The following is a 72,089-nucleotide window of genomic DNA, read 5'->3' as shown; positions in this document are numbered from 1 at the left end:
GATATTTGTTTAATTAAAAATAAAACAAATATATTACTTACTTTTAAAGCTACATAAAATGGAAAATATAATACTTTGTAAAGAAATAAGGAAAATAAGTAAGATTAAAAATATTTTAAACATACCTGTTGCCATAGTTACTTATTCCTTTAAAATATGGTAAGATACTTTGTTAAGCCTTTGATATTCTGCTCAAATATTACTAGTAACCCTAATGTTTCATTTAGGTCATGAGGATATTATATTAGAAAGCTATATACTAATAAAAGTATCAACAATGCAGGCCTCTAGGGATAAGAGTAAAACTGATAATATATGTATATGAAATGTGTTAAATATCCAAGTTTTCTTTTTCTTTCAATACGAAATACCTTGAGTTTGTCGTATACTTCAAACCGGTATAAAGTAATTACTTGAAGGACATAGACAAACAAACGTGAGAGTTACTGTTTAGTAAATTTGAATCTATCCGTTTAAACTCCCGCTTCGACAAAAATTTAATCTGTTCTCAAAATCGGTTAAACCTTAATTTTAAATGGCCATTGTTAGGAAAAAAAACAATAACAATGAACACAGGCTATCTTCTAAATATTCAACAAGAATTTTCACTTACTTTGTCATTGTCAAAGTAAAATTAAGTAAAACTTAGATTTTCTGTATTTAAATGACAATTTTATAATTTTTTCTAAATAGATTTTTATCTTGAAGCTTTAATGGCAAAAACAACACTGAAGAAATATGATGTCATGGGAAACAAGTATGAGAGCAGGAACTGTTATTATGTAACTGAATAAAAACGGTGTTTAAACACAAATAACGTTACTTGGAGAGTAAATGCAATTTGTTTTAGCAGGAAATTCTACTGTTTGAGAAGACTTAATAACACATTCCAACGTAATCATACAAAAACATTGTTACGATAAAAATGTCGTTTAGAGAAGGAACATTTTTCATAAAGAAAAAAAAAAGGAAAATTACATTTGGATGCTTTCTTGAAATGTTACTGTATGTACGAGGAGTGATTCAGATTTTCTTTTTTATTGGTTTAACGTCACACCAACACAACTAGGCATTTGGCGACATTCCTTCAGATTTTGATGGTGGAGTAAGACCGAAGGTGGTTCATAATTACGCGGTCTTATAACCCCGTAAAGATACTCTGATAACATTTAATTTTTGAAATATATACAGAATCTGTTTTTTACACCAAACGTTGTCATTGCCATTAACGTCAGAAAACTGTACCAAATACTGCACTAATATTGCAGTTATTGTCGAATTCCAAAACCGTAATGATACTGCATTTTTCTCGTATTTAAAACATGCTGCAATTTCATCTTTTGACTTAAAATATTTTATAATCAAAGTGTCTCATATTGAAATCAAAATCAGACAGTGAATATTTTATGTTTCAGGAAATTAAAGACAATATGTTTTCTTTCTTATTTTTGTTTAAGTAATGATATGTTGATCAAATTGTCTCTAATTCTTCACGTTTCCATCTTCGGTATTTAACGTACAATTCTGTGTACTTGTTATATTGACAGAATTAATCTCCTATTTCGTCGTTATTCCAATTTAACAAGTCAATGCAAAGCAAAACTATGGACTAGATGCTATTTTCACATTTACCATTTTTGTCTGTGTTGTTGTTTTTCCTAGCTTTTAACGTGAATTATTTCAAAAGCATATCGAAGTTGTTTTTTATTAATATTGTATATAATTGGTAAATAAGCTCTATAGTTGATTTTCTTTGTTACAACTGGTCAAAACGAAATTGCAATCTGTTAGTATTTGTTTGAGGTGTCCAGGTGTTATGAAACAGATAATAATTTGTCATATTTAATGCATACAGATAATTCTAAAGATCGTGTCACTTTCTTTTACATTTACGCCTTTTTTGGTATATAACATTATTTAACCTTACAATATCTAATAAAATATGTAGCAGAACCATACCTTTAAATGTTTAAACACAACGAAGAGATTATACGCCCGCGAAAACGTTTACGAGGCTTAATACGAGAGAATTATTCTACTTTCATATCAGCGTTCGCACGAAGAAAGCAGCTGCATACAATGTCGTTAACATGCCGCAAAGAAATATGGAAAATAGAACAACACTATTAAAGTTAACACAATTTTGATAATTTGATTTCATAACAAATTCGCTAGGTTCATTTTCCATCCTTGAACTGGATTTGTTTTGAGACTGGGAACATTCCTCTGACAATATGCCTAGTGCCATTACAGAAGACGTCATAAAATCTATCATGCGTGTTTTGTTTTTCATAGCAATTCTCGTCGAAATGGTTGCCCAAATTCGGTCAGTTGATAATCCTTCAGGCAGGGATGCTATGACGGTGATATTACGAAGGTACATTTAGAATGGAAGAAATGTATTGACGTATTCTGTATTGAAATAAAAGCATTTATTACATTATTTTCAAATACAGTTAATGAAAACAATTACTAGAAGACGATATTTTAAAGTTTGAATGAGTTTGTTAAAAAGATTAAATGACACCACTCTTTCAATAAAATATTTCATATTTTCAGAAATTTAATTCAAAGATAGAAAATCCTCAACAAATGTAATTGTCTTTACTTAATAAATTGATATAAATTTTTTGTGTATGTAGAGCTACATTCATAAATCTCATATAATAACAATCCAAAAACTTCATAGGTTTAATGGACCTATTTCGTTGCATGTTTTTCAAATATGTGACAAGTACATGTGTCAAGAGATGTTTATAAACATACAATGAAACAAAACTGGAAAGGCATTTTTATGATATCAATTTTAATATATTGTGAAATGTTTTTACTAGATATAAGAACAGGAAATTAAAAGGAAAAAAACGTCAATACTGTATCTCTTAAAAAAGGGCCTAAAATAATTTCATCTTCTTTTGATATTGTATCATGTCTGCTATTTTATGTTAATATGCACTTTCTTTCTCGTTTAGGACACGTCAATAGAAAACTCAAGAATTTGAATAATGTTTGTAATTTAATTCCATAAAACAAACGCTGAACTAAGATAAATGTAAATGTGATAACCAAAAGCACAATATTTGAATACTGTTTGCATTTGTCACGTAGCCTACGAAACAAACATGCGCATTTTGAAATATTATTCAGTGTGTTGATACAGTCATGTATTACTATGCTTCTATCCAAACGCAGAAGAAAATCACTTTGTCTTTTGTACTTTCCTAAGAATTTTATCCCTCACATGTACAGAAAAAAAATCTATAATTTTTATTGGGCAGCCAACCAATAGCGGCAAAATGTTCATACAGTTTTAAACACAACTTTTACTTAAAATCTGACCTTGAATTTTTAAAGCATGGACCCCTTCTGTGGTCAGGACTCCTTCTTTTCTCTGTAAAGTGAACACGATGTCAAAGCAATTTACATCAGGACATCCTGATTTAAACTTCTTTTTTTCTATTTACAAACACATTGTTCTGTAGAACCAGTAGTTTCATGTTATCGCAGTGTTACAGAAATGAACTTTATTGACACTTGTCATTTCAAAATGAGGTATAAAATTCAAACAATCTTTAAAAAGAACGACTATACTAGGCACTGTCAAGTCTATTTATAGCCAAATAGTTATAGTAGTTGACTTTGAGTAATTGTCGTTTTGTTGTGGGCCTACTTTTCAAATGCGTGGCTCTAAGGCTGTGTTTCTAGTGCTCTGTGCTTGCGAGAAATCTACCCTTACCTATTATCTTTTGAATCACTCTCTCATCGTTTGGGGATTCGGAAAACAACATGTGGATCACTTCAGTCTGCTGACATAACTACGAATCGGTTAACACATTTCTTAAAAACCAACATATCCTTAAGTAAAAACAAAGCTTGATGAAAATATTCATTATTAGATAATAAGTGTAACTGATGATTCAGCCTAAAATTCCGTCTGTTAGAGCAACGTTATAGGAAAATACTTTGTTGACATGCTCTGTTAGAAAAGGCTTGAAGTTTTATTGAAGTTTTACATGACTTTCGTTGTTCGCCAGCAGATTTGTCATTGGACTCGATCAGTTAGTCTAGAATCATTGCTATTGCATTTGATAAGTTGACATTTATGAATACAGCATGTTTGTTGTTAAACGGAATAACCACCATATTACATACATTCTGGTGATAAAGGCATGATTTTGATTTATTTGTTGCCCCTGGTGTAAAAGAATATTGCACATGGTTTACTTCTAATGGAACAATGCACTCTTTGGTGAAAAAAATGGCTAAATGAGTTAATGTGTATAAAACTTATTATGGCAATGTTTTACACGAACTTAGCTTTATAGCTCCATAACGTCAGATCCCCAGAATTTCAGACGACATAATATACTAGGTTATAATCAAATTATTAAGTATTCGTTAAGCCATCACAACAGCCTCTGGAGTTGATTAACAAACAGTACAACTACATTCGTTTTCATTGGATATGAAGTATATAGGTGTGTTTGAAGGCCTCCGCGCATACTTTTCAGCAAAACCGCGACAGATATCATTAACATCAGTACTAGGTATCTTCAATTCCAAAGGATCGAGAGTTGTACTGTGATGTAAACGAAAATCCACTTGGAATGATATTTTGTGCACGCGATTTTCGGGACGGGACATGAAACTGTCTTCGAGAGAGCCGGACCTACGAAATAGACGAGTTCGAGATATCGAATCTTAATTGTATTTGCAGTTTATAACATTGTTCTAATTAATCAAATGTTATATAATTTTGAAGTTAAACACCTGTAAATAACTTACGACTTATGCTATGTTTATAGCAATTTTGATTTATACAAATAATTTCATCGGCCACCAGTCTTTTACACTTTAATAATTACCGGAACTGTTTTGCAGACATAACAATGAGGTCTTTATGACGAACAGTCAGTGTTATATTTTTCAAAATGAAATTTCGGCAAAGGTCACACACATTCGTTTGTATTTAGACACACCTAAAATTATTAATAGAATTCCTTTTTTGCTAGGCAAGGTTTACTGCCGGAAAGATTTCTGAATTGAATATATCATGCTTTTTTTAAGCGCCTAATGAATCTACATCAAATATATCTGTATATAGTTAAAGAACTATATTTTGATAATGTATAGATATTCGTTTATAAGTTTTACACTGTCTTTTAGTATTATAAACAACGTATAAAGAGAAAACTTCAACATTGTGAGTAAAATTGTGAAAAAAATGAACTAAGATAAATGTAATAATCGAACGCACACTATTTAAATAATGTGCACATTTATCACTCATCCTAGGAAAATTAACAAGCACATTTTGAAATATCACTAAACGAGTTTAAATATCACTAAGCTGTTATAAAAAGAGGTTGGAAATGCCTTGTATTTTCTGTAATCATCTGATTATACCATACGGTCCACAAAACGTGGTGTGGTTAAGGCAATAGGGATGATCATGAACAGAACTCTATAATTATTTTGTACGCTGATTTTTATAGCGCATTGACATTTGGAAAAAAAAACACAACTACATGTGACGAATCAGGATATTAATTATATTGTAGCCCATTCTTAGTTGATTTTTCACGAGTTTCAGAGAACAGATGATCTTCTTGCACAATAATATGACTGTACATTGTACTATTCTCGTAATAAACATCATGTGATATATATCATTTTTATTTCGTGTCGTCCTTAAAGTAATAGCAAAAAGACAGACATAAATTTTTCAATTAGGCGTATCATGAAAGTGTTTTGAAACCATCTACCAAAATTTAACTTATAACAATAGTCATTATATTCGGATAACAAATGTTTACTTTATTTTACGTATAGACATGAAAAAGAATGCATAACAATAATTACAAGTAAATGTTAATTTGAATAAATTCAAGCATTTTCTGTCATTCTGTGTGAACATCAAAAATGATGTGAATAATAATCCAACGTAAAATACTCGTCTCAAGAAAGTGTTTTGAAACCATCTTCCAAAATTTTACTTATAATAATAGTCATTATATTTGGATAACAAATGTTTACTTTATTTAACGTATAGACATGAAAAAGAATGCATAACAATAATTACAAGTAAATGTTAATTGGAATACATTCAAGCATTTTCTGTCATTCTGTGTGAACATCAAAAATGATGTGAATAATGATCCTACATAAAATACTCCAGTTACAAACGCTGTCTTGCTGTTCCACAAACAACATTCTCGGTATGACCACATGCAAGTTTTAAACTGAGCCTGCAACATTTTCATTTTTGTCGTGTTGGGCGACCTGTGAAGTTTCCACTTTTCTCTATTTTGTTATATTTTCTGGTCATTTAGGATAATGGACTGCATTCAATATTACTATAATAAAGTTCCGCTTAAGCCCGTGCTATTAGGGTGTGAGGGCGCTGCTTCGTTGCGTTCGTTGCCTTCAAGGGGATCTCCTTACAGAATTTTTCATCCATCACAAAAGTAGTCTTAAAATGCATTGCTGCGGCTGTAAAAAAAGTATACATAATTGGAATCAGTGGTGTTATATTTTTTAGTCATTTGAGATCATAGAGTGCATTCAATTTGACTGAAATAGAGTTTCGCTTAAACCGGTGTACCTCTCATGAACAAACTCAGTCAAACCGAGTCTGCTATTATTTTGCATGAGCATGGTTGCGTTCTATGCTGTCAAAGGATCTTCTAATAAATTTTATCAGTTAGCTGGGACGTACAAACACATCCATAGCAATACTAACTTTTTAAAGTCACGTCTTGTTCAATTATACCTAACGATATACCTTGACCTACATTTTCAAAATCGTGTTACATATACCTTATATACAGGAATTATAATTAAGGTCATGCATATAGCCAAAGATTTGAATGAACTGTGTAGATAAAAGTAGTTACTTTTGGCGTCTGAATGATCAACTATCAAGTTGTTAATTTGTCACATGCACATTACCGCTGGAAATCAAAGTTTGGAGCAGTTACTCCATTAGGATTTAAATAGAGACAAGCAATACCTGCAACTTTAAATGTAACACTGTAAATGCCACTTTATAATCATGTTAAATGCATTATCTGTTCATCAGGGGAAATGCAAAGTCATTTTGTAACAATAAAGGCATTCTAAACGACACAATAAACAAGGATATAATTGAATTCAAAAGCATTTTTTCAAACCATTGTGCAAAAATACTACTCTCATTAGTCTTGAGTCAAAACATTATTTCTTCTGAGAACATGATTACTTTAGTATAAATATTTGTGCCGACTTTGCAAATTGTTCTGCATTGATGACAAAATATTTTCCCCACTTAATAAAATCTGTAAAAAAGATCCTTTGGAATCAAAGAATGCAACCAAGCAGAATAATAGAGACCCGGTTTGACTGAGTCTGTTCATGAGAGGTAATGAAATGTGCAACACCTCTCACGCCCCCTAGCACCGACTTAAGCGGAACTCTATTACGGATCCATGATCCCAAAGGACCAGAAAATATAACAACACTGAATCCAAGTACGGGGAGACTAAGTCATTAATAGATATGGAGAAAAATAATAAGAAACGCTCCATGGTGAAAGACGTTCAAAGTAAATAGACCCTCTATTTTCCACACTTTGTGTATTTTCTTGTAAGACTGATTCTTTAATGACACTTCCATTCATTTTTCAGGAAAGGTGTTGGGTTTCATTTTTATATTCATACAGTGGCAAAATGTATAAAACGAACCAAAAATAGAGATTGTGTGCGTTTGTCTGTAAGTTAATTACCTGCCACCACTGAATGGCATTTCACCTGAAAATATTCAACCTGCTATTTGCGTTATCTTGGCTAACAATTTGGTCATTGTTTTCTCTAAAGATGGGTAAACGAGTTCTGTTGTGACGGTACCTTTCACCACTTGCCTACATTTCTGCTATTTCATGCTTTGTGTTTTCAAAACTTATCTACACTTTTATTAAATTAATTTTTTTTTCCACTAGCCTACTTATTGCTCTTTAAGCCACCCGTCTGTAATATTTTTCCGTTACAGCTTCTTATTGTTGTGGGCCTACTTTGCAAATGCGTGGCTCTAAGGCTGTGTTTTTAGTGCTTTCTCTGCTTCCAGGAAATCTACCTATACCTATTATCTTTGTGGTATCACCAATTTCTCATACTTGTAATTTGTTATTTAAATGTTTTTTCTTTTTTTTCTAGACCACTAGCCTACATCTTAGGGATTTAACCGATATTGGAATTAACGCTTTTTAACTTCTAGATATACAGCTACGTGTTATTCTTATTTGAGATTTTAGCAAATTTTACTGTATTGCATATGTTCATTTTTGTCCTCGTTGTCTGTCTTTCTTAGCAATACTAAGTAATAATGTTATATTCTGATAAAACATTTAATCGTTGAGGATTTTCGTCATTGTTTCAATAGAGGAAATTGTGATGACGGCGCTCTGGTTGATCTTTATATTCTAAATGAAGAGATAATGAATGGCTATATATGTATTAACATCCTTTTTGGAAGATATAAATCACAGAATTCTATGAAGAAATAATAATCATTTCCATAAAATCTGGCTTAGGTGTTTTTCAACGACAATGAAATTTTCAATTGTCAAGAAATTTAAAAGTTAATTACTTATATTTTAATATTAGAATATCTCTGTGAAAGGATTGTCCCTAACAATATAAGTAAAAACATCATTTGAAAAAGTTATATCGTGATTCTATGATTTTAATGAACATGTTTCTTTATATTCCATTGAATGATGACCTATTGCTCTATGAAGTTTTACTTTTGTACTTTTCTGTAACAAAGAGCTTAGAGAGACACGACTGTTTTGGTTTATTTACACTGGCGAACATCTGGATATTTTATTTCATAGAAAATCATAATAGCAATTGTGTGCTATTTATAGGTTTGTGTCAGGTCAAGCATATTAAATCAAATTAGTCCAGCAACATGCAAAACAAAAAGTACAGTACGGATTATTTTTGCCTGTTCGTGTTTACATGTAAATATTTACATTCGCCTTATTCTCTTTTGACGTTCATTTCGTATGAACCGCAAAAGGAAAGGCGTGAAAGTTACGTCATCGCTGCTTAGTGATAACCGGCCGCTGTTTTGACGACGTCCGCGTATAGTCAGGGAGAACGTTCCTTAGATGACGTCGCAGTTGTTCCGTCTGGCGAACAGAATGGCCGGGAAGCTGATTTTAATGCTAAATGCTACAAATTATATGCAGTTCATAATATTATATAGTTTACAAATGGAAAGGAAATATAATGTAAATATAAAAAATAAAACTATTTTTTTCGGTGTTCATGCGAAATGAACGACAGAGTAGGAACGGCAAATTAAACATGAATCGCTAGCGCGATTCATGGATTTGCCGATCCTATTCTGGCGTTCATTTAGCATGAACACCGACAAAAATCACTTCATTTCTTAATTGTAAAATATAAACCGTAACTTTTGACAATTTATATAGGGATATAAAAAATCCTGATATACTGACAGTTCAAGTTATTGAATGTATCCTTATAAACTTAATGTTTCAAGCGGTGTATAAGTGTGTTTATAAATTATGGCGTGATGCACTGACTGTTTCTTACGAGTTTATTGACTAAATCCTGATAAATACACCGGCTGTCTTTAGTGACAATATTGATTGTATCCAGATAACATGGGTATCTCCAGTGAGTTTATAAGTTACGTTCATATAAACTGACTGTCTCCAGTGAGTTTATTGATTAAACTGATTGATCTGATTCCAGTGAGTGTTTATTTATTGTATACTGATAAACTGTTACCTTGGGATTTACTGATAATATCCTAATAAACTCACTATTTTTATAGAGTTTATTGCTTGTATCTTAAGAGAAACGCATTGTTTCAATTCAGTTTCTAGTCAGTTCATTGATTATATTTTGATAAACCCACTATTCCTACTGAGTTTATTGCTTGTGTCTTAAGAGAAACTGATAGGTGCAAGTCAGTTTCTGAAGAGTTTATTGATCATATCCTGATTAACTAGCGTTTTGAGTTAGTTCTTTTATATATTAACATCAATAATATTTTGACATACATTTTTCTATTGATCAAAATAAACTTCTTTCAATATTTCATTGTATCTTCGTTCTTATAAGAACTTTAAGATCCACTCTTATTCAAATGAAATCGGACTTTACAAATTACAAATGGATATCTTACTTTATATGTATACATCGTGACTTCTTTACCGTGGGTAAAATGGGTCAGATTTGGTCACAATCATATAACCAGCTTTAAAGTAGTTAGAATCCATTTCTTTTAAACCTTTCACTTTTATATTCTCATGTTACATCATATTGTAGCTGACAGATATTTCGATCTAATATATCGTACATATCAGTTACTGTTTTGTTTTTGGTTATCTTGATGGTGAGGAATGTTTAATGAAAATTGTTGCCTAGGATATTCCATTCTTTCGTTAGCAAAAATTAAATTGAGTACTTTTATGCATTTTTAGCAATGTTTTCAATTAGTGGTTGGCAGACAAATGGAGAGTATATGCTAATGTTCTATTCATTCAGTCCAATTTAAAGGACATTTATTTCCAGTTTAGTAATCTCACATGTGTGATTGTCATGTCTACTCGACATTTATGTTCCATGTAAAAATCCTGGCTCTATTACAGATATAAAATCTACAGATTTGCATTCTTTGTGTTGCCTTTAATTGCAATTAAAGAGCTTTTTCTGATTCGACACAAATTCAAATTGAGAAAGGTTCACTTTTTCAGCTTTCATCATTTGAAAAATACTTCCCAAAATATTGATTATCATTAATCTCTTTACATAATTATCTTCTCATCTTTAACTTATAGAACTTTTAAACCTATGAGCTTGGTTCATTTGCAGTGAATGAAGCATTTCAATTATAAAAAAAAACGTTTTCAATATTCATAAACGGTATAAACATAAACGGTATAAAGTGAATGAACGTAGGCCAAAGGTCCTCATAATAATTTCAAACTTTACTTTTAATTTTATTTTGGTTTGTTGTTGTAATTTGTTTAAACCTGAGTCACAATACACCCTACCCACTGACATTTTTTTCTGTAAAAAGTAAATGTTTACCTCAGTTTCACAGACGTATAAGCAAGCGCTTCCTACCAGCGAAAAGCTCCGTTTATTACCCCTTCTCATGCTGGACACATTTGAACCTGCCTTTGCGGCCAGTATAGATCATCCGTGCAGTCTAATCAAGATCTACACTGTCCGCCATTCAGTCAGGTTTTTTTGTAAGCACCCCTTTAAACAGTTAATGGTACTGCCTCAATTGCAAGATAGACAAATTCATTATAGAAATTTAGTAGAGTAAGGGTTATTACAAAATAATGAATATACCTGATGCCCTTCAACGGATAGCAAAACAGGAAAATCTCCTTCCCCGGCAAAACTCCAAGACCATAACCCGACAAACACGAAACTTTCTTCTACTGAACAACCCGTAGAAGCGAAACAATTATCATAGGGCTAACGACTTGGAACTGGCTGCTGTGAAAAACTACCGAAGATAGGAGTGGTGCACTGGCGTTTTAATCGATTTAACTGGTACTTAGCATCTACAAATACAAAATAATTTGATTCCTTTACTTATTCATAACTAGCTGCAATTCAAGTTAATATGTAGGTTTAAAAGTTAAATACATTTGAACTCAATGTAATATTATATCTATAGCAGAAGGATAAAGCATACCATTTTGCTTTCAGGTTGAATAAGAAGTGTAGTATTCTGCAGGTACAATATTCATCAATCAATATACAGTTCCATTGCAGAGTTCATTAAATTGAAAGGCGTTACCGCATTCTTACACGAAGCTCCGCTATAACAGAGTGATAACCTAAACAGAGCCAAAACAGTCATGGGCCGTTTAACTTACGCAAGATGTTAACCATGCGTTTTACTGTTAATTTATTTAGACCAACTGGCAGATTGCGAACGAAGAGCTTGCTGGATAATGCACGTGATTTATTGAGTTTATATCATGTAATAGTGTATGTAGAGGTATATTAAAAATCAAATGTCATTCTGGAACAGGCATGCCAGTGTTTTAATGTCAATACGAAATATAAAGTGTTCAGCTTCTCATTTACTAACTGTATGAATAGTACTGTTAATACAACTAAACCATTTAGTTCAATATTTTGCTTGAAATATGTGTATTAATTACTTATGGTTTTTGAAAACAGTGTAACAGTGAAAACAGTGTAACAGTATACAGAACGATTGTTTCATGTATGTACAAGTAACGGTACGAACCAGCCCTTAAATGTGTCCTCCAGTGTTTACCTTAACATTTAAGCTATGCAACTTGTGTTTACGCGCAACACTCCCTCTTATTGAGGTTACCATTCATCCAGCAAGCAAGATGATTACTCTTGCAGATCATACTTACATGGTCTCGACAACATCTGGCATGACTTTTGACCTCTAAGTGTGACCTTGACCTTTGAGATATAGACCTGGGATTTGTGCATGACACCCCGTCTCATTTAGGCGAACATTTGTGCCAAATATTAAAAATGAACGCTCCAAGCCTGTTAAAGTTATTATCAGGAAAAAAGGACGGACGCGCGCACTAACGTAAATACACAAAACAGCCGATTTTGACGAATATGTAGAGCTCACTGCAGACAGATTCGACAACATTATTTACAAGGTTAAACTGTTTATCAGTGTATACCAGTCCCAATATTTATCAGTGTTTTATCGTACATCATAACTTTTAAATGATTTAAATCATCAAATTTGTTTAAATACAGGAACTGTTAGCAAAGTTCTGTATTTTAAAGTGGTTCATACAATTACACTAGGCCAAGATGGTGTTAATTACTGTACTGGTAAATAATTACCATTGCTAAATGCATATGGTATTATAGCATAAGATTCCAATGAGCTACTGAAACAATGGTCTGATAATAAATTATGAAAACTTAATGTTTGTGGTGGTGGTTGTTGTTGCCGTCGTCATTATGACAAAAATTGTTTACAATCTGTCTGGCTGTCGAGACCTGTGGGACATAATGAGAACATTTATAATTATAGATTGTATTTGCGCATCTTTAATATCATTTTGTCAACAGCGCAATCGGTATAGTTGTCGCATAATTGATAGGTGATGTTGTTGGATTCGTTTTATCCAACTGTTCCTGGTAATTAGATTTAGTTGTCCAAATGCAATTGCCCACTTGTTCGTATACCTTTTGCCAGTAGTTTGACAAAGCGTTACTAAACATGTAATATTTTCGTAGGTAAATAATATTAAGGTCGTTATGCTTCATTTAGGAAGTGTACGTGCTCTTTTGCTGTTGTTGCTGTTATTTGCGCATATTCCATGTCTAAACAATCGCACAAGGTCCATGTTACTTAACAAAGAGATCAATTTTTTCCATTTCGGTAAGTTATTAAAAACAGGCTCGTTCAGGGAGGAGTGGATGTAATTTCAATTATAAAGCAATTTATTTGCAACAAATTCGTTCCACTTCTCACCAGATTTCAATTTTGAGACTCCTCCAGTTCCGAATTAAGTGATAATATTTCGCCAGGGCAGTGAATTATCAAGTTGGAATACCCTCATATTGCAGATTCATTGCAAATTAAAGCAGGTAATCTGTAACGATACCTGTTCAGAGCCTATTCCATACTCCCTGGACTGTAACATAAGCGCTTCTGTTACGATGATTTTCCTACGGCTATTCCTATACGGGAGATACTTTCGCAGTAATAAATATAAATGGATTCATAAATCAAATTCGGTTTTTAAGATATTAATTGGACTTCGGCTTCTCGACCGCGCTTGAGAGGGCAGCAAATCGTCGTTAATGAGGGTTTACTGCACTGTCTAGCTAAGTGTTCAAGGCGCCAACTACACTGGGACCACGCGATCGCAATTTGAATGCGTAGGACATTGTTAGCGCGCGATCACTACAACGTCAACTGCTAATAAATTCAATTAGAGGTGGACACAAAATCAAAGAAAGTGCACAAGTAACAAGTTTTTGGTGTTTTGTCCGAAAAAGAAACAGTAACAGAAAAGGATATATAGTTAGTGCGGAAAATAAATCTTTTTGGAGAAGAGTTATTGGAAACATATTAATTCTTAAACAGGTAAATTTTGTACATTTAGGTGAAAAAAGCAACTTTTCCTACAGATTTCTGCTGTGGAGATATTTAACATTACTTCTTTATGTCTTTTTTTTTATTAAAGATACTTCTCAATCATTGTATTTAATTCTCTGTATTTTGTAGGCTTTAATAGTACACGCGATGAAATGTTAATAAGAATGTTTCAGATGATTGAGAAGGCTTTCACCATGCGTGAGAATTTTATTTTAATTAAAATGGCAAGACAGTATCATAGTGGTAATATATTGTCTTAGAAATAAAGTTTCAATTAACCTCATTGTTATTTTCATTTTTTTCACAGGATATAAATTAAAATGTTTTAGTTTAAGTAGGACAAAAACACAAACATTTCTATTTCATAATATTTTCAGCTAATTTGCTGTTTTTCTGGTACCCTTTGCACGAATTGTGACCAGTGTTTGTCACCATATATTATGTATTACGAGTAAGCAAACAAAGATATACATGTAGATATATATGCATTTAAAGGATGTGTCCTCCTACAGATATTTAAGAAACACACGTTCTATTGTTTTTTTTTCTTGTATGCGCAACATTTTGCTAAAGTGCGTTATCTTTCAAGTCAATGATGCATCATTGTTATTTTTCGAAACTGTTAAGGATATAGAGCAAGTTTACAGGCGCAACAGTTTTAATTGTAATATCAGTATTAGGATTTTGTTACACGTAAGAATGTCGGAAACATTTTTTTGAAAACCTTTGTGCACTGCAAAATGCCCACATAGAGAACAATTTACCTGGCAAACGGTCTTATGTTTATCTCTTTACAAAACGATTCAGTACGGCACAGTGGTACCCTCTTATGAAAGGTGACAGAAAATTGTTCAGATTTTCATTTGCAAGTACAAAACGTAGTCGACATTCAAACAGAAATTTATTTTATCACATGCTTGACGTCGTGAATGAGTGAAATAAAGTTTGGTATTACTATAAAGTATGACAAAGCTTTGACGTTTGTTGGAGACGTTGGTCGAATTTACTCGGTCTATAATATAACAGGTAAAGAAAGAAGAAATTATGATGTCTTGAACTAATATTACGAATTTGTCTTACCACATCGCAGTTATTCACTCGTTGAGTAAAATTGATGAAATGCTCGTTAAAGCCTCGCATTTTATTATTTTATTCAATCCGTTTAATAAATTCAATATGAAAAGACACGCCCGTAATACGTTATTTTTAAGGCCAAAGTAAAATGATAGGGATTGGCTATTAAATGTGCACAGTTTTAAGACATCTAGAACTGAATTTTTTTAAATCAAATTAATTTCATTGCTAATAAAAATATCCAAAATTTCAAATAAATTATACAAATAATAACCGTTATTTCAAACTATGTCACCGATGTAAATATTGGTTACATATGGATCTACATGATGTTTTCCCCTTTCGTAATCATTAGGCAAACGTTGATGTTTATCCAAAGTTGCCATTCAGTAATTTCCACAAAAACCACAACTTAGCCGTGACACCATTTCTTCCTTGTGTGAATGAAACCTTTGGAATGCAAAACACGCCCTTTGAACAAATACTTTTTTTTTACATTCTACAAAATCCGAAATACGATAAAAAGACTTTCTATTTGAAATATGTAGACGTCGAAAAGTTTCATCTTCTGTACAAATCAAGCTATTGTCTATAATTCAGTTGAGCCTTTTAGATAATAACCATTGCCCTTTTTCTAATATTTTAATAATTTCTATACTTTTCTTCGGGTACCTTGAGTTTATAGTCTTAAGTTGCAGATTAAATTTCTCGTCAATTCTATTTCATAAAATTTGAACTTTATAATTGATCAATGCTTAAATAGCCAAAAACAGTTGTTCATATTAACTATCGTACAAAAAACGTATACATTGCATCTTGCTGCAATGGTGTATTGCCTCTTATCAACACAATAGTAAACAAGATTTGTGATTTTCCAATTCATTAAATCATTTAAAGCAAATACAAGACGCAGGTTACGGAAACCTTTCAGGAAAATTAAGGTACGTAAAGTTATTCTTATTCTTATTATTAAATAATATAATATGACTTCAGTGTACGATTTAACATAAATATGAAAATAAAATTTGATTACTGTTTAACAGTTGTTTTTGCAAAAAGCTATTTAATACAAATAAATGACTAAAAACTTAAGCGGAAAAGTGTGTCTTGTATGCTTTTGATAATTGTAAATGTGGTACTTTATTAGGTATTCAGTATTATATGGATAACTACAGTTGATTGATAATTTTGCTGCGGTGTTCACGCTAAGAGGTATAATCAAGTCTGACCATATAATTTTAAATTAATTGCAATTACCACTTCAATTAGCTTGAATAACGTGGCCGTCACATTTAATCCCATATATTCGGACACCCCCTCGTATATCAAACATCCCATTAATAATCGTAATCATCGATAGAATGTTACGTAATTACGCGTTATAATTCACAGAAATGTATGCACTTATCCCCTTGCATTTTTTGTTGTCAATAGTTTATTGATAAAAGGAAAACCTAGTTCAATGTTTACGGCAGCAGTGTATTTATTCATTCATAATTACCAGCAAATTTCCGTTTTCTTTAAGTCTTTAATCAGCCTATAAAAAAGACTTCCTGAAATCATATTTCCTGTAGCTCTAAAAGTAGATTTCGGTCGCATGAGATAGATGGTTGTAAAGATTAAAATACGTCGTTGAGTGTAAACAGTCATACATAAACTATATCACCATTGTAAATGAAAAACATACAAGTGTAGGCTAAATGTTGAGGTCCTTTTGGACTGTGAGTCAGTCATTCATTCAATGAAGGTCTATTGCTCACACAGTTAGTGTGTGGAAGTGGAGTGGGGTGTGGGGAAGGGGTCTATTGGTCACACAATTGCTTGGAGCAGTGTGTGGAAGTGGGGGCAGGGGGTTCGAGCAGAATTCATTACCGGTATCTCCCATAATCAGACTAAATCAAACCAATTCCGCTTTTATTTCGTCTGGTTGCAGTTTTATCAAGTGGTTCATTCAGTTATGTTCAAGTGGTTCATTAATGTATAACAAAGTATTATATATTATAATTTTACAGTGAACTGTCAAACATGGAACAACAATTTAACGCCAGATGAATTACAAGCGATATCAAATATGGTGTTCTTATCAAACAATAATTCAGTAAAGCGTAATTATACACTGAACGGAACGCATAACTAACTCTATTTTGTACATAGTCCTTTTTTCATACCCCCTCTCTCCTCCCCCTCCTCAAACCGTAGCAGTGATAGTATTATTTAATTAAGGACTCATATCTACTTGAATATCTTTATGCTTCTAAAGATACGAAAGATTGAAAGCCACAAAAAATGGCTCAAAACGGCTTCGTTGAAAAATTGTGAAAACTTTTATGTCAGTAATATTTATAAACTATTACTAGGGTAAGGACCCTTTATATTAGTGCTATTTGTAATTGCTAATGTGGAAGAACCTTTACTTAGAAATATTTGTATTTGATGAAGTAGAGGATGACAAAATCAAAAGCTATCTTTGGTATAAAATGCTGTATTTAGAATAAAGTTGTAAAAGAGGACATTTTTAAATCCCACATTAAAAAAAAATCCTTGATCCTTATTGAAAATATCATAATGAGTTGTAGACACATATGATGGCAATATTCTTTGGTGATGCTTGTAAAGTTTTCTTTATGTTTTAAATTAATTATTACTTATATATTAAACACATGTTTTTTTTTTTCATTTTTGTAAATGTAAAAAATGTCGCTCCAAGTATAATATCCAGTAAATAGTAATGCAGATTTTTCCTTCTCAGAAATCGTATAGATCAGATATTTGTTTGGAACAACTTTCACATAGCGAACACCAGGAGCAAAGTTTTCATAAGTGACACGAGTTAACATATAAATTAAACAAATTGCCCATTCATTTCATGCATTTTAATAGTTGTAACTAAACTGTGAAGATCGCTCCCGCAATACGCAACGTCATGTTTAATGTCATGACGTCAAATTGTAAATATTGAGGCAGAAAGTTTTAAAACGATACTATTGCCATTGGTTGAATATGTTTAAATTTGAAAACCTTATGTCCTAACATCATACATGTACAGTTTGTAATGTAGCAACATCTGTATACTTTGCAAATAATTTAAAGATTTATAATATTCTAAAATATTCATATGGTACTGCAGCATTTAAAGTTTAGAACTGTATGTATCTAAAGTAATGGTTGTTTACACCTTCAGGTATTCTATACTTCCGAGAGATCTTTTCACAAACTTTTTAAATGCTAAACAGATGTTGATTTTGTTGTATATATTGAAAAAAAAGTGTTGAATAGATCTAGCTGTACCAGATGTGTAAATTTCTTCTTTATTTTGATATCTTTAGGCTTATATTCAAATGCTTTTGGAGTAGTTTGTGTACATATATATCTTAATGGAAGCATTTTATATAAAAAAAGATTCAAATGTGTACAATAAATTTTCTTTCGCGTGAAACAGTGAATTGGTCAGTTTATATTCTATCGTTACTTTTCAGTAATTCAGTTAAAACATAAAATAATTACTTGCATTTTATGGTATAAAAAGGCACGTTTCATAGAAGGATTTCTCATTTTGATTTTTGAAATTGTTTTCTTTCAAACCTGTCGATTAGACTAAAACCATATTCATTAATTAAAACTTTAAAATTGTTAAGATAATTTAAGGTTGAAAAACACTAAAATAGATATGCGATGCTTTCGTCTTATTCAGTGTTAGAAAAAAAAAAACACTAGCAAAATATATTTTTTTCCTGTAAGCAGTATTGTTAGTGTAAAAATATAGTAAAAATATGGTAAAAATGCTATTTTGAAAAGAAAAAAAAAATACCGAAGGTTCACATTTTTATTACAGAAAGTACAGTCCATATCTCATATTGTTATAAAACTCCCATGTAAAAAAGTAAGACAGTTTTAAGCGTGTCTTTATTCTACGTGTTGTTTGGTTTAACAATATCTATTTCCAAATATGCATTTCATAAAACCATATATCAATGTGACAGGATTGAGGAGTAAACTAAAAGCTTGTATTAAAACCTCTTTCCTGATACTGTGTTGTTAAAAGAAACGACATACTGTCAAGGTGTTAACGGTACATTATCTGTGAAGGATATTGGGAGTATTTTACGAGCAGTGTGAATTTTAAAGACTTTTTTTCTCTATGGACAGATATTTTAAGAGTTTAGTTAAATTAACTTGAATACATACTCTATAAATTTCAGCGATCTTTAGAATATGTCATCGGGTCTCTAAGGTATGGACAAGATAAATGCATGACCAATTTGAAACTGGTATACAAATATGAGGACCAGGAACTGAAGCAAACTATTACTTAAAATGACATGACAAATGGATTTTTTTATTTTCCTTTCAGTACACAGAGTATCATATATTGGATAAAATAATTACATGAATTCCAAAACTGACACGAAGAAACGATTTTTTAATGTTTTATTTCTGAGAAAATGTCTCGGATACACAAAAAATGTAACAAAATACACATGTTTTATCATATTATTATTAAGCAGCATATCTCCTATTCATTGTACTGCATAAGTAGGTTATATCATATACATCAGAAAAAAAACCCCATAAAAATCATGGGTATCCATCCTTTTCTTCTGAGATATGGAGATGGTGGCCCTAACTTTACTATCCTATTCTGCAGTCTCTTTATTTTCCGTTGTCTTTCTTGTACACTGGAAACTCCGCTTCATTGCATTATCTTTTTCTTTGGATAGAAACCATTTCGCTTTTTACCGACAATTAATTTGTTCCATTAACGCTAAATTGCCGTTACCGTCTGAAAATTATTCAGCTTTCTATTAAATGCAAATGTGTCTCTACAAATAACAAACCAGCCAAATATTTGGTTCATCTTTATCATTTACAAAAAGCCAATGTCATGCTTCGACACGGAAACTGCAAATCTGAAGATTTCCACAGTTCAGAAAACAGTTTAAATCTCAATGGCAATAACTGGATAATCTTCATTGTTTTATACATAACATTTTCCTTCAGCAGAAAAATAAACGCACACATTTTACGTAATGCTAGAAAAATTACAGACACAATGAACCAAAAGTATGTTGCCAGACGAGATTTTTTTATAAAAAAAGCCGAACAGACAATTTTATCTAGACTATACCTGTCTTATCTCAGCAGTGAAATGATAGACTTCCTGAAATCAAGAAAGTAATTAATAAAATTCTCCTTTTGACTTTTTTGTAAATGCAAAGCAAAACAGACACTCTGTTATTATTACCGGTTTTTTTTTTGTGGATTGTTGAAATATAAAAGTGAAATATATCTGGTATTTTTACTTACACGAAGTTAATAATTTTGAACTCATTTTAAAAGTATATTTAAATAAAAGAAAATATAGTTAATTTAATACATAAATTTACATTAATAATAATGACATATAAACAAACTGTCAAACTATCTATGTTGTTATTATTATTGTTATTACCCGCTTAGCTCAGTAAGGAAAGCACAGATCTATGGATAGCAGGGTCGTGAGTTCGATCGATCCTCGGGCGAGGCGTATGTTCTCCATGACGATTTGGTAAAAGACATTGTGTTCATGTAGAGAGTATGGTAGTTACTTGCGGAGAACAGGTTTGTAGTGGTACAGAATCCAGGAGCACTGGTTAGATTAACTGCCCGCCCCTACATAAATTGAAATAATGTTGAAAAACAGCGTTACACCGAAATTACTCAAAGCAAATAAATCATTGATATTATTCTATATTCGTTTTAATATTTAATGTATCATATTTAAGATCTTGCCATATATCTTATGATTATTGTTGCGTATCTCATGATCCTTGATGCATTAATGTTCAAACAGATATATGAAATTATAAAAAACAGAACTGCTACACAAACAGAACTGCCTATTGATATCAACAACGCCATTTTGTTGTTTGAAATATACATGTAAAATGAGTTATGACAATGCAACGGTCTGATGAATATTGATATTAGAATTTGATTTTTATTTTCTTTTTCTTTCTTAACGAATTTCACCATGATTAAAATCAGAGAAAGAATTATTGAAGGAAAAAATGCTGGTATTATATCATTTATATGCAGCAACAATAAAAAAAAATCATAACGGTTATGAAAAAAACTGTAGATTAGGCAAAGGCGTGGGGACTATAATGAGTGTTTTCATCCCCATATCGGAACTTCAAAAAATTGATCCGAATAATAGATCAGGTAGAAAAAGTGGAAACTCCACAGGTCGCTCAGCACGACAAAAACGAAAATGTTGCAGGCTCGGTTTGGTTGACATTTGAAGACGTTTTTCTTTGCTATTAAACGAAACATTTAATCAAATACGTGGAAGATGGTTACCATAGCAACCAGTCTACATTAACACCAGAAAATTGCAGTTTTGCACGGATCCATTTGTTTTTGTAGCATATACGTTAATTAATCGGGAAAGAGTTTAATACATATCATTATTGTAACGTCTAAATGATTCATTTAATGTTGATTTCTTTCCGTAACTATTGTTACCGAAGGTTAAAACTGTCAAAAGCAGCATTATGACGATATTAATACATTCCCAAGTTTACTTTTATTCATTATAATATAATATTACTTTAATCTAACAATTTTGATATTTTTTCATTATCAATTGAATACCCCCATTTTTCTGTATATTGCATTTTAATCTATTCTTCTTCACTTATTGTGGATTTGATACAGTGTCATCATCACTCGAACCAACGCCATTAAGTTGTCTGTCAGCCTCTTGCACAAAGTCAAGCTAATTCATAATTGCCTTCCACTGTTTTTCCTAATATCGAGCATAGGTACCACACTCACTGTGGGGACACGGAAACAGGATATAGCTCAGAAAGTGATAAATCATAAACATTTTATTTTGACACACGGTAAGTTTTTTTTACCATATTTTGTATTTTATGGTATATATTTATCAAATTTATTTATTTATTTGGGTTTTGCGGCGCACCAACACAGTATAGGTTATATGGCGCCAAACAGGACTACAAATTTTAGTTCCACAAATAAAAAATAAGAATAAAAACTGAATCGATCGATTTTATTGCAATTACATCGTTCAGTATTGTGCAAGATATCAAAACGATATGTTTTGTTGTTAGAAGATACTCATTTTTGATGACCTGAAAGACGAAGCAAATATAACTGCACAGGGGATTGCTATTAAGTGGACTGAGGATAGTAACGATGTATTTTGAATAATGAGACTGTGATAATGATTACGGCCTTTTACCTCTACGCAATGTCGTGGGGATATGGTTTCATCGTTGTCCATATCGAGGGATGAGAGCAAAAGTAGCTTTTTATCTGTATGTACTTTAAACAGTTTCACTCTGGCCTCTCGGTGTGCTCGTCTGTCTTTTCGTCCGTCCACTTGTCTAACTGTTCGGCCTTCCAGGGTAATACTTGCAATGGTTGGTCAAAATGTTGAGTAGATATTGCATTCACAGATGCAAAAGATCTTTGTACAATACAAATGCACCGTAAACCCTTTCTATGTGATATTCCCTGTATTTGTCTCTTTTAAAAGTTACTATCCTTCAGTGATACTTCTCTGAAAGTACCAGCAATATGAAATGTTTGCTTATTCACCTAGGCAGCAATAAAAACTACCGTTTTATCAACATTTTTCCGTAACAAGTTTTGCCTTGATTTCTTTATACCATTGATACTATATATCATTTTAAAGAAAAGCGAGGACTTTATTGGTGAATAGATTGTTTTAAAACTTTAAAGGATATCTATGCATTAAAGCAACGTTTCCGTTTCAATTTTATTTTTTCCAAAACTTGTGATGAGTTTTCCCGATTTTTACAATGAAAAAAAAAATCTTTTTGCCATAAAATTAACATAATTAAAGATAACATGTAATTGAAAATTATAACAGATCCTACTACCACCCAAGGAGGCCTTTAAGATACCGTGTAGTTGATATCTGGATCCGAAATTCACGAGAATAAAACATGTTTCGGGTGACTCGTGCTATGAAAATTAGTTGGAACCATGCAAGCCTTCCGAACAAACTGATTAAATTTCCCTTTTGTTAGCTGTTAAAGACGACAAGCGTTTTGATTTAAAGAAGCAGATTCATTGACACTGTCGCCTAGATCTCGAGCCAGGTGCGTATACACCTGAATATCGTTGATTGAAAATCAAACTCCCTCCGAATGCAAGAATCAACACCAAAATTACTCAAAATATGTACCTAAGATCATAAAATGTGTACTTTGAAAATTTCATTGGTTCTGATTTGGGGATGTATGTAAAGTGTAAATTTCACCAAATACGACAAAATTACGCGTAAAAATAGCTTAAAATACCATTTCTTGCTACATTAGACTGTTGACATAGAGACGGAAAATTTATTTCTATACATTTCTACCCGAAATATATTAGCTTAGGTGGTGACCACTAAAACTAGATGCTTTGTTGTAGTTTTCAACTGATTTTTGTGGCCAAAAACAGCCATAATAGTCCTTATGCCTTTAGCGCAGGCTTTATCTGATTTTAATAACAGCTACTATGAAATTCGTTCAATCAAACCCAGTCTCCTATCTTACTGCATGGTTGCGTTCTTTGGTTTTAAATAATCTTTTTATATATTTTTTCGTCCATATCGTTTCTATATCACATTAATTCCAATTCATACACTGCAAATTGAGCAATATCCGTGGCTCGCTTCTTTATTTTCGCTAGAATAATCGAATTGTCCAGTTGTGAATTCAATATATGCGTAATGTACTCACTATTCGCCAGTTCTTAAAGACCCATTACGACCTAGTGACCTACTTTTTTACCCACAAAATCTTCATGAAAATCATTCTTATAGCCCAGGTAATATACAGCTATACTACAAGTTTTCAGGTGAACATTTTAGGCCCTTTCTGAATAAATGTGTTTCCACAACTTCATCTGCAAAGTTATTTTTCAATCTCTTTCCAGCATAGTGTGAAGAATATAGGTGAATAACTATCTTACACTGTAGAAACAAAATGTGATTGAAATTTTACTAAATACTCTGATTTATGTACATATTATTACATTAATTCAATAAAATGTTAAGACATTAAATAATTAGCCTGTTCTAGTATATTTCACTGTCAATTTGAAACTAAATTCTTGTATATCTCATATTTTTCATGCAAATCATGTATAATTACCATTATGGAAATGCAAAATAATACAGTTATTTTGTATTGCGTCATTAGCACCGCAAATAAGGTTGCTAACTAAGATATGGATATGGACGAAAGCTGAAAATAATAAAATATAAAAGAAGTTTTTTTAAAACCATAGAACGCAACCACGCAAAAAGATAGCAGACTGGGTTTGATTGAATGTGTTCATAGACTTCACAAAGTCTTCTTGCTTTCCTTGTATATCTTAAACAACTTTGACAATTTCAACACCTGTTTAACGGACTTCCTATTTCTCAAGCTCTTTTGTTTGTTCACTATTATATTCTTAATAATGCTTTGTTGTCTTCTTACTCGAACGGCTTTCAAACTCAACATTTTTTTTTCGCAAACTATCCAACAAAATATCAAAGTACTAAGCAGTTTAGTTAAATGCAGACAATTTTCATATTTGCATTCTATATTACTTTTAATATTTCCTAGCGCTTGACATTTGCCTTAGCCACGAGTGTAAGCGGAAATATCAACTAGAAATAATACTTGATTCAATTCAATATTTATGCTAATAGCACACTTATTGGTAATGCGCCATAAACGGATCGAACTTCCATTTTGCGGACACTTATTGGTAATGCGCCATTAACGGATCGAACTTCCATATTTGCTGCGTTGATTAAGGAAGAAAGGGCGGTTCATTGAGTTAAGATAAAATAAACGGATTTTGAGGTTATCTTAAAAGAAAAGTAAAAATTAGTAAACATTTGTAAAGTTATTCAAGTGAAATACATATGATGTGTAGTGACAACGGACTAGAATGGTAGTAACACAACCGACTACGAAACAATCAGGGGTCGTTAATTCGGGCATCCGTCCCTCCAACTGAAATAATTGGTTTCAGAAAAAAGTCCCGTGTATAAATACTTTACACCCCGCACAGAAACTTATGGAAGGGAAGCATTGCACTATCCTCCAGTAAAATAAATAATTAAAAACATTTTTGTGGATGAATCGCCCGTATGGGCTAGTGGTAGCGACTATAAAATGCTTTGATAATACACTGTGAAACTAATGTGTACTTGCCGAAAACCATTGTTTTTGTCCATATCGTCTGTAAAAGATGCAAGTTAAGCACAGTCATGTAAAGCTTTGTTAAAATGTAAGATATACATTTGTACGTGTTTGTATATTATCACCACTCACAGTTATACCAAAACCTTAAAAGAAAAAAAAAAACCAGAAAAAAAAAACAACAAAAAATACCCAACCAAACCCTCCAGAAACTAATGTGGTTACAGTGACACGAATATGACATTAAACAAATTCCTTCAATATATGTCAGGTTTAAGTGGGCTGTCATGAAGTAACGCAAGAGGCCACAGATTATGTAACATATAAACTTGCTAAAGTTATGTAAACTGCCTTTCCGATGTAAATAAATGATAAAGAAGATTTTTTTGATATTTCTTTGAGGAAGTCCCTCTTTATAAAAAAGCCAAACAATTTGTATTCTCAGAGATATATTTGTCATTATTTATTTCACTCTGTATACATCATGGCATTTGTCTGTATAACAAAGTTAAGATAAATTTGTTTCCGAACAATAGTTTGGCATAAAGCGTCTGAAATCTCTACAATAGAATTACGTAGATATCAAGTATCAGTAAGTTTTCTTAAATCATATCTGACAAGTTAAATTGCCTACCAAAATATCTGGCATTATTTTTTTCCAAAAATAAAACAAACTGGAAATGTTCACACTTGAAGATGCGTCCATATATACATGTGTGGCTAACATACTTTTATTGCAGAAAAAAGTAGTGTAAAGGCAATATATTTGGAACTTCAATTTACATTTGCGAATGTTTTGTATGCGAGGTCGGTTTCTTCTGTTTACGCATGCACGTGTAAGCTACAATTGCAATCGAAGGATATGATATGTTATTTTCAATTGTCATGTCTAGAGATACGTGCCATGTCAGTCAATGTTATTGTCGTATCTGGAAATGAACGACACGAGAGAGCACGAAATCGCACATAAATTGCTGATGACGTTACGTATCTGTACCTTAAAGGTCCATTACTAAGGGAAAGTGAGTTGGCAATTTTTTTCATAGCCAGTGCATAGACTTCTGCAAGACACTAAATAATGAAGATTGGCAGGTTTAAATTTACAGAAGGTCTTTGGAACTCAAAGAAATATATGTGTATTATGTTGAAATTTCAATGAATCGACAGAATGACCCCCCAGGTCTTTTTAACTTTCTTCATACTTCATAGAAAAATAATTGTACATATACTGCGATTTATTTCGGATTTCTACATACCAACTTTCATTTTCCAATAAAATGAAATAGTTTCTGTGCTTTTTAAAAGAAATTAAAATGTTCACTTTCCTTAGTATTGGACCTTTAAAATGAGACTTGGCCAATTTGAAAATACAAAATGAAATTAAAGCGTAACGTTTGACCTTTAAATTATTAGTTGAGCCACTAAATCCGTCATAAGGATTTTCGTGAATTTCTTCTTTATTTTGCAAGACACTGTTACATCATTTTACAGGCCTCCATGAATTTTGTTGGATTTTAATATGATGTTAATCTAATTTTCTTAACGAATATATAAAATTTGCTGCTTAAATCGTCCCTCCAAGAAAATTACAAAAGTATGCTTTAATAAAAATTGTGTACGTTGTGTTAATACTAAAATATTCTAGAAGTTTTATATACAGCTACCAACTAATAGGCCTAAAATTAAAGTTATGGTCGAAAGTAACTCAGCTTACAATTGATGTCAATCTGACTAAAGTACATCTCCTATTACTACGCATAGGATCTGAGAACGACCTATTCATAGCCTCGTTCTGACGACCCTTCCGCTAGCCAATCAGAGCTTAACTTACAACATTTTGCAAATCTACCTGTAGCCTTGACTTTTGATATTTACGTTTCTTATGTCGAAATGTGTCTGATAGCCGGTTAGCTCAGCCGGTAGGCCACTTGTTTTGTAAGCGATGGGTCCCGGGTTCGAGATATGGAATGACTGCACATTTTTCTTACTCTTTGACATTCGCACAAGTCGTCTGATTGGTTAAAATAAAAATAGCAATACTGGACATCCAAAATATACAGAAGACGTATGTGAATGGGTTGTTTTCAGATCTTCGTTTAGAAGATCAAGTATTTAAGTCAGATTGCTATTGATGTTATCCATTCAGACTCGACTAAGACGATATATGAGCCGTGCCATAGGAAAACCAACATAGTGGGTTTGCGACCAGCATGGATCCAGACCAGCCTGCGCATCCGCGCAGTCTGGTCAGGATCCATGCTGTCCGCTAACAGTTTCTCCAATTCCAATAGGCTTTAAAAGCGAACAGCATGGAGCCTGACCAGACTGCGCGGATGCGCAGGCTGGTCTGGATCCATGCTGGTCGCAAACCCACTATGTTGGTTTTCCCATGGCACGGCTCAATTATATTAAGCACTGATTGAGTCATCTTTAATTAAAAGTATTCTTCAAACACTTAAAACTCCTTAATTATAAATCAGTGTTATTGTTTATACATTTAAAGAGTAACTGTTTTCAAGTACTAGAAAAATGAATTAAACAATAGTATAGTTTACCTATTTTGGTGGCATATATGCGTACAATTTGTATTAACGTTAGTTTGACCTGAGACAGACTAGTACATTATTTAAAAATTGCTCTCTATTAATCTTGTTTAAAACCACCTCCTACGAAGCTGTTAAAGTGTACAGAATAAAATTAATTCTGCATTAACTTGTCACAGAGGTACAGTTTCTATGCTCTGAACCTCATTTAAGCGTTGTTGATATTGACTACAAGTTTAAAGATATCCAATGCCGTTCTTTCCTTAAAATATTTTGTCAGCAGACATGTGTGTCTAATGTAAATAGTCTTTTTCAGATATATTTAAGTTTACTAAATATATAAATAAATTTTATATGTAGAGCTACATTTATAATTAAATGTCATGCAATAACAGTTAGTTGTTTAAAATTGCTTTAGTGGCAGTACACACTTATACTGTGTTTAGCTATATCTTGTTTCAGTTGGGGGAGCACTTAGATTTGTCCTTGTCCGTACACATACCCTTCGGGTTGTGTCCGTCTGTCCGTATTTGCGTCGTGCAAATATAAGAATGTAATTGGCCTAGAGTTATGAATCGTGAAACATTGTTAAGCATGTGAGGCTGTGCACCCTGGGCTTTATTTGAGATTATCCTCCCCATATTTCTCATCCTGTTTGTTCTTTACACTTTGTTTTTTTATCTTTTGTTCGTAGTATACATATTCACCCGCTGATTCACATCCCCATCCAAACGTTATAAGAAAGTTTTACCAGCCTTGCATTGTCATCAAATAGATGCTAGAAAGGTCAATATGACGTCTGTCATGGGCTGGATTGGAAAACATGCTAAACACATTTACCACTATATGGCCATGCAGAGACGTTAAGTAGGAGCATCATTATTCTGTGGACAAACTTGTCTGACTGACAATAATGACTGATGGTAAAACAAGTTCTTTTAACTTACAGTCATTTACAGCGGTTATGCGGCCCTAAAATTTCTTATTCCTTACATAGGTCATTTACAGCTGAAACCTGTTTCTAAATGTGTATTAAAGTTACATAATGCTTTTAATTTTATGTTACAATCAGATAAAACAGTTGTCCAAATAGAAAATATGCATAATGAAAAGGTTAGAAAAACATCATTTATATTACACAGAAACATATACAGTCAGAACCATAAAGGAAGGTAATCAAAACAATACTTTCTAATATGTTAATCAAAAATTCAAACCTATGGCAAATATTTTAGAAAAGTAATTATTGAAAATTGGAATTAACAAGACAGTAATGAATATTATATTAATAACAAAAATGTGGCAGCCACATTTTAAACAAAGGTTTTATAGACCTTTAAATGAACCTTAATGAATTTTCCGAGACACAACATAATGCATTACAGACGCGTAATGGATAGATGGCTTTAACTTTACAAGTAATGCAAACAAATCTATTCGTTGATTGACTATCCTTCAACTTAAGAATAGTTATTTTAAATGCAAGCGGGTAACACTGATGAAAGAAAATGAAATATGACTAATGAAAATAAGATACTAAATAGTTTTACTCTGTTTATTAGGCTAAGGATACTTAAAAATGTTTTATTTTAGAAACTGACATTTTGTGAATGAATCATAATTATTCCGAACAATTTTGAATAACTAACTACCTTCCAATAAAAAAGTTCGTTTTTCTTGCGAAATGAAAAAAGACAAATTTATACATCCCAAACGGTGAACATTTGCTAAACAGCGTTTTAGTTTGAATTGAATCTGATTTGTACATTGTGAACTAGTATGTAGCTGGTTCTTGGAATGTTCAGCTACCAACAAAGTACTAATTTTATTAGGTACATGTCCATCAGAAGATAAAACACATTACATGAAAACGACACATTTGTTTTAATTTCATATTGTCACTCTTGTCCAATCTACGATTTATAGTTTGTATTCTTTATCAAAATCCTATCATGAAGAAAACCAGAATATAAAGAAATTCAGCACTATAAGCATTAAACATAGTAAAAACAACCATAACATCACAAGGCCAGTTACCCATCTTTTGGCACTGTATTGGCGTTGGACTTTTACCAAATTAGATATATTTTGTCATTATATTAACGTGGTAAAATAGGTGTAGGTGAAAGCAGGGCAGGATTGAAATTTCGGAAGAGGAAGAAGGAGGGGGAGGCCGTGGGAGTTATCTGTAAACAATTGTTTTTAAACCACAAAAAAATACCAATTGCAATAAAATGAACACGGTAATAACACAGTTGAAAGAATTGGGAGGTAGGACTCTCTACTTATTCTTGATTAAGATATTTATTCATACATTAGGCAGAATATAGTTATTTCAAGTAAAACAAGCAAACCATTACACTCTATCAATTTATTAAAATGGTATTCAGGATAATTTTAATATCCAGTCATACCACAAAACATGTTTGTTGACAAGGAGGTATTGACAATAAAATTCATCCATTCACTTTCACATATAAAGACACTAACTGGAATACAGATAGACCATTATAAGCTGTAGGCTAATTTCGAAACAATTGTACGATTGCAAGCAAAATAACGTTTTATATTGATCACTAACATTTAACAATAAAAAACTATTTTTTATGCAACGCACTCGCAATACTAAGTAACTAACAAGAATGCAAAGTTGTGGACAGGTTTTTCCCTTGACTGTTAGATTAATTTGGATGGTAAATATGGATAGCTTAATAGCGACACTATTTTCAATAGTCTGTTAAATCGTGTAACTAAAAATGTTTCATAGGTTTCTTAGCTCATCCTCAATTTTACTGAATGAAAGATCTGATTTAGCCAATTAAATTTTTAAATCTTTAGCTTCTTCGACGGTCTGCAATGTGCCTCGATAAATCCTAATGCCGCTTTACAGTAATGAAGCCAGTTTTTATTACTTGTAGATTTACTGTTACCTCAAGAGTCACATAAGTGGCTGTTTACCTCATCCAGTAATTGATTTCAACTCTCCACTGACGTATGGATATCAGAATCTCCAACCTAACCAGAGGCCAGTATTGGTTCTTCCCAGGGAAGACAGCGTCGCGTGTGTTGGTCCTATACATCGAATAAATGTATCTAAACGATTTTTCTAGGCTTTCCCTCGCACAATCTGTCCCTGTTGTCAGACCATCCTGCGTCTGTACTAGTAGAGGATTAACTGGCGCCCTAAATGGCTGCCTTTGTATGTTTGTTTCTTGGCATGAAAAGGACCCTATATAAATCTGGTGTGGTATCGATATTAATGGGCATGTTATATCTGTCAAACAAGCCTTTTTGATTTTTTACAAAAAAAAAAACAAAAAATAAAAATTCAATAAATATCATCAGCGTAGAGTTAAATTAACACAGTATCCTCTTTGAAAACAATTGGGAGGTATGGATGGGGGCTTGGATTTTTCTTGGATTTTGAAAGAATAGTTTTGTTTTCATAACATGAAGGCTAGATGTTGTTTCAGAGTAAAACAAACCCTTTTCCTTTTCTTATTCAAATATTATTAAAAATGGATATTCAGGGATAAATTAAGGGTTTCCATGCTTATCCAGCATAAAACTGCTTTGTAGACATGCTGTGGTGCATTTGACGTAATACGGAAGATAAAATCTCCACCCTTTTGCAAATATAAATGTTACAAATCATGGACAGGCATGGACAGTTAGACCTTTCAGGTAGCTATGGTAATGGCTAACATATTCACACTTGTACGCATTCAAGCAAAATGTTTGATAATTTCATCTATATTTAACAATAAAAAATATTTTCAGTTATGTAAACTGCCTTCGCATAACTCTATCTAGACAGAATGCAAGGTGTGGACAGTTTTTTTTCTAAGACGTGTAAGATTAAATGTTGGATGGGTAAAGTCAGAGAGATACAGTTTAATAGCAGACCCGTAATTTTCAAATTTAAAGTCGTGTATAACTAAGAAATGTATATCATCAGAAAGCTGGTTGTCTGTAGGTCTCTCTGGACAATGTTTCTCGAGAGATGGTATGAGGACTGAATGTTAGGCAAATTAAAATTTTAATCAAAAATAAATGTATGCTTGTCTGGTGAACAGGTGGGTGTGGGTTGGAGATGATGTCACCTGAATCAGAGAGTCGATGTGCCGTATTACATTTGTGTAGGAACATTCTTAATTCTTGGGGACCAGATGGAGTATATGAGGGGATAAACGAGTATGGGGATAGGCCTATATCATTGGGAACTAGATCTTCTCCTTATTTTTTTTTTTATTTTGAACGCTAAATTTTGTATTTTGGTGAATTCCAAAAGAAAGATATCGTGTTGTAAATAGAAGTTTCACAAGAATCTGTGACGTTGTTACCTAATATAGACAGTTGACATTTAAAAATATGGTTATTTACATCTTGCTATTTTACATGTGTTTGAGAGCAATTTTTGTATTTATAGAAAGTGTTGTGACATTTGAAAAACATGCAGAGTACATGTAGAAAGAAATGCTTATTATTTCAAATGTCTGTTTAAGGTTTATGAGTATCAGTCAATATGTAATACAAGTGTTTAAGGTTTTTACTGCTTGTTTTGTAAAAATCTATGTTCACATTTCGGTTAAGTGTTTCTAAATAATTAAAATACAATTAGAAATTGAGGTATTCTTCATCCATTATTCATCCAGTTAATACTGCATTTAGCTTAATGCCTCTTACTTTGTAATTTAATCGAGTTAACTTTCCACAGTGATAAATGGTAAACATAACAAGAACATAATCTCATTAGTGTTAAGTCTTTAAGCTATCTATGTTGCATGAGAGCATTAAACATTTAAACAAATCTTAAGGGAAAATTCTACCAAAAGTAGAATTTTAGTGTTCGTCCTTGCTTTAAAGTCACACTCTGTTCAGGTGACATTGCAGTGTTCAATAACTAATGGAAGACAAAATATACTATGTGGCAAAATCATTAGGCAGGGATGGGATGAGTGACTGATGAATGACTGAGTAGAACCACCGATCATCGCAAAGACAGCTTAAAAGTTTACTCACCTCTAGTACTTCAACAAATAATGTTGGGATTTAATCTCAAAGCAGTAAAGGCCAAAATAATTTAAACACTATTTTAGCTCACCTCAGCAATGCTCAGGTGAGCTTTTTTTGATAACTCGATGTCCGGCGTCCGTCGTCTGTCGTCTGTCGTCTGTCAACATTTTGCTTGTGTATGCGATAGAGGCTGCATTTTTAACTTATCTTCATGAAATTTAGTAAAAATGATAACCTTGATGAAATCTAGGCCGAGTTTGAAAATGGGCCATCTGGGGTAAAAAACTAGGTCACTAGGTTAAATCAAAGAAAAACCTTGTGTATGCGATAGAGGCTGTATTTTTCAATTAATCTTTATGAATTTTGGTCAGATTGATTACCTTGATGAAATCTAGGTCGAATTTGAAAATCGGTCATCTGGGGTCAAAAACTAGGTCACTAGGTTAAATCAAAGAAAATCCTTGTGTATGCGAGAGAGGCAGTATTTTTCAATTAATCTTTATGAATTTTGGTCAGAGTGATTATCTTGATGACATCTAGGCCGAGTTCGAAAATCGGTCATCTGGAATCAAAAACTAGGTCACTAGGTCAAATCAAAGACAAACCTTGTGTATGCGATAGAGGCTGTATTTTTTATTTAATCGTCACGAGTTGTGGTCAGAATGATTGCCCTGATGAAATCCAGGTCAGGTTTGAATTGGTCATCTGGGGTCAAAAAGTAGGCCACTAGGTCAAATCAAAGGAAAAGTTTGTATATGCGATAGAGGCTGTATTTTTCAATTGATCTTCCTGAAATTAAGAAAAAATGATACCCTTAATAAAATCTAGGCCGAGTTTGAAAATGGGTCATCTAGGGTCAAAAAGTGGGTCACTAAGTCAAATCAAAGAAAAACTTTGTGTATGCGATAGAGGCTGTATTTTTCAACTGATCTTCATGAAATTTGGTCAGAATGATTGCATTGATGAAATCTAGGTCAAGTTTGAATATGGGTCATCTGGGGTCAAAAATTAGGTCGCTAGGTCAAATCAAAGGAAAACTTTGTGTATGCGATAGAGGCTATATTTTACAATTGATCTTTCTGAAATTAAGTCAGAATGATTGTCTTGATGAAATCTAGATCAGATTTGAATATGGATTATCTTGGGTAAAAAAGTAGGTCACTAGGTCAAGTCAAAGAAAAACCTTGTGTATGCGATAGAGGCTGTATTTTTCAATTGATCTTTATGAAATTGAGTCAGAATGATTGCCTTGATAAAATTTACGTTGAATTTGATTATGGGTCATCTGGGGTCAAAACCTAGGTCACTAGGTCAAATCAAAGAAAACTTTTCTGTATGCAATAGTGGCTGTATTTTTCAATTGATCTTCATGAAATTTGGTCAGAATGAGTGCCTTGATGAAATGTAGGTCAAGTTTGAATATGGGTTATGTGGGTCAAAAAGTAGGTCACTAGGTTAAATCAAAGCAAAACCTTGAGTATGCGATAGAGGCTTTATTTGTCAATTGATCTTCATGAAATTTTGTCAGAATGATAGCCTTGATAAAATCTAGGTCAAGTTTGAATATGGGTCATCTTGGTTTAAAAACTAGGTCACTAGGTCAAATCAAGGAAAAACATTATGTATGCAATAGGGGCTGCATTTTACACTGGATTTTCATAAAATATGGTCAGAACAGTTGCCTTGATGAAATCTAGGTCAAGTTTGAATATGGGTCATTTTGGTTTAAAAACTAGGTCACTAGGTTAAATAAAAGAAAAACCTTGTGTATGCGATAGAGGCTGTATTTTTCAATTGATCTTCATTAAATTTGGTCAGAATGATGGTCTTGATGAAATCTAGGTCAAGTTAGAATATGGGTCATCTGCGGTCAAAAACTAGGTCACTAGGTCAAATCAAAGAAAATACTTATTTATACTCAAGATTTTTGCTCCACTTTTAATGCTTATTGGTCAGAATATATTTTTCCATGAAATCACTAGGTCAGACATGTTTACACTGTTATGGTGTGTTTCTCAGGTGAGCGACCTAGGGCCATCTTGGCCCTCTTGTTATAAATATGTTTTATTTTCAGTCAGCTGATCATTTACACCTATTAATAATTAACTTAAGTTATTAGATCACTAATAAAGAACCTCCTTTTTGAAGAGTATTCAATTCCTACCACAAACCTACTTTTTCTGCAATTCTTTTAGTTTCAGTTTTTACTTCTGTCAAGACTTATTATTGATTTCTTGTACAAAAATGGAAAAAGATGAATCTTATAAGCGACATCTTGGTGTTCAAAGTGAATTTAGTACTTAAACAGAAGGGGTAGAGTTACACATCTTTAAAAATATTGAGTTACAGGCGGTGAAAGTACTCTATTTTGCTTTCACTCTTACATTATATATTGTGGAAGAAATTTAGGTAGGTTTTACTTCTGCCCTAAGGTTATTTTTAAATGGAGTAAGCAAAATTCAAAACAGAAACACAGCATTCGACCTTATTTTTTCAATGTTGAAGTATGAATTCTGTCTCATTAAATCCGTTTACTTGAGGCACCATAGAAAAAAATGATATTGACATTTTTATTTTGTGTTTTATAATTGTTTCCCATAGTTCGATGTTTCTTTTATTAAAATCAATGGTAAAATGAGTTCTCTGCCAACGTTTTGGATAGTGGCTATCACTTTGAAATTTGTCTCTACTTGAGCTTGAGGAGATACCATAAGTTATACAAAATTTATAAAAAACGGCACGGTAAAAGTTGTTTAAAAATTGCAAAATAGTGCAAAACACGGTTACCTTTCAGAATATGCCAAGCAAAGGCCATTCTGTAAACATTATTATTAGTGATCTAATACCTTAAAACTTAATGCAGGTCAGATTTTTCCCTTGTTGTAATTTAGATTGCATTTTTCTAATATGGTAGCCAGACCAAGAAATAAATGTTTTAGAAAAAGTATAAATTTGATAAAGCCAGTTTTCAATAGGAATGATTGAAATGTAAACAATCTGTTAGAAGTAGAGAATACAACCAAGCAAAATTATAGCAGGCTCGATCTGATTAAGACTGAGCATGAGAGTTTATGAGATGTGCAACATTCAGTACGCACCACTAGCACCAATTTAAGTGAGATGAGAAATTGAATATACTCCATGATTCCAAAGGTCCGAACATCATAACAACACTGAGTCCAAGTTTTATAGCAAACCACATGACAATTGAAGACAGCTGCGTAATAGTTAATGAATTATATTATATAAATATTGCATTCCTGAGAGGGTGATATGAAAAATGTTCACCACGAGATATATGAATATCGACCGAGGCGCTATTTCTAGGGGTGAACATTTTTCATATCGCCCTCTCAGGAATGCAATATTTATTTTATTATACCGAAAGTTTATAAGGGTCAAAACATTTACTGGAAAATCAACATAATTTATTTAACATTAAAAAGTAATTACTGACCAAATAATGATTACAGAATTAAAGAGTATTTACTTGTTATGGCGACTTTGCTGTGTAATAAGACTTTTTTGAAAGATTTAGTCGAGACGTTTACATATCGCTGACACCTACAGTGTATTTATTCTAATATTTCAACATTGCGTCAATCAGTAACATTCGAAAACTTTCTTTTTTTTAAACGAAACGTATAAGTGTGAGTACTCATTTACTAAGTTAGATCATTTCCAATCTCATGGTGGTAGTTTCGATTCAACATTAGATGAAAAGTTGTTTTCGAAATATTTTACACGTAGCATAAAAAAGAAAATTCTGCCGGATTCGCACTTGCAAGGGCACCAGAAAAGGGTAATTTAATCCTGAAGTATAATTATATAAGCGCCTCGTCTGAAAATTTATCGACTCAGTCTTTTAATCAATGCATAAAAGTATCAATCTCACAACGGGTGATATGAAAAAATAATATCACATGCGCAGAAAAGCAAAATAACGGTGTTGCGCATGTGATATGAAATCACGGATCATATCACCTGCGCAGAAATTGAAAATAACGGTTTCGCGCATGAGTTATAAACTCATTGGGGAATATGATATAATATTCAAGTTAAACTAATGGGAAATTTGCATTGGACATTTATGTGAGGTATAATAAAAGAAGATAGAATGCGATCAAAACAAAAATAATAGCAGACCTGGTTTGATTGAGGCTATTCGTGGGAGGAAACGAAATATGCAATACCAATCACTACACCCTAGTACCTGCTTAAGCAGAATTATTTTACTTACAAAAATATTATACTTACTGCATGATACCAAAAGACTAGAACATATGGCAACGCTAAGTCAAAGTAGTGGGAGACTTTTCACAGATGGCATAGAAACATAAAGGCTACTGTTTAGACTGTCAATAAATGTATTGTCATTTGTGATAGATTTGACTTGCTAATTATAGAACACGGAGCAATTTATTAAAACGTAAGTTTGTAAAATAGCTATATCCCCACCTTGCCTATTTTGGGTGCGTAACCATGATGTATTGAAAATAAAGGAGTTCTAAAGTTTCATGCAGTTTTAACTCTTGACATTTGATATTGATTGTTGAAATATCCCAAAATCTAAGTTAAAAATACTATTGAAGTAAAAAGAAATACAAAGGTTTATATAAAGATATACTAGTATCTAATCTTCCCTAATTTCACTTACAGTAAATATATCATTTGTAGATATTCACTTCAAATGTAGAAAACCTTCATCAATACCATGCAACAGTCAATTGTTTAATACCTCCAGCTTTTTAGCTCACCTAAGCACGTCCAGCTATTGTGATCACTTACCGTCCGTCGTCCGTCTGTCCAATCTTTTCTTCAAACGACATCTCCTCTGAAACCACTTGGTCAAAATTGATTCACGGCCACCAGGGGACGTTGTCACTTTTCCCTATGTGTGTATACAGTTGATACAGTAGAAATAAGAAATGTCACAAACTGCAGGGCTGATTTTAAAATAATTTCCCGCAAAGGGTCCCTGTGTTACCTTCTACCAAGATTGTCCAAATGATTTCGATTCACCAAAAGACATTACCGCCAGGGAACATTTTCTCTTTTCCCATTACGTATATAATGGAAATTTTTAAAATCTTCTTGTATAAAAGAGCAAGCCAAATTTAAAAATAGCTTTTTCGTAAATATTTCTTTGATGACCCTTTACGAAAATAAATCAGATTTCTTCTGATTCGGTAAAACAAACATGCCTGCCAGGAGGTGTGGTCTTTTTTGCCTATATGTATATAGCAGAAACTTTAAAAATATCTCTGGCAGAATCTGCTTGCCTGATTTTAAAATAGGTTTACACAAATATTTTTATGGGTGACCCTTTACGAAGATTATACATTATTCTGTTTCGTCAAAAACCTGGCAACCAGGGGATGTTCTCACTTTTATCTTTAAGTATGTAGTTGAAACTTACAAAACTATATTATTCTTTGATATTGCTTTTTGTGGCCTTTGTCATTCTCCCCCGAAGCGCTTACCCCTCTCTCCCCCCCAACCCCAACCACACACCAAACACCAACTTACACACATTCCTTGCCCGTAGTCATTTAGAATATTCTTGTAAGACAACACTGGCACTGTTTCAAAGTAATGTCACAGGCATTTTCCATTTATAAGCATCTACCAAAACTATTCAAGCAAGCAGTGTTACTCTGGTGAGCGATCAAGGGCTATCATGACCCTCTTGTTTAGTAGAAGAAAGTTTTAGACACTTCTGCGAGAAGGTATTTTAAAGGGGGTGTGGTTTATAAACTTCGTAACATTTTGAGTCATGGTAATGTTCATACTGTATTTGGCAAAATCATAATAGGTTTTATAAAAAATGGTTATGACCTATCTGTTTGGAGACACATCGCATGGTTAGTGTTCAAGCCTTTTACAGTTGGATGCTGCATTTTCCTCTTTGATTGTGTCAGACGGAAGAGTGGAAGGACTCTGTGTTAGTCATATTGCAACATAGTTAAAGATTTTGATACTGCAATACATGCAAATGAAAACCTGGTACATTAATGAGTGCTGAAGCTGAAAATTGAATTCCATTATGCCTTTATTTCGACAGTTTTATTTGACTGTTAGTCATAGAATGCTGAGTTCTGTTTAGTGAAAAATTGACGAAAACAACATTTTTTTCATATTATTTTTGTATGTAATGTCTTACGCATCGGTAAAGCAGTGCGGTAGTTAACTTGAGATAGCATCGTTTTGCATTGTTCTTAGACTCTAGCTATAGAAAACACGAGCTGTAAGTCTAGTGACTTTTCAAACAGCAGTGAAATGATTTTCAAATACGTGTTGCAACTGTTTATTTACGTAAATAAATGACAAAACGTCATTAAGAATTACATCTGTACGAATATCCATTAAATCATGCGGAAATGTAAGTAAAATCAAATCTGTGAAAAGGTCCGTTGGAAGCTAGAACTTGACCAAGCAACATGATAGCAGACTCGGTTTGATTGAGTCTGTTCATGAGAGGTAATGAAATGTGCAAAACCCATCAAACCCTTTAGCACCGGCATAAGACAAGATTAAGATTCAGTAAAAATCGCACTTCCATTTATTGAAATTCCAAAGTTATAAGAGCACTTGTATTAAAATTGTCAGATGCAAAAATAAATATAAAATAGCATTGTAAAAAGTAATAGGACAGAAGAACATTCCACATTGATCTTTATTTTAAACAATTTAAAACTTATTTTGAGTATACTCATTAAAGGCAGTATATAATTCTGTTTTACACTTTAATTATTGATCTCTGTACATTTTTTTTCTTACAGACGCAAATTCCTCATATATATTTTCAACAGTAAACTATTTTTATTCAGTCTAATACGAAAGTAGGAAATTCGTCTCAAGTTCCTGTCAATGTTTGTCATTGTTGTTATTGTGGTTAATAAAGCCCGTAATGTTAAATCGCTCCATCGTCTCGTGCATCTTGGGATCTTCCATCAACACCAATTTAACTACATCGTTACAAACAACCGCGGGCGCCTCTCTAAAGGAATAAAAGACTCGGCAACAATGTCTTAATAATCTAATTTACACTCAAACGTGGGACTGTATTTGTGACGTGAAATTGAATTGAATCAGTAGAAGCTACTTTGCATAGATGTTGCGACACTTCAGATACATTGTCCTTTCAGAAGACAATAAAAGCTAGATTTGTTTCGGCTATCACTCCTTTTTCTAGTGGTGTAACATAATCATGTTGTATGGCAAAATGTTCAAGTTTGCTTTGATAAGCATTATTTTATTCTTAAATCATAAAATGATTTGTCGTGGATTTGCATTAGGACAACACTGCAGGTACGTTTGTCTGTCTTCTGATTAGTGTTTAATTGTTTGTTTTTATGTTGTTATTGGCAGGAGATGGTACGGAGGACGGTGAGGAGCACTGTAGACCAGATGGTAGTCATGATCCCCATGATTCTACTGCTGGTCGACACGCCCTGTCACGCTAGACCGAGGCGCAGGTTTTGTGAGTAAGTCTATATATATGTGTATGTTGCTTGCTGTGTACGTTTACATTCTTCCATTCTTTTTATGTGTGAATATGTACAAATTATGCCATTAAGGTAACTTTTGCATTTTTTCAAAGAATGCAAAATTTCGTGTTTTTCCTGGATAATGAAAGTGTATCAATTATTTTTTTCAAAGTTTGAAGTATATTAACATCGATTTCAAAGTCTTAATTTTGTAAAACAAAATTATGTAAATTTTTTATTAGATGATTGAAATAACAAGAATTGATTATAGTGTCTTTTATCATATTTATTTAAAAACAAAGAAAAATATCAAACAGGGAGTGCCACGCACCAGTCATTTTTGTATTAAGACGATTTATATTAATATATTATTCTACTGTATATTATAAATATGTTATTTAAACGCTATTTTCATAGTTCAATTCTTTTTTAAAATTGAGTTTTTTTCTTCATAGAAGATTAAACAATCCGAGAGAAATTACTCAATATTATTTTTTACTATTTTTCCACCAGACTTCCATCGAAGGTATTCAAAAATCTTAAAATTTTATAGTATAGACGAGTAAACTTGAATTTATGAACGGAAATGTTCAGACGTCAAATTAGACATTTAATTTTCAAATTGGACAACTATGAGCTTTTTGAAGTGTTGGTTAACGTTCACCGTAAGCATCTAGCCCTGCAACTGTGCCAGTGTAACACTCTTCTTTCTATTGTACAATGACTCAAATTGTAAGTTAAAGCCCACTTCATAGTTGAAGTAAATTACAACGAAGAAGCAATCCATCGTATATGATACAAACTCTTGCTGTAAATAAATTGAAGCAAACAACGCCAAGTAAATATACAAACTAGCGGTAAATGAATGTGTAATTGAACTATTTGTGTGTTTATCGGTGTAGGACTTACATGTATAAAAGATTTCATATTTTGCATTTAGATGTGTCTAGCTGCTTCTTTTACTTTTATATACATCTTCTTCGCTTTTGTATGGTAATTGAGCGTGATTTAAAAACCGAAACGGATTTGTGTGTGAACTAGAAAAGATAATAGGTAAGGGTAGATTTCTCGGAAGCACAGTGCACCACGAACACAACCTTGTGTATGAGCTAGAAGCTTACGTCCAATTAGTAATACCGGGTATTTTTCCAATAATTTTTCAGTTAGTCGCCCTATTTTGCAAAAACTATGATATAATAACTTAGTAACTTCAACGCATCTATCAATTGTCGCTTTAAAAGTATTTTATTTCAGTTGCATTATTAACGCTGCCCAGCGTTTTAACCCTTAGCCTGCTGGCGGCAAGTTATTTTGCCTTTGCGACCAGTGCAGACCAAGATCAGCCTGCACATCCGTGCAGGCTGATCATGGTCTGCACTGTTCGGTATTCAGTCAGTAAATTTTCAACAAACACCCCTTCGAATAATAAATGGTATTGCCCAAATTGAATGATGGATCATTCCATTTTAGAAATTTAGCAGGCTAAGGGTTAATCAAAGTAATATACATATGAGATAATAGTAGAAGAAAAATATTTCGAAACCCTATTGTAAAAATTACTTTAAATTCTTTCACATCTAAGAGTCAAGAGTCTGCAGTTTTAGTGTTTTGTAAAACGATTAATTTATAACTTTAAATTATCCTCTCTTTTTGTCTAATTTCTCATTGTTTCCTGGGAACAACAACACTTAGTAAATGTCACGTCCAAACCGACAATTTAATGTTCCAACCAATTGTTCACTACAAAAAATACCTGAATCGGTACAAGAAAGGAAGGAAAATTCCAACTGTGTAGCAAATAAAATGGTGTTGATTTATCACGCATCACTAGATCATGAATTGTTCAGGACGTGCTTGCCGACAAAATTTGCATCGAGACGTCTTAAAAACACCAAATTATCAGCTGAGTATAACGTTAATTTCTCAATTCAGTGTATAGAACTTGTCATTCTAGTATATGCACGTACATGTCAAATGAGTTTTACTATGTAGAATTATGAAAAATTAAAATATTGAAAATCATTTTCGAAATCACAAAAAGGTATACCCCACCCTTCAAAGTTTTTACAATCAACTGACTGCAGTAATGTTAGTCTTTATGGGTACGTTTCATTCCAACAGGATATTTCTATGACAAAACAACATGAAAAAAGAAATCACTTCTCACAGTAGTAGCACATTCCTTCTCTCGACATCGTGAAATGCAAATCACTTTTTAACGTCATTTCACAGCCGTCAGAGTTTTATTGTGTAGTTTGCAGTAGAGCATGCATAATTCACACAGGAAAATTGCAGTTGAACTAGAGTGATACATGCATTTTGACACTGGAAAATAAATGCATTCACGTAACTAAGAGTCCATTTCAGTTTGAACTTTCTCAGAGTATTTCGCTGTGAATACTTAATATATAGGTTGAATTTGGCAACGGACTATTTTCAGAAGGAACACTGTTGTATTGCAACACAGTTAAATATATGAAAGTGACATATCTCATTTTTGTTTTAGAGAGTCAAAATCTTAACAAAATGTATATAACAATTGGCTTCATGCGTTTTTGACATTTAAACAATAAACTCTTAATGATGAAAGCATTGATCATGCAACCGTAAATTTGTATATGTTATCAAACAGTAATGTTTTCACCAAGGCCTAGTTGTTCAGACACTATGTTGTTTAAAATCATGTAATGTAATTTTTGAACTGAGTCAGTTGGACAGGGCATTATTTATAATATGTACATCTCCGAGCGTAACATGGGAAACTTAACATGGCTGTAATTGAGTAAGTGCTTTTGTTTCGGATGCATCAAAATAGAATTATTTTCGGTTAGTTAATTTTTCCTAAATATAAATTAGTTCCAAGCAAGTGTGGTTCAATAAAAACCGCGAACAAACAAACAATGTATGGACATGCAAGTAAATATTTTTCGGATATATAACGGTCGTGGTGGGAAGTTGGAGATACTCCAATATAAACTGTATTTATTATCTTTTACTTCTTAACGTTGTGCGCTCACGGCAGATTTAAAATGATTACCGACACGATCACGCTAGCATGGCCTCGTCACGCTCCGAAAATAGGCTAATATAGAAATATATCGTTCACTGATTCCAAATTGGTTCCGTAGAATTTAACACGATGATAAAAGAGATGCAGGGTAAACAGGGTTTTCTGATATACTCAAATGTCTAACTTGTCAACCAAACCATTTTATCCCCGATGGCAGTACATTTCAGTGAACATGTTGGGCAGGGCATTACTTATACTAGTTAACCTATGAGGGACCTACTTTTGACGAAATGCTTTACTACATTTTCGATTGATTAATAATAACGTTAAGTGTATGAAAAATAAAACTTTATAAGACTTACTAAAGTTTTTATTTCATATGTTCATGGTAGGCATAACTAATTATATGTATCTATGAAAATTGTTGAAAATAAGACACTGTAAATCTCGGAAACAATGTGTGAGAATGTATGAGATAATTCATAACACATTAAATGATTTATATTTTAGCGTATTATTTCATCTATTTTTATCATTAGGAATTGTTTTGATATTGAATGAAATTGCATGTAGTAACTAGATGGCACATTGACACTGCGTAATTCAGCAACTGCTTTAAACAGTTTTTTTCCCCGATGAAGTAAGATAATTATACTCTTTTAAAAAATCTTGTGTTCTCCGCATAATAACATTATGTTCCATTATAATCAGTAATAATTAGCTGTAACAGTTATTTTTTCGGAATGATTGCAAAGTTCATGTCTCTCATTTGTGTTCTTCGCACCAGTTTTAGGAACTCTTAATTCGTATGAAACAAAACACATGTTTCATTTTTCCTTTCAGAATTTTATTACTATAATTTCCATTTCTTAACAACGAATCTGACTTTAGTAGTTAATTTTCACAACCATTGAGTTAGTTATAAAACTTATATAAGTAATGTTACTACACTGACGAGATAAAGAAACGCCTCATTCAAACTCGGTATACAATTTTTCGTTAACCGTGATTCAAAATTAGAAAAGAACAATTCCATTCGCAAATTAGATGCTTTACAAGAATTTATGGTCAATAAGAAATCATTTCATTGTCGCATTAAGCTTAAATCTTGAATTTTAATAGCCCGGTCGGAGAAATTGCATTAGAAAAATCAGTAGCGCGTGTGGCCACCTCTGCTAGCAACCACAGCAGCAAGGCGACGCCTCATAGAGCCGCACCAGTTGCGTAACAGATACCGTGGGATTCTGGCCCACTCCTGGTGCAGCGCTGCTACCAGTTCCCGGACGTTTGCTGGCTGGGGTTGACGTTGGCGTAACCGCCGTCCGAGATAATCCCACGCGTGTTCAATCGGATTGCAGTCCGGTGAACACGCCGGCCAAGGTAAAACATTAATGTTTCTAGCCTGTAGAAAGTCCCTGGTGACGCGTGCAACGTGAGGTCGCGCGTTGTCGTGCTGATAGACTAATCCTTGACGTTGACGGAATAAAGGGACAACTACATGACGTAATATCTGGTCGATGTAACGCCTGGCTGTGAGATTACCTTGGCAAACGACGAGTTGGGACTTAAACCTATGGTTGATTGCTGCCCACACCATTACTCCACCTCCACCGTAACGATTGTGCTCCAAAACGCAATTGTTTGCGTAGCGTTCATGGCGTCGTCTATAGACACGGATACGTCCGTCGGCGTTCCACAAGTTGAAACGCGACTCGTCACTGAACACTACGTTCTGCCAACGCTGGCCGCGATGGTTACGGGCCCAAATAAGACGTTGGTGACAGTGGCGTAACGTTAGAATTAGACCGCGGTAGGGCCTACGACAGGTAATTCCGCGTTCTCTGAGTCGATTTCTCACTGTATGTCGACTAATTGGACGTCCACGGTTACCTACAACTATACGTGACGTAGATTGCGCCGTCACAAATCTGTCACGTAAATGACGTTGACGTATATAATTATCCTGTCGTATTGACGTTACACGCGGTCTACCTGAACGTGGTCTATCGATAGACGTTCCCGTGTCTCTAACACGTCGAATAAGACGCACAGTTGTCGAACGAGAGACGTTAAAACGTCTAGCAACTTGTTCCTGCGTTCGCCCACATTCAAGCATAGCCAAAACCTGAGCCCTCTCTTCAGAATTCAGACTCGGCATTACGAAAACTAATGTTTTTTTTCAGAGAATAGCTGAAAATATGGTTGTGTGTCGTATTACACATGTACATGTGCAAAAATCGTTCAATCAAACCACATGGTTTACATGCACGGACTGCACGAGGAAATCATGACCAGGTACATGAAGTGAACAAATGGCTGAATGAAATCGCGCGAGTTTTTGTTCACTGTGTTTGTCGGTCAGAGTACATGTAGATTTACTACATTTCACAACAATTAAAAGCGTTAGGAAAAAAATAACGCCAAATTTCAATGAGGCGTTTCTTTATCTCGTCAGTATATATTTAAGAGTGTCACTTAAGCAGGTTATTTGGTGCGTGAGAGGTTTTGTGTAACAAATTTCACGTTCTACATATGGCTTATTACGGCTGAGTGGTTAAGGTCGCTGACGATTAATCACTTGCTCCTGACCTGTGTAGGCTTGAAATCTAGCTTGAGGTGTAGAATTCCACAGATCTTCCAAGGTACCAAATGAGTAAAAGGGGTTTTCAACACCATAGTCTTGAAGTTAAATTGTGTCAGTTTGACTATAACCTAGTAAAAAATGTGGCAAATTCATTTTTATTGCTTTAATATTATTCGTTCTTGGGGCCTGCAGTATCAAGAGACTGAGTATCTTCAGAGTTATTTAGTGTTGTTGTATTTGTTAAATTGTACGAATTGGATTTATGCGTAGTGTTACCATTATATTTCAAATTTACCCTCCAGTCCGGTGAACAAACAAATTGTCGCTAAAAATTAGAGTTTAGCTCTCGTATCTGCAACATCCTGCTGCAAACAAATCAAGGGGTTACATTTTAACTGCTTCGATAGCCAGGTGGTAGAGCACCTAATAGTGTATCTCCTTTTGAAGAGTATTCAATTCTTACCATAAACCTACTTTTGACTTAAATTTTTCGAGGGGGCATAGGTTCAAGCCCCACTGGTATCAAATTATTTTCCTTATATTCCCTTTTTCTAGTAAGTTTTTACTTTTTTCAAGACTTACTATTGATTTATTTTACAAACTTGAATTGTTTTTATTTGATTATGAGCATTTTTCTTTGCTGTTCAGAGTGAATTTACCTCTGAAACAGAAGGGTGCAGAGTTAGACATCTTTAAAAATACTGAGTTCATTGCGGTAAAAGTTATCTATTTTGCCTCAACTCTTTAGATTACTTATTGTGGAAGAAATGTAGGTAGGTTTTACTTTTCCCCCATGCTTATTTTTGAATGAAGTTTCAAAGTTTTTATACTCAATCAAAAATTAGATTCTGACAATGAAATATTTGTTAGACATTTCTTGTTTTTATATAAAGAACGTTACGCTTATCTACAGAACATTTCTTTCATTCTTAACAGTTTTCATACAATCACCGTAAAGCGTAATGTATCATTGTCAACGTTATCATAATTTGGTCCGATTGAGGCACTCATTTCAAGCAATATAAAGAAAGAATGCGCATGAGAGAGTTTTTGATATTATAAGTTTTGAAGCTCGTTTATTTGCAATGAGAATATTCTCAAAAGAAAGATCCCTATCTCCATATTTCGATAAAAGCTTGATTCCAGACCAATGTTGAAAATGAACCTAAAAACATTGTTACGAAATCAAATTATCAAAATCTTATTAACTTTAATGGTGCTGTGCCATTTTCAAAATTACATTGTCGGCCCGTATGTAACACTGAGTAATTACGTTCTCTGTTCCATCGATTTAGTGATTTTTATTTAAAAATCGTTTCTCAACAGATGTCGTATTATGTAATTAACCCTTACGCACCTTAACGTTTTTCTTTATTAGTCAGATGTTTTGGCTGTTCTTAGGTTTGAAATGTCAGGATTCGTGTCAGTCACACTTACAAGATATTTCGTTTGATGAATTGTAAAATAAAACATTGACTTCTTGTGGAAATTCATTTGTAGCTTACCGATACAGAGGCTCAGGATGAGCTATTGTGATGGGATGGACCTGTGTCTATCGTGTGTCGCCTGTCGTCCGTCGTCGTTAGTTTTCACCTTTAAACATCTTTTTTTCTCAAAAACTGCTGGATGGATCAAACAAAATTTGGTCTGTAGCATCCTTGTTAGCTTCATTCTCATGTTTGTTCAAATGGTTTCGCTTGACTGACTTCAGAGGCCACAAGAGCTGAAAATAGAAAAAAAACCCCACTTTAATTGTCTTTTGCTCTTGAACCACTTGCTGGATCGTCAGCTGACCTGGTCTGGGCATCCTTGTAAGGTCCCCTCTCAAGTTTGTCCAAATGATACCGCTTGACTGATAAGGGTCACCTTAACTTGGTCGGAGCATTTTTGTAAGGTTCTCACTCAAGTTTGTTCAAATGGTACTGCCTGACTAATTAGGGGTCGCCTGAGTTAAAAATTAAAAAGCCTTTAAGCACACTCTTCTTATGAACCGCCTGCTAAATCTTCAACAAATTTTGTATGGAACATGTCTCGTATTTGTTCAATGGTTCTGCTTTACTGTTATTAGTGGCTGCCAGGGCTAACTTACTTTCTAGTCGAATGTTAAGAAAAAACAACTTCACTATTACTAATCTAAATTTTAGTACTGGTAATTTCTCTTAAAATAAAACATTCTGTTTTTAGATACAGTTAAAGTGACAATATTATAAACCCTTAACCTGATGATGATGTACCAAATGAAGAGATAATGTGTTTCGTTTTCCTTCATGTCTATAATTAGAATGTTCCTGACCTTCCATGCAGATAGAGAACTCTACTTTTGGCCTCTTTCTTCTTATTAAGTGTTTTTGAATTAGGAAGGTCGTCCAGTTCAGTATCAATTAAGTACATACATGTATCTCTGGGTAATGAATATGAAGATATTACATACCCGTCTGTGTGGAAAAATATTTTCCCAACATGAGTGAAAGAGGAGAATGTCAAATCGAGGTTCTCGAGGTTTCTTGTCTATGCTACCTTAGCGGTTAGTGAATACACCTGTCTGACATAGAAAGGCCACCTGTCTGACATAGAAAGGACACCTGTCTGACATAGAAAGGCAGAGATAATTATTTTCTTGATTTTGCAGTGTAAACTATAAAATCGTGCACGTTTCTAAGACGTCGTTGTTTGACACAATTCAGCTTTGATGGTACCATAGCACTGGCACACAATTCAACCTAATTCGTCGAATAATCTTACGAATATTAAGGCAACTGTTTTTATTAATAGTAAATATATACATAATAGCAATACTAAGCTAATACACAATGTCCATTCCAGTTATAATTGATATCTATTTCAACTGAACAATATCGATTTTTTTTTCTATTTGGGAATCCCCAATATAACCACAACATACAGTTACTACTTTTCCATTTTTAACTCAAAACATATCAATAAAATTCAAAGAAGCAAAAATCAAACGAAACTGTTTTTATTGTTTTTGTTTTTTAATATAGAGGTGTTTTTTTTCTATTATTGAGTTTGTTGTCAAAACATCTAAATGAAAATATTTTCTTTTTCTATTTGTATGAAAAATCGTCTGTCTCCAAATGACAATTTACAGTAAAAAACATTTTATTAATTCGTTCAAAGCTGTTGTCTTACTGTTTTGCAAAGCAAAAACTAATGTTAAAACAAATTGACTTTACTCTCCCAGCCACTTTATTTTCGTACAATTACCGTTTTTATTCGTTTTATAATGGTACATCCTGCTCTTGTTTCTGATGACGTCGAACATATTCATTATTGTTTTTGTTTTTCGTTGACGCTGCTGTTTCCCTGTGGGGTTGAAACAAATCGAAAATCTTCGTTTTTCACAGCTCTGATCAGGAAAAAATGTTTAGAGTCTTTATTCCTTTCCCAAAAACGTGTTAGTCGGGTTAAATTCCTCTTAAATTGTGAATTTCAGTTAATAAACAAACAGACACTTATATTTTTGTATAATTAGAAACATTAATTCACTTAAAGGTAAACACAATGTCTAAATGTGCACTTCTTGTTGTTCTGCTATAACTTTTTTAATTTGAAACAATACACTTTTGATATTTACAACATGTACTTTGGAGGACTGTTCACTTTGTAATGTTTGGAATTAAAACCTGATATACCGTTTTTCCATACCTGGCCATGAATTGTGGGTATACGATGCAACCCTCTCCCTAAAACCCTGTAAACTGACATAGATGATCATGGAAAGTGATAAAAAACAACAAACTACTTAGTTACAAGAGCCTTGTCACTAAAAGAACATATTTTTTGTTAAATTGCTACATCGAGAAAGGGACAGATACTTTGTATGTTGAATTATCATAGTGAACAGGTGTGTGAACTTCAAACTCTTGCTGAGATACTCACAAACTTAACCATAGACAAACATTGCTAAGTTGAAAAAGGGACATATCTTTGTAAAAAAGCAAAAACGTGTTATTAAATGCAAGCCTTACATTAAATTTCAAAACATCAAGGTGAACAAGTAAGTGTAGTTTCATGTCAAACTTGACCACTTATAAACAAAAATCTTACCGCCTCGGTAGCCTAGTGGTAGGGCGTCCGCTTCGAGTGCGGGAGGTCATGGGTTCGAACCCCGGCCGCGTCATACCAAAGGCGTAAAAAATGGTACTAGCAGCTTCCTCGCTTGGCGCTCAGCATTAAGAGGATAGTGCTAGGACTGGTCAGCCCGGTGTTAGTATAATGTGACTGGGTGGGGTATCATGCCACATGCCTACGTCGTGATATTCCAGTGAGGCAGCACTATAAAGTTGGGCATTGTGCTCACTGCTACAAGTAGACACCGTCGTTTATATGACTGAAAAAATGTTGAAAAGACGTTAAACCCGAACACACACACACACGCATCTGCACATTAATCATTGACTAGATAGTGAATTGGTTGCCAGTCTTATTGACCAGAAAGTGACCGATGTGCCAAATCATACAGAAGAAAGTGGCCAATGTCCCAACTTACTGACACAAGAGACGGGAAGACATGGTAATTGAGAACCCAAGACAAGTCAAGAGTCTAAAACAGTGAAGTACCCATAAAGAGACATAGAAATGCTTCAAATTAAGTAAAACACCTAAAACACTTTTTGGCAATGAATTCAAATAATGAATACAACAACATTTTACATAGGTTGCTACAAATATGATATAAGTTTATCTTTTTTGCTATTTCTCTTGTCAGATATACATTTTATATACGAGTTATTTCTTAATGCAATTATCCTCACTGGCAGAAATCGTCGCTATAAAGCGAAAGTTTAATTATTTGCAGTAACAACTTTTTATTTTTAAAACTTGAAAGAAATTGATACAATTTTAACTTTGTGTATCTCTACATGTACCATTTTGTATTAATCATTTAAAAAAAAAGTAATTGAAAATAATAATTCTGATTCCATTAAACACGTATTAACTTTAAATGTTTTGCAAGGTAAATTAAGAGAGTTTAATCTAGTATTCTTGTCCTTTGTCTTCTCACATTTATTTATAGTCTATATTTGTTTAATATATATCCTCTTTATATAATATTATGTAATATTCTGTTGAAATGTACTGTTCAGAAAAATCCTCTCATATTTACGTTAATTTCGTTAAAAAAACTTTTTTGTTCAGTTGCGATTGATTTTCGTAATGTATTTTGTTCAGTTCACTCTAATAAAAGTTTATTGCTCTTTCCTTACGTTTTTATAGTGAAATGTTAACTGCTTCATAGTTTTGCGTAATTAGTAGTAAAAAAGCCTTCCTTTTTTTCTAGGTCAGAAGGTAATTACATTAGTGTTCTGAAATTGGACATTAGCTAAATTTCATACTAAAACTGACAAAACTACACGTGTTGATAAATTAATGTAGCGACAAACTAAACACGTTAGTTTAAATTTATAAAGATGTATATGACCAAATATTTTATATAATTAAAATGAATTAACTGTGTGTGTTAAACTTAGTGACTTTAACCGTTCCAATAATGGTTTATGTTATAAATAATGAATTTAATTGTTCTGATTATAGTGGATGCTATATCTAACGAGTGTGTTTGTGCTATTATTGGTGTTTGATATCAATATCTAATGAATAAAACAGCTATTATAACTCCTGTGTCTGGTACCCTTAGGTATCCCACTTGATAGGTAAAATTGCCTAATACCCCGTGTTAGAGAAATTACATTGAGTAAATTGAAACAGCAATCGATTATTCAGAACACCTGTACTTGATCAGTATTGACTAAGAAAATCATTTTATTAACTTATTACACTTAAAACAAGCGTAAAAGACAATTAAGACCTGTTTGGATTTGAATGAGCACTGATTCAAATAGACAAGCGCACATATATTATGGGAGGTGCCGGCAACAAATAACCAGATACCTCTTTGCATATGTTCAATTAAAAACTATTCCGTTTCAATGTAATCGCAGCATTAAAAGGAGGCAAAATGTGTCTTACATGAACAGACTCAATCAAACCGAGTCTGCAATTTTCACTGTTTGCCTTGTTACCGGTGCTTCCGATGGATCTACTTACAAATGGTAAAATTATAGGCAAAGGTCACTTGTAAGCATTTGCCACAATTTTCCTTGAGTAGAAACATTTTTTATTTACTTACTAACGATTGAGCAAATAACATGCCAGTAACACATTTTTTTTAAGTATGGTAGGTTAGTGTTTGTGTGTTAGATATCGAACTCGAACATACACATCATGGACTGGAAGGGCAGAAAGCACTAGCCCATTGGGAGGCCATACGTCCGGAAAAATAGGAAGAGACATATGCTTTTTCGTCATGAGAAAGTCTTAGACCGCCGTGTATAAATGAAATACTGTTGTACATTCCCCACATTCGTCCCGCTCTTAAAAAGTAATTCTCTCTTTTTTTGCGGAGTACATCCACCACAATAAACACCTCCGTAAAACAAGTGTGATTTAACATTTTAAATATGTCGAAAGTCCAATATTTTAAACAAATATCTGCCCTAGAATAGTGAAAGCATTACTAATTTAATCTACTAATTTAATCAAACAAACATTCGTGATAACGTTATAACCCTGTCGTCCATGGCAAATTATCTTAAAATATAAACGACTTTTTTCTACAAGGACGTATGAGTGCTAGCCGGGCATTAGGTTTGCTTATCTCCAAAGTGAAAGTGATTGGTGGCGTACCGTACAATGTTTTTACTAAACTCTATGAATCGTTGGTTTGGCCGGTAATAGCTTATGGAGCAGCCATTTGGGGACACACATCGTTCTTCTGTATAATGGCAGTCCAGAACAGAGCAATGAGGTTTCATCTTGGAGTTGGCAAATATACTCCTAATTTGGGTATTTCAGGAGAAATAGGTTTGACTGCAGTTTTTATTCGTCAATGGAAAATTGTGGCTAATTACTGGGCCCGGTTATCTACCACCAATTTTTCAAGAGTAAACAAACGGATAGCACTATGGGCCAACACCAAGCCTGCAAATGGTAAAAATTGGTTTACCATTGTGATCTTGCACATTATTCTGAGTTAACTAGACCGGTCTCTAAGTATGATATCGTTATACATGTTGATTTTTTTATGTTTAATCAGTACAAAGTTGAGTAGTTAAATAAAATAAACTCTAATAATGGTACCTCTGGTAGAGGTGGAAATAAGCTTAGAAACTACTTTACTTTTAAGCAAGATTACTGTGTAGAGAATTACTGTACATCTATTATGTCAAGGAGTCATAGATCTGTATTATGTAAATTAAGGTGCGGAGTTGCCCCACTACGAAGATACGAAGGTCTGCCTGTTGACGCTATTGTCCATTCTGTAGAGTCAACAAAATTGAAAATGAAAATCATGCATTACTATAATGTAGCATGTATAATGATCTGAGAAATGCCCTTTTTGAACAAGCCGTAGTTTCTGCTCCAAATTTTTTGAACATGTCTAGTGGTGACAAACTTAAATATTTATTCACAGATAATGGTATATCAAGAAGTTTAGCCAAAACCTGATTTTTAAATCTACAAAGGAGACAATTTTACTTATGTAAAAAGTCATTCTGTTTTTTTTTTACGTAAACTAAGTACAGCACCTTTTATTATACTTGAGAAGTAACTGCTAATAAGCCATCCTCGATCTAACTGAGGTTGAGCAGTAATTTTAGAACACTTCTTAAGTTTGAGTTAGTATTGACTTTTCAGTTTATCTTAAAGTATGTACTTATATAAATGATGTATATTGTATTAAATATAAGAGCCTTTGTGATAATTTTAAAGTTGATGATTTTTATAGCTGTATATAATAGTCTTTTGTAATTCCGATTGGAATGGCCATGTACATTGTGCATTGCTTGTAATATTAATTTAACTTGAATGTATATGGATTAGACTTTAATAAAGAAATATATATATACACATGTATCATATAGATGTTATATAATTAAATTAAAGTGCTTTTAATCGGCCAAAATTTGAATCGCTTTCTTTTTCAATTTCTTTTACTAGTGTTAGCTAGAGCCTTTATTTTTTATTCTTTTTAAAACAGACTTAGCTAACATCTTTAATAGGTAAAAGAGTTTTAAAATATAAAAAAATATGTTCTCAATTTTATCAGTCATTTTTATGATCATATAATAGTGTGTACATTGAATTTGCCATCTTATTTAAGTAATAAGCTATGAGACAAGCTTAATACAGTTTGTTTTCTATATATATGAATCAGGTTAAATAGTTCTTATGAATTCTACATAGATTACATAGATTAACGGCGAAGAGTAAATGAAGCTAATGGATTGCAGTCTCATATAATTTGTAAATAAGATTTAAAGACTAAAAACAACTAATTAATGGTCAAAATTAGTTTTATCCAGTTTATATTCAAAATCAGTGGTAACCGGAATTATATTTAAAATCAGTGGTATCCGCGGTTAGGTTCATGATAATCAAAACAGTTCCCTTTTTTAGACATATTTCAGCTATTAGTGGAAGAGTTCGGTATTAGTGACGAGACGACAAATAGGAAAAATCGAACTATTTGGTGTGACGAATCACTGTGATATAAATGAAAGAAACAAGCACAGAAACATTGATTGAATACAAAATGTACCTATAGACATGGATACGTCCCTCTTATAAAGGAAGCTATTTAGAGTGTGCATGCAAATCGTTTTTCGTGTAATACAGTTATAAATACTGAAACGTCCGAACAGATGTTAATTATGTATAGCCGAATGACATTCGAGAAGCTTTAATGCAATTTTGTCTATCTTTTACCTTACATTACAAAATCATGCTGTGAACATAAATATAATTATAGTCTGTTGCCAAAATAGAGCCTAAACCACAGTAACCACAAAAGTAAAATTTTAGAAACACTTTATTTAATTACATGCCATTTGTACGTCGATTTTTTTAACAGATTCTGTATCCTTATTAGTAATACAAAGGTATTTGAAGGCTCAAGTTTCATGTTTTTGTATTTTGTATTTGATACTTAATCTAATTTCGACGGTAATGAACATAATATTATTAGGAAATTTCTTTACATCCATTTTGAAACTGGTAGACAAATATTGATATGAACCCACGGGAACTGGCGATACATGAAATACCAAAATACTAACGAAATCTAGCAAAAACACTATGTTTCAAAATGATACATATCTGTCCCACATTTTACCGGATATACCGAAGCATTTTAGGTTAGAAGTTCAAACTAGATTACGCAGCTTACTTTCGAATACATAGGATTAAGACTCAAGAATCATTTTAATACATCTACAGTTGAAATCTGATATCTGTAATTTGCCTATCTCAAAATACCGGCTACATCGGAGATATGTTCATGTCTCGTTAAGAAATCACGTGCACAAAATATAATTTTATGTCAAAGTTCTGTAATCTTTTGAGATAACGAATCTCTTATCTCATGGAGTAACATTCTAACATTGGAATCGGTGAAAAGATATATCGCTGAGCACCGCATGGTTTGCAAATCCTTTGGAAGCTCAGTTTAACGGAGTTTGTTCATTTGTGATAATGAAATGTCCAGCACCCTCACGTCATCCCCACAGTTACAGGACCATTTTTAATGGAGTCCAGCTTAATCAAACATCAGTAGTAAGATACAAGACAAAGATGAATACCATACCAAATATTTGTCCTAAAGTCTACAGAATATTTAACTTATATTTCAAATATGTTTTGAATTCCCGTTCTGTCTCTGTTTTTCTATGTTATGACCATTGAATTTATGGTTATTTAATTTTTCTCTGTATATGAAAGACATTTTATTATAGCAAACGTATTTTAAGATTCATAATGTATGAAAACTTCACGTGACGTTTATCTCGACTGTAAAGAAAAACAATCTGGCTTAATTTGACCTGTTTAACTTCTCAATCAAAATAATCGATGTGCACACATTCTTACAGGCGCGTGCAATTATATCATGTTTTCAGATCATAAAATCATAAAACCGATAAGACAAAAAAAACTGTGTTAAAAAACTGTGTTGCTGTTCGTTTGATAGATCGATTTTCAGGTTAAACAATTTAGGATACAAATGAAATTGAATTGTAATTTATTTCATTTTTTCAAAATTGATGATTTTAAAGCTTTATGCATTTTTATGCCCCCGAAGGGAGGCATATAGTTTTTGAACCGTCCGTCGGTCTGTCAGTCTGTCTGTCCGCAATTTTCGTGTCCGGTCCATATCTTTGTCATCGATGGATGGATTTTCAAATAACTTGGCATGAATGTGTACCACAGTAAGACGACGTGTCGTGCGCAAGACCCAGGCCCGTAGCTCAAAGGACAAGGTCACACTTAGACGTTAAAGGATAGTGCATTGATGGGCATGTCCGGTCCATATCTTTGTCATCGATGGATGGATTTTCAAATAACTTGGCATAAATGTGTACGACAGTAAGACGACGTGTCGCGCGCAAGACCCAGGTCCGTAGCTCAAAGGTCAAGGTCACACATAGACGTTAAAGGATAGTGCATTGATGGGCGTGTCCGGTCCATATCTTTGTCATCGATGGATGGATTTTCAAATAACTTGGCATGAATGTGTACCACAGTAAGACGACGTGTCGTGCGCAAGACCCAGCTCCGTAGCTCAAAGGTTAAGGTCACACTTAGACGTTAAAGGATAGTGCATTGATGGGCATGTCCGGTCCATATCTTTGTCATCGATGGATGGATTTTCAAATAACTTGGCATGAATGTGTACCACAGTAAGACGACGTGTCGCGCGCAAGACCCAGGTCCGTAGCTCAAAGGTCAAGGTCACTCTTAGACATTAAAGGTCATTTTTCATGATAGTGCATTGATGGTCGTGTCCGGTCCATATCATTGTCATTCATGCATGGATTTTAAAATAACTACGCATGAATGTGTGACACAGTAAGACGACGTGTCGCGCGCAAGACCCAGCTCCGTAGGTCAAAGGTCCTAAACTCTAACATCGGCCATAACTATTCATTCAAAGTGCCATCGGGGGCATGTGTCATCCTATGGAGACAGCTCTTGTTGTAATTACCAACGGCGTTCGTTTTAACAATTTGATATCGCTTCAAATTATTATAGAATACTGGTATATCATCATCATCATAAAGTTTATAACTTGATAATTATAATGCATTAGGATAAATATCACATACAACACCTATGCAACACTCTTTATTGAACCAACATGTAAAGGAATTTTATCGCAATTTTAATTACGATTCTAGAATCATGATTAAAGTAAGGCATCTTGTCTAGCGTTGCAATCGCATAACATCAATATCATGACGTTAAAAAACAGTTGACCAAAAATGCTGAGAAGGCTTGCTAGTTTGCTTTAGACCCGAAAGAAGATGTTTCTAATCACATACATTTTGTAATTAGATTGCCGCTATTTTCCTGAACAGAACTTTGTCTTTGAATTTAACTTGTTATGTAGTTAATTTTTCACCTAATGTAGATGATATTGACAAATAATACTGTTAGGAAATTTCTACAGATCCAAAGCTTTGACATTCCCAACAAAATTACTTCATTACAGAACGTTAGACAAGCGGTGCTTTAGACGCATTGGGAATCGAACTAAAATTAAATACAGGGAAATGAGATCAAGTCTCTATAATGTAATTTCGCTTAGTTCTTCGTCCGTGTTAACCGTTGACGTTTTTTTCATAATTGTCGACAGATACTTTTAAAACACAATCATATTACACTAGACATTTACCAGAACAACTCTATGAGATTTTTGTGTTCCATAAGGATATACTTTAGAATTCGAATTTCGCTCAGAAGCATCCACCAAAATAAATCACATATTTTTTGTAATGTGACAAAGTCAGTTTAATGTTTATTTTTTGGAGGTTTGCAACACAACATAAAAGAGGTATTTTACTTGCAAAGATTGTTTTTGTCATGAAAAAATTTATGTAAATGTCAGCGAATAGATTTAACATTTGGCACAACATAACGTCTTTAGTTTTTACAAGAGTGTTTCTATCTGGTTGGAGACTAAACCTAAATTCTCTTTACTCAGTTGCAACAACCGGTAAATTGATCTTAGTTATTGTGTGAACACAGTTTGTAAAACATTAATCCTATTCGTATCATTTCTGTCATTGGTGAGATAGAATTGTAATTTATTTAAGGGTAAATCAGTAATGCATCTAAAAGACTTAAACTTGTTTTCTTTGATTTTCTTTGATTTTCCGTTACTTTGACTCATATTTATAAGCAGCTGATTGCTTTGTAAGAATATTTCAGTTTATTAATTTGTCTGTGTGTCTTTAATCTAAAACATCACATTGGTGTTTGTTGAAAAATTTCACTAAAAAATATGTAAAACTTCTTGGTTTGATGTTTGCATATTTTACCTTTAGAATCACTGATCACTAAGCAATAACAAAACCATTGTAATTACGCATGCTTTTTCATGCCTAGAGGATCTCAATTGAAGGAGATGATGAAAAGTGCCTCGTCACCTGAGCCTACCATAAAGTTTTTAACTAGGATCATTTATTTTTGTCTCAAATAACTGTTATGCTAATTATTTTCGGTTCCAGACGTTGATGCAGTTAACTATACATATATCTAACCGAAATCTGTGTCTTACATACACTTCATATAATAGTGTTTATGCGATATCATTCTTTTAAATTGGAAGATGTTATCAGCATGTCATATCTATTTCAGATATTATCCTTTCGCTCCAAAATGCCTGGGCGTTGCAGCTAAAAGAAGTCCATCAAGATCTGATATATACCAAAGTTTAATCAACAAGTAAGTAGACATAAGATTTGATTTAAAAGGTGAGATGTAGAACATCAATCAGTGTTACTTCTTAAAGTATTTATACGGTTACCTTAAACACCAAAGTACGAAAGAAGCCGGATAATTTGATAACCGGATAATTTGATAAACACTCGCTTCTTCTATTTACGGTGCAATACTTGTCTCTGAATTTTTCGGTATAAGATTGTTTAGTGTTTTAGTAGCTGTGTTTATTTAAAGACTGTAAGTCTGGCTTATAGAAGCAAATATGTTGCGGATTATAGCCTACTGCAGTAACAAGACCATTAAGTACTTGTACATACTTCATACGATGAAGGAAAATATTTTCTCTGAAGATTTAAATGAGCATACATCTAAAATCAAAGATACATTTGATTTGTTGTAATTGAATGTAAAGAAGAAGTAAAATAAGGTAGTTTAGTGAGTTCAAGGCAGTATTTGTTAAATTAAATATAAACGCTTTGGTGATCTAAAAATTAAGTTGATTGACTCTCAAAAGCGTAAATCATGCAATATAATTATGTTTGTTTTCTTTATTGCTTAGTTTACAGTGTTCCTTTATGTAAATATTGTTTGGGTAATCATCTTGACTGAGTGAAACCCTAAACACCAGTTATATTGATCAACAGTTTACGTTAAACAATAAGCTTTAAAGTGAAACGCTAAGACGACATTCTTAAAAATGTCTTTTAAAGAGTATTTATTGATTTCGTAGATTACGAATCAACAAATTTTTGACTAGCCAACCCGCTTCGCCAGGTGAGGAGAGTGCAAATCTATATATTCATGGGTTAGGGCTGGCCGCATGTTCTCCGTGACGATTTCTTAATAACTCTTTGTGTCTGAAATTTCCGTCCTCTACCTTTAATGCATACGGGGTTGACAGTTACATCAGGAGAATCGGAAAATACTGGTATAGAATCAAGAAACACCTGTGCCGTTATTAATTTAAATACTGTTGAAAACATTGCTAACGCAGGTATGGCAACAAACAAACAACATGTTTGTGTTTTTCCAATTATCAAAAGGCCCTGTAAAAGTGTCAAAATCACGTGTCCAATTATCGACACTCCTGTCCATATATATATATATACGTGCTTGTCTTCCTATCAAATAAAGTTTTTAACTTTCCAATCAATGATAGCATTGACTTGATCTAGACTTTTTAAACTTCATTTCTTGATCCTAACTTATCGACGATTAGCATTTTCTCTGCGACTTATGTCTTAAGCTGGATACTTTGAGGGAAAATATTTACTTGCAAATTCAATGTATAAATATCATTTGTGTCTGTTACTTTCAGAGTTTTAGCAGAAGCTGTGGAGGAAAACTTATCTAAAGTGAATACACTGACATCTACACAACCAGATTTGTATGATGATAAAACGGCAGCATTGAGCAAACTAGCCACAATGGTCCTAGCGGCCGAGAGAAAACATGATGCTAGAAATGCATTTACGGTGAGTGAAAAACGAGCCACAATGGTCTTAGCGGCAGAGAGAAAACATGATGCTAGAAATACATTTACGGTGAGTGAAAAACTAGCCACAATGGTCTTAGCGGCCGAGCGAAAACATGATGCTAGAAATGCATTTACGGTGAGTAAAAAACTAGCCACAATGGTCTTAGCGGCCGAGAGAAAACATGATGCTAGAAATGCATTTACGGTGAGTGAAAAACTAGCCACAATGGTCTTAGCGGCCGAGAAAAAACATGATGCTAGAAATGCATTTACGGTGAGTAAAGTACAGGCTGATTTGACTCGATCAAGCAAGAACGCAAAATTTCTGAACTGCCTTGATATTTGAAATCTCTCCTGTATAATCGGACCCTGAAATGTATTTTTGTTACTCTGCCTTGTGTAAAGTCTTTGAATATACGCATAATTGCAATTTTATACATGTATTTATTTGTAATCATTGCGTGTGTAATTTTGGAACATTATAGGGATTAGTAGACTTGTTAAGTGCACAATTTACCGAGTAGAACCCTCAAATAGTGTTTAGCCACTGGTCGTTCAAGGGCGGTGTCCCACTAAATGTTTTAATTTATTTGTTTTATCACCGTTGTCTGTTCTACCTTATCTATGTATTTTGTATGTATATTGACACATCTATTCATACGCTGCTAAAGGGTTTCGGGTTGAGGGAAAGGCAAGGGTTCGAAACGTATTGTGCATTCTTTTTTGTATTTAAGAAACGTTCTCAAATGTTTAATCTTTGCTGCAATATGTTGTCGTTCACGATCAAGCGAATGACAAGTCTAGGAAATAAAATTGGCAAAATTAGATACAAAATTAAGTGAACATAAACTTTCGGTGCTATAATTTAGAATAAATCACTCACAGTTAAAAACTTTTACTAATAGTTGTAACAAAGATGAATGAAAGTTCATTGCACTTATGGCTTCATGATGGTTGAGTCTTCTATGGAAAAAGTGGGCGGTCTATATTGTAACATCGTAGAGATATGAAAGGACGAAAGGGTATGAACAGGAAAGAATCGAATTCGTACGATGTAGTAAAACAATGGTCACTGTATATGATCTTTAATATACATTTTTGAACTTCAGGACACAGAAGACACGTGGTCACAGCAATTTGGAGATTACGAAAGTGGTAGAGGCATTTAGTAAACCCATTGAATAAAAGGGAGACATCCTTATGAAAACAGACTACAATTTACATTTGAAAAATTCCTAAACAATAGATACTAAGTGTTATTAATGAAAACACTAAATGTAAATACTTTCGGGTATAATTTCATACTTTGTCCTAGACTATGTGTTATCTATCTTTAGACGTGACCTCAAAAGTATAAAGTTTTGATATTTTGCTTTGTCTTGATTAAGTTGTAATAAGATGTACACCTTTATTATAGCTATGATAAGAAACGACAGCAAGTATGCACGAACTAACCTCGTACACAAATATTACCCTGAGGAATATTTTAGAAAAAAGTGCAATTTTTAAACATAAACGACGAATACCAGTATCTGTCATTCACAGACGAATAGCAAACCTTGCTGTTGATACTCGACAAATCCATTGGATGGATGTTAAAATACTTGGAATTGGTTGCGCGGATAAAAAACTGTTAGCAGTAAAATGTTAACTCAACATGATGTAATTCCTCAATATTAAGGAAAAGTTTAATTTTCGAAAATCTAAACGACGAAATATTAGTCGTTTATTGTTATTGTTAAAACGTGTCTCATGCATTTGAACTGATAATTAGACAATGCAGATTTTACTGTTTGTCTTGTCATATGTATTCCATTAGTATCAAGATGTGGTCGGCTAATGCTATGAGGACGATATGATTTAAATGGAAGCAAAATAATGTTGAAAGTGAAAAGGGCAGTATTTCAATATGCTGATTCAATATGTTGCAGTTTTACCTCAAATACAAAGGGATCAATATGCTAAACATTTAAAGGAATCAACATAACAAGTTGTTAAGAAAAACGCTTCTTAGTTTTGGCTGTTATGAGGATTGTAATAAAATAGCAACACCTTGAAAGCTCTAGGACATTGGATTTATATGATATCATGTCATAGATAAAACATCAAAAGGACGGTTTACTTCACTGGCTGTCATGGATGAACAGAATCAATCTGTGTTGATATATGTATATACTGTCAGACGAAACATTTGGATACATTTTTTATTTCGGCACTCGAATCCATTTTAGACTATCTGTATGACTAGATATTTCTGCAATTTTGTTTATCAAGTGGCGTCTTTCCTTAAATTCAACCAAGTAAAGCTGAATAAACTTCCAAGTCATCTAACGCCAGAAACAATTAGTCGTTTGCCATTATCATTTATATTGCTTCGGGCATATTTTATTGTAAAATTAGGCATACCTTCAGCTATATGTAGTCATTCCGAAATTGCACATGTCAGCAAAATTGTAGGACCTTTATCAGCCTTGTTATCTCACAAAAATACGAAAAAATATGTTAAATTGAAAGACGAGCAAGTTTCTACATCAGAGAAGAAAATATTTACAAACGTTCAATATTTCGTCACACTCTTATTTGAAAAAAGAGAGATTTGTGATATTAGAGCATATTGAATGTTTGAAAACTAAATATAAGACTGCATAATTTGATAGCATAAAGGATTGTCCAAAACATATGTAAAATTTAAAATGTATTATTTTAAGCGGTTTTAAAGGTTTGGCGGAATATCAAGATTTGCATCCGAACATTTATTTATTTATTTTATCACATAATGTGATGTAAAATCTATCTTTGCCTATACAAAGATATGCATTACATTTATCGACGTACAGTAACAAGTTACTGGAGGACTTAAATATTTTATAACAATGTTAAAATCTGTTTCATTGGAAAACATGTAAACACAAAATTATTTATATATATATATTTGATGATATACATCTTTTGACTAATCATATCATAGCAAAATGACAATTCTGGCTTCAGATAATATAGTCTATGATATTTATAAATTTCATGTAATACTATTTCTGTATATCTTGATTACTGAAATAAAATTGGGTAATTACGTTTTCCAATTATTTCTTGATTTGCTTCATGAATGCCCTGTTCAGAACTCCTACTTCCAGAATGTGATTGTCCATAAAGCATTCTATATATGAGCCGCGCCATGAGAAAATCAACATAGTGCGTTTGCAACCAGCATGGATCCAGACCAGCCTGTGCATCCGCGCAGTCTGGTCAGGATTCATGCTGTTCGCTAATGGTTTCTCAAATTCCAATAGGGTTTGAAAGCGAACAGCATGGATCCTGACTGCGCGGATCCGCAGGCTGGTCTGGATCCATGCTGGTCGCAAAGCCATTATGTTGGTTTTCTCATGGCGCGGCTCATATTTGTTTTCAAATAAATGTGCCTTTTAGTCCTGGAAATGTTTCCGTATTTCACCCTTATGGTCCGCGTTTTTATCAAAACAGACATGTATTCAAAGAAATTCAATCATTTAAGTATAATAACTTAAGCCAATGAACATATATAACAAAAACAGATCAAAATTTTACAGGTCTCATGCATTAGACAATGGGCTTTATTACCAGATATTGCATGAATATATTCTAAATTAATGCACAAAAGAAAACCCCGCATGCAAAATAGATGATTTTAACATCATACGAGTATCACATTCATTTGCCTTTCTATTCGCAAGACCAAACAATAATGTCAGAGAAAGACACGGACGTCGACGCAGTTGGCAAGATATGTTTAACAACGACCAAGTGTTGTATTATGTTGACACATTTGCAGAAAGAAATGTCTGCACGTTCATGGGAAGATTCAGTTAAATTTCAATTAAGAATGCTTGCTGATTTGCATTTGCTGTTAGCAGAAGACAAAGCAATTTCTTGAAACATTTTAATTGTTTGTTTTATTATACTTTCGTGTTCAGTGCATTAATTCAACAAGTTTCAGATTTCATTTGTGAAAGAACACGTTTAGAATTTCATTGATGCCTTAGTTTTCAAATTCAAAGAATCGCAATTTCCAGCTACAGTTAGAAACGTATATTATAACTACCATGTTTTAGATAATAAGGACTTCTACTTGCTATGGGCGATGAAGACTCCGTATGCCACCATACTGATCCATAGCATAATTAATGAAGCCAGATAACTTCCTCACATTTCGATCCAAGCAGGGCTTGAACTCACTGAGGTGTGTGACTTAAACATGACTCTGCTACTATCATGCTTAAAAAGTTTCTTTGCTTATGTCTGTTGGAACATCTGCATGTTTTACATTAATTTCAGCAACGATGACCAGGTAAAACGGCATTTTTATCAAGGAAAGACAATTGTCTCACACGAACAGAAGTGGACGACGAATTACGTATGATATATGTCTTTCGGAGAAATCAACACAGACAGATGATGCCTCACATGTACATTACCCTATGTACTTTATAAAACTTTTTAAGCTACGTTTCCAACATTTTCTCAAAAGCCAAATTTCTGCTCCGTCTCAAAAGAATAAAGAGAACGTTCAAGATTTCATCACACTCATGCTTAAAATAAAGCAGTTTCAATGATGTAAAGATAGTTTAGAAATTCAGACATTTCCGGAAATTGGCCTCTAAGGAGACTATTACCAACAAGCTGTGATAATCTTTCAACAATGCAATTGCAATACTCACCTTGAATGTTGGTCAGGAAGGCAAACAATTAACTGAATTCCTGCTTCTTGTCTATCCGTGCACAAGCTATGCATTAATATATATGAGCAATTACATGTCTGTTGTAAACACTTTACTTCAACATAAAAATGCCAGATCACTTAATTACAAAAACGAGATAAGTGTACCATTAAAAATGCATTCAAATTATATGTCTTTAAATCTTACGGATTGAAAACAAAACTCAGTTAGTCTAAGAGAAAAATGCATCAGTTGTACACGAGCACCTTTACATTTGTATAACAGTGAGTCTAAGAATAAATATTATGTTCATATCACACCTTTTTATATATGCTTTCTTTTGCGTCATCTTGCTTTTGTTGTACGTTGACGTTATCAGTGTCGGCGTTATTGATGTTACTCGATGTCCGTCAATTAGAGTGGGTTACGATTTTGTATTTTTGTGCAGGTATATTCCATTTCAACCTATAGAAATATATACATTGCAAGACAATTTAAAACACGTAGTAACATATGATGAAAAAAATCTGAAACAAATACGACGACGGCTGTCTACGCTTGACGTGGCTTATAATAACATGAATAGATTGACGTTGAATAGGAATAGCACTCGATACGGCAAAGCTCGACATAAATGCGATTCAAAAGGAAAGGTTTTGACAAAATGGTATTGAATTTTCGTTTTCATTCATGCAATGTATTGAGGCATGATAAAATGTGGTTGAGCGTAGAATTAAAAGATGAAAATTTCTTTCAGGAAAGAGTGGCTTGGCTGCTTAAGGAAATATAATACACAGAATGTAATTTCGCCAGGCTATTTTGTGTCCGGTGCTTGTAAATATAATATAAACACACTCTATCCTAAAAATGCAAAATTGTTTCGACTTAATTGTTCAAGCTGTATATGTGTTTTTGTTAATCAGCACCTTTGGGACCGGCCGCATCAGAAGCACAGAGAATGCATGCGCTACCGTTTGGCAGATTCATAGTTTCAAGGGTGTTCAGTAGTCTGCACAAATTTACATTTATTCTAACGTTGGTATAAATGAATAATATATGCCCAATAAAAATGAGAAAACAGTTACTGTCAAACAAACTTAGAACATCTAAATAATTACCTTATCCTGTCATATTATTCATAAAACAACCTTGAACTAATAACAGACTCTCATAAAATACTTGAGTGACAGCGAACGGTCTACTGGACCGAAACATGTGGCGTTGACCAATCGGTTGACCCCTTATATTTTCCTCCTTGTTTGCATTTTGTTTCTCGGCTTCTCTTGTTACGTTACATTTAACTACATTCGGGGACGCAAAATTACCGGAAATACATGCAACATAATGACTTGGAGCCGTATATTCAAGCAAAATATTTCAATACTTGATGTCTTAACTCTGTATTTCGATATTAATTTGACAATAACTATCATGTGAATTTTCATAAACTTTGAAATAATTACCTCGAACACTAATTTACAACGATAAAGTGTGTAGACTTTTCAGATGATTTGTATTTGAAAATAGTCAAACATTCAAGATGGTGATGTATAAACGAACGAGTCGGCAGTTTGTTAATATAATCTCTCCAAAACCATTAAGGGTTTTATTTGATTTATAATTTACAAACATAATATTCGTCAATCGACCCAACCAAACTACCTTGTGTGAATCCAGAAACAGCAAACCACATTCTAGATATTATATATAATATAATACACAAGTCTAAATCGTTTGATTTCATGTAACTCTCGCACAATAAAATTGGTGTAAAAGACCATAGATTTATGTTTGTCTTTTCTTTCAACAGACAGGGATTCAAACGAACGAAAAGGAAATAAAGATTTTTGCTTGCGATTGTTTTGGAAAATGAGTGGAACAATCACGTGGAATTTATAACTTATAAAAGTCCAGTCACACAAAGCAGCCTATAGAGGTAGAGTCACGTTTAACAGTCTACAGTGGGAAGACGAATGGTCACAGTCACGTCCACTAAATATATTATATTAAAAAAAGTAAAACAATAATAATTATATAATGCACATTAATTACCCTTTTACACTTTTTAAAAATGTTGAAGCAAGCTGTTAATTCTTTTTGTAGAGATTGATTTCTAAGCTTTAATTTGTCTCAGATTTGTTTCAATTTTCAATTTTCTCGCTGATATAATTCAGTTCTAAGAGTCCCTTGGCATACTGTGGGGAAAATAATTATGTTTGCTATGAAATTAGTTCGATAAGGTTTGATCGTTGAAGATGCAACAGTGTTAAACAAGGAAAATAGTTTTCATTTCGAGATCAGACAGGAAAAGACAGACCCTTTAATGAAGATTTCAGTTCTATAATTGTTGCAATTACGAAGGGTGTTAAAAATTACCCAGAACAGTGCTCTGATATCTTTATTTCTCATCCTATTTTGCTAAAATTTGAAAATACGATTGATAAGAATATATTAGAGGTGAATGTTTAATTAACAAATTTCAGAACATGCACATTAAATATTTGTCTTATAAATATCTCTATGGTAACGTCACTATCTCTAAAGCGGCTCAACGTCAAAATGACGATGTAATATCATACAAAATTAATCAATACAACCCGTGAGTTTAAGTGGTTAACTGTTTCTTACCATTAAATGCATTTGCTATATATTCCTACGAACAAATATCATCGGATACTCCTGCCGTATGTTCATGAAATAGGACATTAGATTGTGATGTACAGATCCGTATCAAGGAGCATTTTAATTTTCAAAACGTAACTGAGCTTTATTGCCTTCCGACATATTAACCGCGGGTGGCCATCAATCTACTTCTGTTCACTTTGAAACCTTCCTTACAAGTAATGAACTATTATTTTCTTTAGGGAATAGTCCGTCCAGCCTAATACAGCATAGCATATGTCTTTTTTCTTCATTTTTGATTCAAGATAAAAGGTAATGGCAGATTTTCCGGAATTTCGAAACATAAATTAAATATTATCTCATGTCTCCGCTCGGTGCTTATTTTCAAGCGATGATCGACAAAATATACCTGCCAAACAGGCGCAACGCTTACATTCTGCATTAATATCCCGCCGATTTAAGAAAAGGTAGCTTGAAAAATAGGTAAGTGGCAAGGAATGTTTTAGCTAATGCAAAATATAAAAAGAGACAAAATTGGGTCGAATGAAGTCACATGACCTTGCTATCGGGACTAGCATTTACGTATTATTTGTTCAAAGAAGATATGATTTTGACACATCAACAAAGTATTCACTAATTAAGAAATAATTTATAGCAAGAGTGTTTTAACACTTATTTATGCACGACGGGCGGTTATACGTCGGGCGTAATAATTTCATGAGGGCGCAGCCCGAGTGAAATTATTTGTACGACGTATTACCGCCCAAGTGTATAAATAGTGTTTAGATACGGTTTTGCTATAAATTATTTCGATCCTAATATGCCCTTAATTTAAAATAGTAGATAAAATATAGTAGCGCTCTTTCTTGGTCGCAACAAAAACACTGACGTCATCGCAAGTTAACGTGACGTTATTCCAGCGTAAAAGTGTTTTAACAGAGAAAAGCATATTAGAATGTACGTTATATAACGGTTTCATTGATTTTTCACGATACATGAAGAAATGAGAGCATTTTCTCCGGGTATTTATTGAACAACCTTCGTATGTAGATGAAAATATCCAGCAAGGGTAGTCTTTAACAATTTTGTTTAGATTCTATGTTTTTGATACATTTTATTGGTAAACTAAATAATATTATTGTTCTTAATTGTTTCCTTATCCTATACATTAAACTTATATGAAACTTTCGTTTTTCTCTTGATATTTTTTATTTTGATATTTCATTACCATTTGAATAAACACAACACTGCCTCTTTACACAAGAAATTAATATCAAAGCATTTTCATTAATTTAGCACGTCATGGCAAAATTGTGTAAAGGGAACAAGCTACTGATCAATCCCGTAATATTTTGATCGTAACTTTATATAAAATAAGCAAACCTCATCATCTCAGTATACAACTTATACATTTATATTTGTTTCGTTAACTTATCAATGTCATGACTTGTTCTTATAGCTTAATTAATGTCTCTTGGAAGCCTAGAACGAACTTCAACCAAGCAGAAAAATAGCAAACTCGGTTTGATTTGAAGTACTGTGTCAAATTTCAAAATGATATCCTCAAATAAATAAATAAGAAAAAAAATAACAAAAAATATTATTCATCGCCCACGACTGTAAATACATAAAACACTGTTGCTTTTTCATGCATACACCATACAGAAGTCCAAGCGGCAAGCACAAAGAAGTAATTTTGTGGAAAAAGGATCTAGTAGGAAATAGTCCTATATTAGAGAAAACGTCGTATGCAGAAGTAAACGTTGGGGAAATATTCCTATATGTGTGTGTGTGCGCGTGCGTGCGTGCGTGTGTTCGGGTTTAACGTCTTTTTCAACAATTTTTTAGTCAAATAAACGACGGTGTCTACTTGTAGCAGTGAGCACAATGCCCAACTTTGTAGTGCTGCCTCACTGGAATATCACGCCGTAGACACGTGGCATGATACCCCATCCAGTCACATTATACTGACTCCGGGCTGACCAGTCCTAGCACTATCCTCTTAATGCTGAGCGCCAAGCGAGGAAGCTTCTAGTACCATTTTTACGTCTTTGGTATGAGCGGCCAGGGATCGAACCCACGACCTCCCGCACTCAAAGGAAATATTCCTACGTAGGAGAATAATAATATGTAGGAGTAAACGTTGGGGAAATATGCCTACGCAGAAGAAAAGTAATATATAGGAGTAAACGTGAGGAGTTGGGGGGGGGGGGGGGGGGGAAGGATATCCTACGTAGAACAAAAAACCGATTGTAGGAGTAAACGTAGGGGAGAAAGTCCTACTTTAGCGGAAATGTCTTACACAGGAGTACACGTGTGAAAAAAAACAAAACAACATTTTTACGTAGTACAAAAAAAACATGTTGGAGGGAAAATGTTGTGTGTTAATGACAACTTCCGTACGTTACCATTACACGTGTTTGTGGTATGCAAGTCGGGGTAACTTTCACCGACATTGTCCTATAACTTTGGACAACTCACTGCATGAAACTCCTCAGGGGGTAATACAGTATGAAGTTGTTTAATCGTTTTATCATCGAATGTTTGTGTGTTTTTCTGTGATGTTCATGTCCAAATCCATACAGTGCTATAGGTTTACGAATGGACGGGGCCGTTTTCTTTTAACACAACTCGACCTGTTTGATATTCATCTTTCTTTTGTAGAATCATTTTAAATTAGGGGGCGTGAGAAATGTTGCACATTTCATTACCTCTCATGAACAGACTCATTCAAACCGAGTCTGCTATTATTCTTCTTGGTTGCAATCTATGCTTCCAAAGGATTTTTACAGCTTTTATTGTGATTGAATTTTTTGTATGCTATAATGTTGCACTAAATTCAGATTTGTTTAAGTTGTGTCTTCTTGATTCTTGCTCTAGATTCTGACAAAATGCAAATTATGACAACAAAAACCTCTTAGATTTTAGAAAACAGAGGTATCAATCACAAAAAGCTTTTGATCAGTTACCGTTATGGATACGCAAATTGCATTTCTTAAATTATCAGTGTCAAAATAGAATCCATGAAAACGTTTAGCAAAATAAGAAGGGAACTTTCTTAAATTCTAAAAGTGCACATTATACATTTGCAGAAACTAGGTGATAAGAAGCTGACTATTTTAAGAACAAAATCTGATAATATTACCTTATATGGATTATACTAATTACCTTGAATTTAGGGCAGTATCGGAACCAGGCAATGTAATTTATCCTTTTTCTTTATTATAAATGTAGCACTATTATACTTTAACAGAGACTGGTGCGTGTCTGTTGTAAGCAGTTTACATAAAAAGTCAATTAATTAAACGAGGTTAGTCAATCATCAGAACATTTAAAATTTCCACCATTAAAAGACACAGGTGGAGAAAATAATGTACAGTTAGCAGAATGTATCTATTATTAACATGCGACATCAAACTGTACAACAGAACATCAAATTAAGTTGGTCAGTGCCATTTTGAAGCATGGAAAGATTAGAAAAACCCCCAAAAGAAATGGCCTCCCTAAATCGCAACTCCCAGCGTGCGGACGTACACACGACCAACACACACGCACACGCACGCACGCATGTACGTACGTACGCACGTTCTCAAGCACGCGCACACACGTGCGCGCACATACAAAGCAGGCACACGAGGACAAAACGAACAAATAAAGGAACACAGTGGAGCACCGCCTTGGAACGGTCAGTGGCAAAAAAACTGGTACGCACCTAACCTCACTCTTACCCCTACCATGTTCCAAAGTCATGGGATAGTGTACATAAAAGTAATCCCCACCAGGTAAACCCCTAACATACCCAATGGCAAAAGAAGGCATGGCATGTAAAACACGAAAATGTAACCATATATGCCTCAATAATTGATGGTGGATTGTGTAGAAAAAGTAGTTTGTTTATTTTCAGTATATAAGTAGCGAAAAAATGCATTTTATGATTTATTTAAAGAAAACAAGTTCCGCATCAACAAATTTGTTATCTTTCAGGCATCCATTACGTAGTTGAAGGCATTAGACATTTCCAAACGAGAAATGCGTAATATTCGGTGTATTGTTAATATAAGTTGTCTCTCAGGGTACATCGTCTGAGATATCCATCCCTTAAAGATTTTGCAAAACAGATACGTAGTAGATCTAATTTACATAATAGCAAATGAAGTGTCAACAAAATGATGGAATTGGACGTAAATATTGAAACTATAAACACCTTTAATTCAGATAGTTGTTATAATAACTATTATACAAGAATATTCGAATGCTATTGCTGTGTGTTTTTACTGGTATAAATCATAGCTAGTATGTATCTTCTGTAAATGACGTCAGATTGTGTGTAATCTCGTGGGAAGGACCACCCTAGATATTATTACACCAATGCTGTTTTTCTTTCTATATAAAATGTATAGTAAATGTAAA

General features: G+C 33.4%; 1 protein-coding gene and 1 non-coding gene across 4 annotated transcripts; both read left to right on the top strand.

Annotated features, from left to right (window-relative positions):
* The first annotated feature begins 13,620 nt into the window (after positions 1 to 13,620).
* LOC123536459 (uncharacterized) lies at positions 13,621 to 63,446 on the top strand. 3 transcript variants are annotated; one of them, XM_053528776.1, is made up of 5 exons: positions 13,621 to 14,139; positions 40,373 to 40,488; positions 58,803 to 58,889; positions 60,205 to 60,430; positions 61,473 to 63,446. In XM_053528776.1, the coding sequence occupies exons 2-5, from the start codon at positions 40,376 to 40,378 to the stop codon at positions 61,530 to 61,532; spliced, it is 486 nt and encodes a 161-aa protein (XP_053384751.1). In that variant the 5' UTR covers positions 13,621 to 14,139; positions 40,373 to 40,375; the 3' UTR covers positions 61,533 to 63,446. The 3 variants fall into 3 exon arrangements, with proteins under 3 accessions (XP_053384751.1, XP_045175591.1, XP_053384752.1); XM_045319656.2 differs by having other exon boundaries at positions 13,667 to 14,139; positions 60,205 to 60,361; XM_053528777.1 differs by lacking the exons at positions 13,621 to 14,139; positions 40,373 to 40,488 and adding an exon at positions 40,098 to 40,312.
* Positions 50,155 to 50,226, top strand: Trnas-cga (transfer RNA serine (anticodon CGA)). Its single transcript has one exon. It is a non-coding gene; the product is annotated as a tRNA-Ser (tRNA).
* Positions 63,447 to 72,089: the final 8,643 nt, after the last annotated feature.

This window comes from Mercenaria mercenaria, chromosome 17 (genome assembly GCF_021730395.1).
Source record: "Mercenaria mercenaria strain notata chromosome 17, MADL_Memer_1, whole genome shotgun sequence".
Taxonomy (NCBI): Eukaryota; Metazoa; Mollusca; class Bivalvia; order Venerida; family Veneridae; genus Mercenaria; species Mercenaria mercenaria.
Note: the sequence above shows the minus strand (reverse complement) of the source record. Positions and strands in the feature narration are given on the sequence as shown.

Bases quoted from the DNA above. Each gene is read 5' to 3' on its own strand.
- LOC123536459 (XM_053528776.1), top strand. From the start codon at position 40,376: ATGGTACGGAGGACGGTGAGGAGCACTGTAGACCAGATGGTAGTCATG. The intron at 40,489-58,802 runs GTAAGTCTATAT...TATCTATTTCAG, and splicing joins CCGAGGCGCAGGTTTTGTGA to ATATTATCCTTTCGCTCCAA. The intron at 60,431-61,472 runs GTGAGTGAAAAA...TTTGAACTTCAG, and splicing joins ATGCTAGAAATACATTTACG to GACACAGAAGACACGTGGTC.